Consider the following 70,777-nt stretch of genomic DNA (forward strand, 5'->3'; position numbering starts at 1 on the left):
TCCTTGCATTCTTTCTGAAGTTCTCACATGTCACAGAGAAGAGTCACTAGATTTTGTGTGGGTAAGTGGCCTGAAAAGCCAGAATTTTATGAGAAGCCAGTTTTAAACAACTGCTTCTTGTATCCTATTCCCAGTACTAAACTAGGAAATAAACTGGTAGCTCTTTAAGACATAGCAATATAGAAATCTCTTTATTCTTTAGAGTGTAATAATAAATTACTCTTACCTCTTGTGTTATCAGATGCAGAAGGTAGCAGGCTCAAAGCAGAAACTACTGTTGAAAGAGAAACAAGAGAATGCAGATTCTTTCATTTTTTTCCATTTAATCACAAAATATTAGTAACTATATTGTGTACGATGTCATCTTAGGACTGTCAGAGAGAGAAATTAAAATTTGGGAAATAGTAGCCATCTCCCTTAAGTGAATGATCATTTTCATCAGGAGTGTAAGACTAGCCAAGAGTTCTTCCATGTATACATACCTTAAAGGCTTTTGAGGAAGGACAGGACAGAGGCATCCCAACTCCACTTTTATAGAGACCGTTTTGCAAACACAGCAGCCACCTCAGCTGTCCCATCTGGGAACCTACTTGGCAAAACCTTTTTTGGCAATCTCTTTGCACAATATTCACTGACTGTGGCTGTGAATGGATATAATTAGAAATATTTCTTGACACCTATAAATAATTTGACAGAGGATGATCTAGGGTTCTTTATAGGCACTTGATAGGGATGGGGATTCAGTGCTTCTAAGGCTATTTCTCCAGCTTTGCTGTTGCGTCATCACAGCATTCAAAGCCAGGTTCCCACTATTCTATAAAACTGGTCCAACAGAATGATCTTGACATGACGAGTTTAGAAATAATGGATTTGTTAGCCCTTAGAGCCATTAAGGAGCTGGGATGAATTTTAGATCTGACAGTATGATTGGAGGCAGTGAGTAATGGATATTGAAGCAGAAAATTTCTAGCCCAGGTCCGGATCTTGGAAACACTAGTGATGGATTCTTTTCAAGTCTGAGCGCCTAAACATGGAGAAAGTTTAGGCAGATTCTCATAGGCAGTAGTGACAGACCAGTGGGGGAGTCATATAGAATTTAGAGTGGATGTAAACACTTCTGTTCCTTTTCTGGAGGACATGGCTGTCTTCAGTTCACATGTTTTCATTGAGGAAACAACAAGATGCCATGTGACTTCCATGTATGTTTCCACTGAATAATGGAAGGAGACATAAATACACGTTCCTAGTAAACAGACAAATCCTCGTGACTCCCCGTTGCTGTCAGACTCTCCCGTTCAGCCGTAGGGCTGAGTGGCCCTGGGGTGAGCTCGCCCTGGGACCAGACTCGCTCTATTACCAGCCTTCAGGAAGCTGCGTGGATTCCTGGTCTCCTAGCAACGAGGGCCTGGCCTCGGACTGAGGCGGCTGCGTAGCTGTCCAAGCAGTTGGGGCACTATCCAGAATCCCCAAGCCGGACCCAAACGGGAGCCGAAACCTCGAGCTTGGAAGAATAAGCAGGAAATGGCGGACGAGGCGTTGTTTTTGCTTCTGCATAATGAGATGGTGTCTGGAGTGTACAAGTCCGCGGAGCAGGGGGAGGTGGAAAATGGACGCTGTTTAACTAAACTGGAAAACATGGGGTTTCGAGTGGGACAAGGATTGATAGAAAGGTTTACAAAAGATACTACAAGGTTCAAGGATGAGTTAGATATCATGAAGTTCATTTGTAAAGATTCCTGGACTACAGTATTCAAGAAACAAATCGACAATCTAAGGACAAATCATCAGGGCATCTATGTACTTCAGGACAACAAATTTCGCCTGCTTACTCAAATGTCTGCAGGAAAACAATATTTAGAACATGCATCAAAGTATTTAGCATTTACATGTGGCTTAATCAGAGGTGGCTTATCAAACTTGGGGATAAAAAGTATTGTAACAGCTGAAGTATCTTCAATGCCTGCCTGTAAATTTCAAGTGATGATACAGAAGCTATAGAACCTACTGAAATGCAAGGCTTTACTAGTGTAAAGAGATAAATTATTCCTGTATAAAGTATTTCAGATGGCAATGATTTAATTACATTGTTGGACATTTGTACTGATATAAGCTATTTGCTAACTTGTATAATGAAAGATGCACTCTTAAGCAGGAGGAAGGTTGTATTTTATCAATTTAAGACAGACCTTAAAGCAGGTAGAGACATTCTACTATAACATATACTTTACTGAAACTATTCAGAAGGAAAACCTAATTTCAAATAACTAAACACCAATGCAGGACCCTTATTTAAATATCTTTATTTGCTTAGAGTGATACATATTTAACCAGAAATGGAGAAGCAAAACTCAGGGTTTGGTAAATTAGTGTAATGAAAAGTATGCACCAATCAGAATCATTTGTGTAAAAATGAACAAATTTTGGTTTATGAATTTTAGTTATTAAAAAAGCAAATAGTACACTAAAAAAAAAATCCTCATGACTATGTGTTGCTCAAATGAGGTGGGTAATACACATTTTTATTGAAGGTGGGAGGAAAGCTATGGTATCCATAAGACTCTCTCTCTCTGAATTGAGAACATGAGTGGGCTGTCACATATGCCCATAGTACAGGTAAATTGGGTTTTGGTGGGTTTGCCATAGGCAGCTGCTGCTGAACATGACAGGAAACCTATCTACTCTGTGCGACTGAGATCTGATGTGATATTTTTGTCTATCATCTGCTAGCTTAAATGACCGATCAGTGTGATTACTGTTTTCAAATGTCCTATTAAGTTAGAATTTCTTTTTCATACATTTGCAGATTGAATCTTTTCCATGTTTTATTTCTTTGATACACTACTGTGGAAGAGTTGGTCAGTCTGTTCCCTGCCTCCTCTCCCGCAGTCTCCATGGAAATGATTCACTGAAGTCTAGTGACTTACCCGAAATGTTAGTCTTGAAGCCAGAAAGAAGAGACATCTTTTGATTTTTTTCTCAAATTTAAGATTTTCACAACTTATTTATTTTTACTTCTGGACCTTAATATCTAAATGGTAGACATAAATGTTATCAAACACATGCATTAGTTTTGGAACTGAAAGATGAAAGAAGAAACTATGGATGGGACCAAGACATATAGGCTGAGTTATACAGGTAGAGCTACTGGGGATTCTCTACCTAAAAGTCACAGCTTTGCCCAGTTGTAGATAGACTGATCATGCAGTTCTTAAAAAGTCTAAAGCAAGGAGTAGGTGGAAGGTGAGGAAGTAGAGTCAGTTTGTCTATATAACACTTTTGAGAATCTGTGTAAAGAAAAGCAGAGAAATGACTCAATAGCTGGAGAAAAAAATAGGGTCAAGGGAGAGTTTAAGAAAGGATATAGTAGAGTGGGAGAGACTGGAAATAAAACTGAAGGAAAAGGATAGTCCATTGTAGGAATATTCTAAGTGGGGGGAAGGGATGAGACTCAGAGCCAGGCAGAGGAGAGGGCCCTGAATTGGTGGAGAGCCCTCCACATCAGAAGCTGGTTTTACAGTAAAACTGGGTGGCCTTTTTCATCTGATGACATTCAGTTTCTTTTTTTCTTTTAATCAGGATGTGAGATCATATTGTCAGGCAAAGAGGGAAATGGAAATTTGAGGAGAATGGGAAGATTTGAAGTAGAGAGAAATAAGAGTGAGCAAGCTGACTAAGTACCTCCCGCACTGAAGGCTTACTGGGGTTAGTGATTGGGAGTTTCTCTGAAGTGTGGCGTAATGAGTTGTTGGATTCATTAGTGTTTTTGCTCTCAAGTGTGACAGGGGATAGGAGATGGCAAGGATGTTTAGGACTCTGTCAGTAGAATAGACAAAAAGCCAAATTATGAATTTTTGCTTTGTTGGGGGAGAAATAAAGATGAAATAGGGGCTGATGGATATGGAAGAAACAAAAGGTCAAAATATTGGAGATGTCAATGGAATTGAAGAATTGTTATGTTGAGAATAGTCCAACAAGCAAGCTAGAAAATCAGGAGAGAGTTGCTTGATTTGGTGACTTAGAAGGTTAGGCATTTTCTAGAGTGAGGCTGTGGAAGAGATGGAATGGAGGCAGGAGTCAGTGTATTGGGTGAACCATCCATGTGGGCATGAAGTCTACCAGGAATGTAGTGCGAATTGCATGGAGAGAGGAGAGGTGCCAAAATCTTCAATGAATGAGAAGTCATTGCTGCTAAGTCACTTCAGTCGTGTCCAACTCTGTGTGACCCCATAGACAGCAGCCCACCAGGCTCCCCTGTCCCTGGGATTCTCCAGGCAAAAACACTGGAGTGGGTTGGCATTCCTTCTCCAATGCATGAAAGTGAAAAGTGAAAGTAAATTCGCTCAGTCGAGTCCGACTCTTAGCGACCCCATGGACTGCAGCCTACCAGGCTCCTCCATCCATGGGAGTTTCCAGGCAAGAGTACTGGAGTGGGGTGCCATTGCCTTCTCCAATGAGAAGTCATTAGGTGTCATCAATAGCTATGTTGAATAGCAGGATAACGTGATTCTCAAGGAAGAGCTTTCTGTAAGAGGATAAACAGCAGTGGGGGTCAAGGGGGTTATCAGCTCTAGCTTAGGACTAAGGCATTCTTAAGGCATTAGGGAATAATGGTCAGCTCTTATAAGAGCTTCCAGAGAAGTACTGTTCTTGGTGAGTGGCAGATTTTAGTTCAAGCCAAGAGGTGCAGCATGTTCCAAGAGGCATGAGGAATCTCATGTTTTCCAGGAGAGTCAATATTCAGTGAGGTCTCACTAAGACTGGCTGCCATTGTCAGAGCCTGCCTCTCTTTCCTGTTTCTCTGCTTAACATTTGTCCATTTTCCTATTCACTTTTCTCACTAAGTCAGTAGCCAAATGAAATGGCAATGTAAGATTGGAATATTAGGTTGTAACCACTGGCAGAGAATTGAATAATATATTAAGGACTGTTAAAAACTGCTTTATAAAGTATTTTAAAGTGCAACTCGAGGTGTAGCATTAAACAGTTATCTCTAATGATTGGTAGAAAGCAGATGGAGGTGTGTAATACCCCAGAGGGAATCATCCCGAGGAGCTGAGATCCAGAGGGTGCAGTTGAATAACTTAACCTACTGGATAATGTAGTTACAAACATTTAATTTTGTATTGTTCCTTTTAAATAGGTGTGTAATGTTCTTGTAAGACCTTTGTTGTATATATTCCTAATAGACAAGATAATGCTGTTTAATCTGCTCCCTGCCTGTGAAAAATAAGGGGGAAGGCCCATGCTGGCCTCAGCACATGTAAATCTGTAGCAGTAATACCAATTACAGTAATGATAGCAATTGCCGTACGCTGTAGAGAGGCACAGTGTGGGAACCAAAAGATCAAATAATGACAGTAGGGAACCAACTTTTGGGAAATATAAATTTACCTTCTGTTGGTAGTAGAAGTACTAGGGAAAGCCTTATAAAAAGTACAGAAATTTCCAAAGAGACAGAACTACTGAAATATATTCATTCTTAACAAGTGAGAAGACTCAATAAAACAACAGAACATCTGTAGGTAGCGAAAAAACTACAGTTCCAGAAAATCTATAAAACAGATTTCCCTCTCAAGGGGGTCCTAGTCCCAACTTAGTGGATATAAAGTTTGCATTTTAAATACTTTTGCATGTCTATTCCAATTTTTTTCAACTTTTTTCTTTTATGTAGGTAATTGCTGTTTTATTTGTTCACAGTCTTAGGATCAAGGATTTCCTACCGTTTTATGAAGAAGGTCAGTAAATTCACTAAGAGAAATCCTTTTTTCCTGATAACTAGCTGATGCTTTGCCGGCTGCGATTTACACTCGGCTCTGCATACTCTTGTTTTGAATGTCTAAGATCTGCCTCTAGGCTTCACCTGCTCTTCCCACAGGGCCATGTGGTGTTTAGGGCTCTTCCTAACAGGGACTGGCTTGGCTGCTCGTTCCATGTTTTATTTTTGGTGACTAAATACTTCTCCATAAGTTATAAGTAATATGTTTGTTCCTTGTGACATCAAAAGATAAATTGACACAGTGTAAAAAAGAGACTCACAAGTTCTTTGCAGATAAATTTTTTATCTGCAAAAATCGTACGTACAAAATAGAGTGACAAAGATTTTCACATTTTGTGCATTTCTTTGGTCACTTTTTAGCATTTGGATGAGTTACTCTTCACTGATGATTTTTGTGTGAACCTCCCGGCTCTTCACCCGCAGCTTGTTGACCTGGGACTCGGCAATGTCAGCCCGTTCCTCAGCCTCTTCCAGCTCATGCTGGAGCTTGCGGAATTTGGAGAGGTTGACATTGGATTGTTCCTCCTGAGAATAAATGGAAATGCATTTAAGAGGGGGAAAGTTCAAAATTCCTGGTTTCTTAGATCAGTGGGTCTTGAATTTCTTATTACTTAAAAATGGTTCACTCTAGCACACCTTTTTTTAGCTTAGAGAAATGCTCTTGCATTAAAAAAAAATTAACTTCTCTCATGCTTCTGAAGTCATGGGTAGCAAGGAAGGACAGGTGACATTTGTCTCCAAAGTGTTCTAACTAAAAGTTCTCTTTTTATAACATCTAGACATCTTAGAACTACTGCTAAATATGCCAGCTTTTCAGCCTCTTATTCTTTCCCCTTACCTCCCAGAATTCTGAGAATGGACCCAGACCTCTTAAAAATACAAGTATACAATTTGTACTATACCAAGCTAGTACCCTTGACTATAAATTATCATCATGTTAAGTCACTTCAGTCATGTCCAACTCTGCGACCCTATGGACTGTAGCCTGCCAGGCTACTCTGTCCATGGGATTCTCCAGACAAGAATACTAGAGTGGGTTGCCATGCCCTTCTCCAAGAGATCTTCCTGACCCAGGGATCAAAGCTTCGTCTCCTGTGACTCCTGCATTGCAGGTGGATTCTTTACCACTGAGCCACCAGGAAAGCCCTGTAAATTATGATTGTCACTTGAGTATAAATTATTGCCACTTAATGCAGTTTAAAAATTAAACAGGAAGTTGTTTGCCAAAACAGTCTATGTGTTCCCTGATTATATGAATATTTGAACACATAGCAGTAAATCTGAGAAGGCCAGTTCTAGTTTAGTCTCTAGTAGTCATTCTTTTTTTAAAGGCTCATTAAGAACTGTCCAAAGTAAGGCTTTCCAATTTAGAACGTTTAGAAAACTTTGAGTCACTAAAAAATGGAACTTGAGAAAAACCCCAGATGGTCCGCTTATAAATGAAAGAGTAGGAGCCAGAAAAATGTTCTCTCTCTGTCTCTCAGACCTTAGATCAGGGGAAAAACAAAACCAGAGATGGTCAGAGGAACTAATTTGTGATATTTAGGTATGTATCTATTTATACTTCTATACCTGGGAAGTTCATATTTTTATTATTATTTCAGATAATTCACAGGCTGAAGAAATGAGATGAGGTGGAGTGCTGAGGATCTAGTGGTTGGACTATAACCAAGACCTTCTGAGACTTGATATTTAAAGGCTTACCTGACACCTTCACTTGTGTATATATAATGGTATCTCAGACAATGTTTCCACAACCGAATTCCTGTTTCCTTCTTGGCCTACACGTGTTCCTTCCTTAGTTCCTCATTTTAGTAAATTCATGTCATGTACCTAGTTACTCAAATCACAAATCTGATTAATTATCCTTGTTTTCCTTTCTCTGTCTTTCCAAGCAAAACCTATTAGTATATCTTCTAGTTTTGACCTCCAAAATGTATCTTGAATCTCTCTACTTCTGTTTTCTCCACAAACCACTGGACCACTTGAAAATCCCCCTAAAATGCCTTCTTGTACCTAATAGTGTAGTCTCACTATCCATTCTCCAATAGGAGTCAGAATTCTTTTTTTAAAAATATAAATCAGGGCATGACCAACCCAGCTTAAACCCTGCTGTGGCTTCCCCAGTGATCCACTGTACCTCGGATAAAAACCAGACTTCTTATCATTGCCTAGAAGACCCCATGACCCACCCCCTGTCCAGGGCGGGCTGTCTCTATTGCTGTTCCCCTATTCTTTCCACCTCTCAGACCAGGCTCTTTCCCACTCAACAAATTTGCATTGCTGTTCCTCCTTCCTAGAACACTCTCTGCTATCTCATCAAGTGGTTGGTTTCTGTTCATTCTTCACATCTTCATTGAATCATCTTTCATTGATCCTTCCTTATTTCACCCTTATTTCTTTCACCCCTTGAACTAAATTGGCTTGGATATATCTGAGAACAGGAGGCAGCCCCATCACCCCGAGGGGGTCTGAACTCACCGCTTCCTCAGCTTGTCTCTTGTAAGATTTCACCTTTGCTTGTAGTTTATCCACCAAATCCTGGAGCCTGAGAATGTTCTTACGGTCCTCCTCAGTCTGAAATATTTCCAAGAGTGAGTTTCTTGAAAGCACAGATACCATCCCATTTTGTTGTTTATTTGGTTTTTGATCCCTTGTAGCCGAGGGGAAAGCAGAGACAGGATATTTTCCTTACCTGGTAAGTGAGCTCCTTCACTCTTCTCTCGTGTTTGCGTAGACCCTTGACAGTTTCAACATTGCGTTTCTGTTCACTCTCAACTTCTGCTTCCAGTTCACGTACCTGCAAGAAGATGAGTATTTTAGAGATGTTTACTGTGGTCCATTCACTCAGCGGATTCCTTCTTCTTCAGATGAACCATAATGCTGCTTTTACTCTGCTTTATATGTAGTATACGATGCCTTAGTCTAGTCACCCCCTTTAAAAGTTCTTACAAAGAATATCTCTTCTGAATCTTTGTATGCCCCACATCATCTAACAGTGGGAGGTTCTAAAAAAAAATCATGCATTAGATTAGAATGAGATGGGAATAGGCTGATCAGAAGACCCACCCTGGCCTCCAGCTTCTGGATCTGCTTCTTCCCGCCCTTCAGGGCCAGCTGCTCAGCCTCGTCCAGACGGTGCTGCAGGTCCTTCACCGTCTGCTCCAGGTTCTTCTTCATCCGCTCCAGGTGGGCGCTGGTGTCCTGCTCCTTCTTCAGCTCCTCAGCCATCATGGCTGCCTGATTAACAGTAAAACAAAACCAGTTCAGAGAGCTGACAGCCCATCAAGATTCTAGCTTGAGCACCCAGGGTGGCCCTCTGCTCACATCAGTGATGGCCTTCTTGGCTTTCTCTTCAGCGTTGCGAGCTTCCTGGATAATGTCCTCCATCTCTCCCTGGATTTGCGTGATGTCTGTCTCTAGCTTCTTCTTGGTGTTAATCAGGCTGGTGTTCTGGTTAAAATACCAAATTTAGAAATATTAATACATGAGAGCAAAATCAGGGTGTCCAATGTTCTAATGAACCCACAAGCTAATTAATTAACATAACTAATTAGTATCCCTTCTTGTTCCGTAAATTACCTGAGTTGACAATATATTTTTACAAGACAGTCAACTCTGAATGTCATAGTTCATATTAATAAAAATATTTGTTAATTCAAAAATATTACATATTTTAAGCTTTAACCCCCCATATAACACTGTGAATAAATTTTAAATAATATGAAGATTTGAGCAAGATTTTCATTTCCAGTATCTTTTGCTGTTCTGTTATGCCCACCTGGGTGTGCAGGAGCTGGACACGCTCACTGGCATCCAGGAGCTCCTGCTCTGCGATCTTCCTGCTCCTCTCCGTCTGCTCCAGGGTGGCCCGCAGCTCCTCGATCTCAGCCTGCAGCAGGTTGGCTCTGCGCTCCACCATGGCCAGCTGCTCCTTCAGGTCCTCCTGGCCCCGCAGAGCATCATCCAGGTGGAGCTGGGTATCCTGTGGAATGAATGATCATTGAGACACCTTGTTCTCAGGGCTGCAGTCACCCACCTGCACTGGGACCATCTCCTGAACCCATTTACCTTGAGGATGGCTTGGGTGTTCCTGTAGTTCTTCAGGGCCTCAGCAGCCATGCGGTTGGCGTGGTTCAGCTGGATCTCCATTTCATTGAGGTCTCCTTCCATCTTCTTTTTGAGCCTGATGGCATCATTCCTGCTCCTGATCTCAGCATCCAGTGTGCTCTGCATGGACTCCACGACTCTAATGTGGTTCCTCTTCAGCTGGTCAATTTCCTCATCCTTTTCAGCAATTTTCCTGTCAATTTCAGACTTGACCTGGTTCAGCTCCAGCTGGATACGCAGGATCTTTCCCTCTTCGTGTTCAAGAGATGCCTTAACAACAGCAAGGGGGTGACGTTAGCAGGGAGTGGAAGTGTTTAGTATTCTAGAGATAGGAATTAGCTTCTACCTTTGTGCTACCATAATGCATCTTTATTCCACTGTTACAGAAATTTCTGCAATGTGGAGTTGTTGGTGTTGTGTAATTCTATCTTCCCAGTAGCTCATGCCCTTGAGTTCAGGGCCCTGACCTCATCTTTGTTTTCTCAGTATCTAGCACATAGTTTCTGATGTCCAGTGATGTTTGTTGTATGCATGATCAATTTTCCATCCTCATATTTATTATTACAGAGTAAAAATTATTTTTCTTTTCTCTCGATTCACCTGTTCTTGCATGTATTCGATCTCAGTTGCTCTCAAAATGGTTTTAGAGTGTACAGTAAAATGTGTACCTCTGCCTCCTCTAAAGCAGCCTGAATTTCAGACTTCTCTTGTTCCACTTGCTTCTTTACTTTCTCCAGTTCATGGATACGTTTCCCTCCTTCTGCGATCTGCTCCGTGAGGTCAGAGATCTCCTCTGTTGGTGAAAAAAATTAAAGAATTCATTCAGTGAGGAAAACATTCTTTCAAATTCTTTGTTGAAGAAAAGATATGGTGTACTCACGTTGCAAGTTCTTATTTTCCCGCTTCAAGGTTTCCAGTTGGTCTAAGGACTCCTCATAGGCATTCTTGATCTTGAACAGCTCTGTGCTAAGGGAGCGAGACTCCTTCTGGGAGGCTTCAAGTTCAGCATGAGTTTCTTCATACTTCTGTTTCCATTCTGATAGGATCTGAGGGGAAGAAATGGTCAGGAAATTGGTGGAGAAAGTTGGATGGGAGGAAACCATTTTTTCTGGCACCTTTCAAACAGAGTTGAGATGGTTGGGGACTGAAAAATAATTATGAATGAGGAGAGTAGAAACCACAGGAGTCCCCCTTCCTCCCCACCTACTTAAGGCAGGAGCTGCTGAGCACAGCCCGTGGATGGTTTGAATAGGCACATGGAAGGTGACCAGCTGTCCTCAGTCACACGTGACTGCTGAGGCAGAAACTGGTGCAGAAGTTACCTTGTCGAAGTTCCTTTGCTTTTTGTCCAGGGCTGCGCAGGCAGCATTTGTTCTCTCCACGTCAATCATGAGGTCCTCAACCTCATTCTGGAGCCGCTGCTTGGTCTTCTCAAGGGAGGCGCATTTGGCGTTCACAGCTTCTACGTGTTCCTCAGCTTCCTGCAGACGCTGGGCCAGCTTCTTCCTGAAATGTGAAATAAAGGCTCACACAGGTACTCTTCTAAGGCATCCACTAAAACATTATCATTCCTGTCTGGCTGTACATTATTCACAGGATAAATGACTAAGATCTCTGCTTAAGTTTTCTCTTGAATAAGCAGGGCCCTTCCTTAAACTTTCTGTAGAATAAGATTCTCCCTGTTAAGTTCAGTCTTGAACTTTTAATTGCATTTAAATCTTTATATAAGAATGTTTTCTTTCTTATTGCAGAATTTAATGTCTACTTTTTAGTCTTTAACAATAGATTTCTTTTTCCCTCTATAAGTAGCTGTACTTTTACATCTCAAAAGGAGGACCTGTGGTTTAAAGCCAGATGTTCTTGTCTCTTACATACATATCACTTTGGATCAATTTTTCCATTAGTGGCTAAGGAGGAGGAGAAGCTCAGAACAGTATAATTGACTCTTACTCTATATACACCTGTGTAGGAATGATGACATCACAAGTTTCCTTTTTAAAAAATAATCATTCAGCTTCCTGTTGCCCATGTCCTTCTTCCTTCTACCCTCTAACTTAATTTCTTTCCCCAGATAACCTAGAGTATTTGTTTTACTTGATTACGTTTATATCATGTATGATCTATTCCTAAGTTTTTGTTTGGGGAGCAATGGACACTTGTTCATATGGTACTTAATATCAGGTGCACTTTGATTGTTACCTCTATTTCCATTTTAAGTAAGCCTAGAACATACTTGGCCTCCTCCAGCTCCTCCGTGCGCTGGATGGCGTCCGTCTCGTACTTGGTCCTCCACTGGGCCACCTCGCTGTTGGCCTTGGACATCGCCCTCTGCAGCTCAGCCTTGCCCTCCTGCTCCTCCTCGTACTGTTCCCGCAGCAGGTCACAGTCATGACGGGCTGACTGCAGGGCGTGGGCCAGGGCACTCTTGGCCTGAGAACATAGCAATTGGTGACTTAATTTTATTATCTTTAAAGTGATGTTTAGTCCCTAAGCTCCTGTAGGCCACCAGAAGAAAATCTGTAGAAATAAGCAGCAAACAACCTTAAAAGCAAGTATAATGACAGAAACAACAACAGTAATTAGTAGGGCTAACCTTTATCTCCTCTTCGAGCTGCCTTTTCAGTTCTTCAATCTGTTGTGTGAATGCTTGTTTGCCCCTTGAGAGCTGAGAAACGAGTGCATCCTTTTCATCTAGCTGGCGTGAGAATTCACCTATAAAGACCAAGAACCAGAAAACTCAACCTTACTTTGGAAATTAAAACTCCCAAGTTACAAACTGGAGCAGGGGAAAGGGAGCTGGGGTTGAAACATGATGCAGAGTGTGGATTACAGCAAACCACGAATTTCTACTTCAACCCTGGTGAGCACATCTGTGTGAAAATCAGAAGTAGGGAAGACTTTAAGGCAGATTACACTCTTCTGAACAACAGAAAAGATTTCAGGAGATATTTAAAATTGTTTGATCACAGTAGAAATTGATGAAGAAATATGTGAAAAGAAATATGAATCAGACTAACAAAAAGCATTCCAGTGTTTTTTTGTCTACGGCAACGGTGTTGTACTAGTTTACCTTCCTCTGAAACTTGACTGAAACAGAATTTATTCTGTGGAAAATAGGAGACTTTGAGCAGCACTCTTTGAACTGATGTTCAAAGAAAAATCCTGGAAGAATTTTTATATCGAGACAGTCAAGTGTCCTTCCACCCCAAGAATGAATTGGTTTGTGGGTAACAAATCAGTTCCTAAACTAAGTGTCATTTAAGTTTGTCTTCCATTCTTTAAGCACCATAATTTGAAAATACAGTTGACCCTTGAACATCCAAGGGATTTCAACCCTTTGAGCAGTTAGAAATCCAGATATAACTTTACAGTCAGCCTTCTCTGTCCACACTCATGGACTCAACCAACTGTGGATCATCTAGTATTATAGTACATTTTTATTGAAAATAATTCATGTGTAAGTGGACCCACACTCTTCAAACCCATGTTGTTCAAGGGTCAAATGTATTATGTTAAAAAGAGGGAAAAGACTTTCAGCACCATTTTTGAACAGATAACCTGGAAGCCTTATCTCTTTAACATTTAATAAGAATCACAACTTCCAATTTTTTTCATACCACTGGATTACTAGGAGCAAACATGTAAGGAAAAGAAACTACAAAGGGCATTTTGATGCTTTGAGAAGATAACTTTTTCTCTTTATGAAATGTACTTACCACCTGTATAACAATAATAAAAGCCTTACTTGAGTTTTGTTCTAGAAAGAACAATATTTGAATGACTACGAAAGAGTAAAAGTGGCTCTCCAACAATTTGATCTAGCCATTGCTTTACTGGTTCAAATGACCCATGAAGCAATTTCCATCTGTTACCTCTTACCTGGGGAGGCAGAACTTCAGTAGAAAGTTGGACAAGCTGGTACGTACAGGGAGGACCTAATGCAGAGACTCTCTAGTTTGGATAATCAGAACTCTTTGAATTTCACTTGCATGCTCCTGGTTAGATTGTGGTCCTGAATAGTTCCCTACTTAACTGTGGTGTTACTGGCAGTTGTCAAGACTTCAGGGAAAAGACTGGAGTAAGCATTCTTGGACAGGTCATTTCTCTGCTACCATAAATTGACATCGTTAAAATGGGGATGACATTACACAGACTAATGAGGGTAAAAAAGTAATTAACGTGTGGAAGCATTTTGAAAAGTGAAAGTAAATACTGTGGTTGTTCAGTTGCTCAGTCATGTCTGACTCTTTGCGACCCCGTGGATTGCAGCATGCCAGGCCTCCCTATCCCTCACAATCTCCCAAAGTTTGTCCAAGTTCATGTCCATTGCATTGGTGACTACATATCCAAGCCGGTGGTAGCTAAGGTGTTCATATTAGCAGCACCTCCCATGAGCTCAAGTAACTCAGTGCAGGGTTTATCAGCCAGTTGAGAATCCAAGGTAAACTGGTCATTCAAAGTCAGGACTGGTAGATGCCCACCTGATTCTGTCTGCAGACGCGCTCTCTGAGTTGTTAGGTCGTTGATCAGCCGCTGCTGCTCGTCCTCTTTTGTCTTAAGTTCACTCAGTTGATCCTCTAGAGTGCGGCACATCTTTTCGAGGTTTCCCTGCATTCAAAAAGTAGTAGTTGGCATCATCTCAAGTATTTGGGTGATAGAAATCTGCAGTAATCCCAGGATTCCACAGGAGCTGCTGTACTCATTTCCTTTGAGAATAAGCTATCTTTACAAACAAAACCAACTGAGGCCTTAGACTGTGATGGAAAGAGTCAAAACGGAACAGTCTAAACCTACTGCCATGAAATTGCCTTGTGACTCAAAACCTTTACTCAGTTGGCTTATCTGTGATATGAGAATAGTGATAGTCAATGATTCAGCTCATGAAATTTTTTTGAGAAACAAATTATGTATTTGTGCTTAAGGGGAAAACAAAGAGCCTATTCAAGGTGAGGTATTTTTAAAATTTCAAAATATACCATTGAATTGTATTTTTTATTGGAAAGAACTTGAGTTTTCAGGATGCACAGTCTTGGGGTACAGCTAGTCTCATGTAAGAGGGAACACTCGGCCCCATCACACTGGGGTTAGCCCTTCCTGCCGCTAGCCTTCTGTCATAGTCTCATCCTGCCAGTTGCTGATGATTCCTGAAAGGCTTGCTCTCACCTGTCCCATAGAAATCTCTTTTAAGACTTAAATCATGATTGTACCTTGGCTTTGGAGACAGTCTCCATGTTGCTGGCCAGGTCGTCGATCTCCATCTTCATCTCGCTCTTCTCCTTCTCCAGCTTCTGCTTGACCCTCTGCAGGTTGTCGATCTGCTCCCCTAGCTCAGCCACGCTGTCCGCGTGCTTCTTGCGAAGAGCGGCCGCCGTGGCCTCGTGCTGCAGGGTGGCCTCCTCCAGGTCCCTGCGCATCTTCTGGAACTCGGCCTCCCGCTTCTTGTTCATCTCAATCTGGGCGGAAGTGGCCCCGCCGGCTTCTTCCAGCCGCTCGCTGATCTCCTCCAGTTCCCGGGAGAGGTCTGAGCGCTGCTTCTCTGCTTTGGCGCGGGAGGCGCGCTCGGCCTCGATCTCCTCCTCCAGCTCCTCGATGCGGGCCTGGCGGTGGGGAGAAGCTCATTGTGAGCTCCTTTAAGCTAACTGGTAATTTTGTCATGATGGATGAGACTGCCGGAAACCATGGACTTACCTGTAACTCCTTGATCTTCTTCTGCAGCTGCATCCCGAGGGCCTGTTCATCTTCAATCTTGCTTTGCAGATTGCTCATTTCAAACTCCTTCCTGTGAGGAGAGCAGCATGTTAGCTCACGCCGTGTCCTCTTGCCAGTCTTCTTTTCTATGTGTAACTGAACATTTTTGTATGGCTGCTGATGAGGAAGTGCTAAGTGGGTGTTTTACAAGTCAGAAGTGTACTGTTTTCATTAAGTACAAAAGTCAAAGATGTCATTATTTGTATTTGTTTTTTCTGTGTGCCATGAAGCAATATTTTCGAGATCCAGATAGTGAGCAGCTTACAAATGTATTCTCTCATACTCACTTTTTGAGTTTCTCATCCAGTTGCTGCTTATCGTTTTCTATATCCATTGTGGATTCTTGGGCCAATTTTAGGTCACCCTCCAGTTTCCTCTTGGCTCTCTCTAGGTCCATGCGCAGTTTCTTCTCTTGCTCCAAGGACCCCTCAAGCTGAATGTAAATAATGTTGAGTCAAAGAATTGCTTAGCTTACTTTCAAGGAAAATTTCCTTGACAGTCCTAGACTTACGTCATCCACTTGCTGCTCTAGCTTGGTCTTAGCTTTGGTCAGAGTGTTGACTTTGTCCTCTTCTGCCTGCAGGTCATCCAGAGTCTGCTGATGGGCCTCCTGTAGGGCCTTCTTCTCCTTGGTCAGCTTGGCAATGGTTTCATCCAGACCTGCCATCTCTTCTGTGAGGTTTTTCACCTAGAAAGGTTAAGAAAGAGATGATCTCTGCTGTAAAGCAGCCTAATTAGATGGCAGAGTCTCTATTTGCTGTATAGAAGTATATTTCATACCTTATTCTCTGTGGCGTGTTTCTCCTTCTCAACCTTGGCCAGTGTTAGCTCAAGGTCATCTATATCTTTCTTTAGTTCTGAACATTCGTCCTCCAGTTTCCTCTTCTTGGCCGTCAGCTCAGCATTGATCTCTTCCTCATCCTCTGCTCTCTCAGTCACCTCCTTGATCTTAGCCTCCAGCTGGATTTTGGTTTTAATCAGCTGGTCACATCTTTCCTCTGCATCAGCCAAGGCATCAGCTTCCTGAGAAGGGATGGTAGACACTTTTAGGTCTTGTTCTGTGGACCTTTTCAGATTTTATTAAGAATTGAAACCAAACAAGTAAATTGTACTTTAAAGCTTTAGGTTAATTTTTATTAGTTTTCCATCATTTAGGAAATATTTATTGGGTTTTTAAGGCACTGGAGATTTTTTAAAAGGAATTTAAGTTACAATTCCTGGTGAAATTATAATAAAATGAACTTATTAATGATGAGTTTCAGGATATACTGTCCCAAAATATGGTACCTTGGCTTAAGTGAATATCTCAAGCTAAAGGAGTTTGAGAAAAGAGCAGAAACAGGAAGACCACTCTGAACTATTCGTCTTGCCCCCTTTCCCTGAAACAAGACATCAACCTTCTACGTGGAAGGTTCCCTCTGTACTGGGAGGAAAGAAGGTATTCTTATTACAAGAGATGGGGAATTTAGGGCTGAGAAGGCTATATAAACAAATCTTGTTAAACTAACTCTTATCTTTCTGTTTCTTCATCACTTACTACCCCAGTCCAGGCCCCCTTGTCTTGTCAGTTCTTCACGTATTTATCATTTCTTTGTCTCAAAGGTATAAAAGCTCCATGCTCTGGTCACTTCTTTGGGTCTTCATTCTCTTATGAAGGCTTACATATATACATAAAAGTTAAATAAAGTTTGTATGTTTTTCTCTTATCAATCTATCTTTGTCAGTCTAATTTTCAGACCTAGCCAAGGAACCCTAAGAGGGTCAAAGAAGCTTTTTTACTCCCCTACATGATAACTCCCGGTGTTTGCAGTCAGATTCTTTACCATCTGAGCCACCAGGGAAGCCCAAACCTGATTCCCATAATTTCAGTTAGCTGTCTTTATTTAGTATTGTTTTCCAGAAAGGTTTAGTAAATGAAAAAAAGGAAAAAGAAATGATTGGAGCATATTATACTGAGAGGAGTTAATTCCCATGTAGTTATCCCTTGATTTTGAAGGTATGATAAATCTGTCCCCAGTTTGAAAAACCTTGGACTCCATAAACCACAAGGGAAGTCACAGTGCCAACCCAGGTATTTATAATTCACTTTTATTTTTTCTAGTTATGTGTCTAAAACATGTGCACTCCCTAGAAGCAATGTAGATTCCCTTCTGAACTCAGAGAACTAGACAGTAACTTTTAATATTTCTGTTGTTGATTTCATTGGTGGCAGCTGAAATTTTCTTGTCATTTGAGTCACAGAAATGGTATAGACAGTAGTGTTCATCAAATATCTCTTCCCAAGCTTCTGGAGATTTCTTAGGACATCAGAACAAGAGCATCAACTCATGCTTTGCATAATTGACACTATTTATAAAAAGTGCTGCCATTATCTTGGCAATGATCTTATTTTTTCAGGTACTGGAGGATTCCTAAAGAGATAGTTGAGAGGGAAGTTGCCAGGGGGCCATAGATTTAAAAATTCACAATATTGGTTTCCAGTTGGTATATTTTCATCATAAAGTCTCCACCCTCCTCACTGTCTATATTGTTCTTTCTTCACTGTTCTTATTTGCATTTTTCAATGGGGGGAATCTTAGGGAGCAAAGATCACTTTATTTCCTGCCCATATTCTGCTAGGAAAAACACCCGGGGCAAAGGAAAATCCCTTTTATTATTCTCTTCTCAACAGCACAGAATCCTCCGACAGAGCTGTTCATAATACTGCATATGAAATTTTATGGAACACTTTGAGGATGGGAATTAGGAAAGACTGGTGATCAGTCCCTCAATAAGGTGCCATCTGGACTCTCCCCTTGTAGCTGCTGAATTGGAATTTTAGCATCGGATAGTAGACAATGGCTTCTGATACTCACAGACTGAACCTGGAGCTGCAGGTCATTTTTCTCTTGTGTCAGAGTCACCATTTTCTCTTCAAGTTCTTTCCTTTTTGCTTCTGACTTAGCCAGCTCTTCTTTGGTCTTCTCAAATTCTTCCTTCATGTTGGCCATCTCCTTCTCTGTCTCTGCACTCTTGAGGAGGGGCTTGATCTTGAAATACAGCTTCATCCAAGGCCAGTGCTTGACGTTCATGAAAGCACGGACATTGTACTGGATGCAGAAGATGGACTCTCTGTGATAGGAGCAGAAATGTTCAAAGTCAAGTATAACAGGAAACAGAATTACAGGGCATAGGCTGATGGGGTTAGAAAGTTTCCCATAGAGTACCTCCTCTCCACCATCCTCTGGTACTCCACTCTTGCCAAGAACCCTCTGCACCTGGCCTGGGTTCGGGTAATCAGCTGAGCCAGCTTTTCATCTCGCATCTCCTCTAGGAGCCCCAGAAGACCAGCTTTGAAAAAGACCTGTGTATGGCCAGAGTTGCAGATCAGAAACTTTACACAGACTCCAAAGGGACAGACATAGTGCCAGGTGGGCCTTAGAGACTATTACCTTGGTGTGACCAAATTTATACTGGGTATGATCAACGTCAATGGATGCAAGGAGCTTCTCAGAAGCCTTCTTGCTGTCGATGAATTGTCCTTCAGGGATTGCACTTGCATTTAATACCTTGTATCTGTTTGAGCCAAACAAATAAGTGATATAGCTGTTGTCACCAACAAGAACTCTTTCTGCCTTACTATAGAAACAGTTGAAAGGTTGGGTAGTCTAACACATAACCAAGTAATCATATCTACCTCTTTATCTATTCTTTGTATATTCAAAGGGTGTCAAACTTTTGGTATATCAATATGGAACTTGTTAAATTTGTTGCTTTTGCCAGTTTTAATAGAAGTTATAAAGGATAGGCTTATTTCATTGAAAAATTAATAATAAGAACCTTGTAAAATAATTCACAGTGAGAAAGTCTGACCTTTGTTTGAAGTCTGCGTACAGGATTCTGCTGGGGAAGCCCTTCCTGCAGATGCGGATGCCCTCCAGCACACCGTTACACCTCAGCTGGTGCAGGACCAGCTCGTGCTCCATGGCCCCTAAAAAAAGAGATATGTTTTCCATAGAATAATCTCCTGAGAAGTCACGCTGGAGTTTGTCTGGGTATCAGATGTGCCTTACCAGGAGTTTTAGTTTCATTGGGGATGATACAGCGTACAAAGTGGGGGTGAGTGCTCCTCAGGTTGGTCATCAGCTTATTCAGATTCTCCTGTGGACCCATATGCATATCTTGTTTAAAATGCAGCATTTTTATACATTCATATTTACAGACATAATTGTCACTATCCATGACATTTACTTCCAGCGAATAGTATCTAGATTGAATTTGCCAAGGGTTGCCTCTGAAAATAGCTCTATTTTCCCTATTTTTGTGCATTATAAACTTGCTTTTGAAGTGGTTGTTCATTCCTGTTGAATTTCCTAGTATATGTTGTAAATTTATGGCATATTAACATATGGAAATACTCCACCCGTTATGTTTTACCGAGATATGGAATCTGATTTACAAATTCAGAGTCTTCCTCCAACTCACCCTTTTCTTTCTTTTCCCAACTTTTCAATTGTATCTGCTTCTCTAGCACAAGTTTATTCTTTATAACTACATAGCTTTGCCCCCCTGCTGGTTTCACAGAAAAGGATCTTGTAATGCCTGCTTCTGGGAATTGGCAGAAAATGGACAGCCATATTACCAAGTGTGAGAGATCATTCACCCTATGGAAATCCTGAGTTTTCAGAATAACTGGAACTTCAGTTATTATAGATAGAATTCTGAAAAGATAAATACATTTTCCTTAAGAGGTATTTCTTAGCACACCTTTTCTGATTTCTTATTTTCTTCTTTCAGAACAGCCTCCAAATCCTACCACTATTTTTCTACCCTCACCTTTCAAAATCCACTCATTTTAGGTCTGTGCCAAGATGCATCTTAGCCTCTACCTCAGTTAGATGCCCCCAGAAACTCAAGAAAATCTCCTGATTTGCTTCTCCAAGAACCTTTTGCGTGTCGAATGACTATATTTCCCAGCCCCAATATTGAATGTTACCATCATTCTGAGTCCGACCTTCTGGCACCTGTGTTTCCTATCTGCTGACTGTCTCTTCCAAGTTGCCCCAAACCTTCTTGAGAGACTCAGCGCTGCTACCTCTGCTGCTCGGGCTCCTTGAGTTACATTCAGTTCTAGAATACTTGCAGGACTACTTCCCCTTTCCCACACAGTAAATTCAGATTTAATTTCCTGAATCTAATTAGAGAGAGAAAACAGAGTCCATACCCTGAAAAGAGCAGACACGGTCTGGAAAGAAGAACCCTTCTTCTTGCCACCTTTCTTTCCACCGCCGCCCTCTGAGGGGAAGAGAAACCACAGGCACTCATAGTACAGGCTCTGTCTCATTTTATACCTTCAATAAGCATGAATTCTGTTGGCAATTACCTGCTTCACCAGATGCTGCACCAGAGAACAGGAAAGCCAGAGTCTTCACTGAAGACTTCTGGTACAGCCCGACCACCGTCTCATTCAGGGGGTCCTTGTTCTTGTCCAGCCAGCCAGTAATGTTGTAGTCCACTGTTCCCGCATAGTGAATGAGGGAGAAGTGGGCCTCAGCCTTGCCCTTGGCAGGTTTGGGTTTCTGGAAGTTGTTGGACTTTCCAAGATGCTGTTCATAAAGCTTGTTCTTGAAGGAGGTGTCTGTGGCCTTGGGGAACATGCACTCCTCTTCCAGGATGGAGAAGATGCCCATAGGCTGAGAGAAGAAAAGAAACATGCCACTTGAATTGTCTGCCTGCAGAAATAATGGGTCGCATTCTGATCCTACTTGAGTAAGTACATCGTATCATTCTTTACAGTTAGTGAAAACTGATTTCTTTGGTCAGCAATTGTTAAATGGCAAGTATTAATTGGGTGCCTATCAATACCCAGGTGTGTGCTGAGCTCTGGGATATGATGGAGAGTAAGATGAACAAGGAAGGGCCTCTGGTGGAGTTTGTGTCTTTGCCCCAAAGCCTTGGAGCAATGTTTCTCCAAGTGTGACTTGCCAGTGGGTTGTGTCAGAGACACCTGGTAAAAATGCAGATTCCGAGGCTCTACCCCACCCTTTCCCCAAAAGATTTCTAGGAGCGAGCTTAGGGGGATGTGCAGGTTTACTCAGTACTTGTGGGTTCTTTGGCACAACTGAGAGCCCCTGCTTTAAAGTACTAGGAACTCCACCTTCAAATGCCAGCAGGAATGACTCCAAAACTGACAAAGAAATAAGTGAATCATGCTCTCCTCGAGCTCTTTAATAAGGAAGGATGCTTTAAGAATCAGACTTGTCATCAGACTATGAGGAAGGTAGAGTTCTGGACTCTAGGCAAGACTCAGTCTCCTTTTACCAGATCATCTGCCTCAGAGTTGGCCCAAGGACCTTCCCTGATCTTAGTTACCAATAGAAACCTTTTACCCGAGTGTGCAGTGAGATTTGTGATTTTCCTCTAAATACGGGTCAGCAGTGTGACCTGTGGTCTGAGAAAGGAAGGCGAACCTTCTCGATGAGCTCGATGCAGGCGGCCAGGTCCATCCCGAAGTCGATGAACTCCCACTCGATGCCTTCCTTCTTGTACTCCTCCTGCTCCAGCACGAACATGTGGTGGTTGAAAAACTGTTGCAGTTTCTCGTTGGTGAAGTTGATGCACAGCTGCTCCAGGCTGTTGAACTAAATAAGTAGAAAAAAGAAATGAGCATTCTTCTTGTGATAACAGCTTCTCTTTGAAAGGACTCTTCTTACATAGTTAGCCTAACTGCTCCCTGCATGAAAACACAACCCGACTCAGAGCGATGTCCCCATAACACAGAAGCCAAAGGGGTTCTAAGACACGGGTGAACCTTGCAAATACTAGGCTGAGCAAAGGAAGCCAGGTTCAAAGCTCTACGTAGTGTATGATCTCATTTACGTGAAATGTCCAGAATAAGCACATCCATACAGGCAGAAAGCAGATTTCCAGGGGATGGGGTAAGAGGGAAATGGGAAAGAGGTTGCAGGTTTGCACTGTCCTTAGCACTCTTATTTGAAGGCTTGTGGATTACTCTTCGTATTATTGCTTGGTACCAGATTATTCCTCTCTTCCCATGTTGGGTTGAGGATTTCTGGAAATGCTTTTGTTCCTAAACCCAGAAAATCTCATCCAGTGTCCAGGAATGCACTCATAGAGAAAGGTGTGGAAATTGAGACCTCTGGATCAGACACACCTGAGACACTGTTGTTGGGGAGAAGACTTGGGTAAACCATATGGGAGGTATTCTGTCTCAGGCAGATGAATTTGAGTTTCTTTACCATGCCATTTCCATCCCCTCTACTGGCCATGGAGGGTGGGTGAGACTCTCTGAATTGTGCTTTGAATTTGTCATCATCTTCCCCATGGCCATCTTTTGTGCCATTGTCACCCTCATCACCTTCTTTATCATTTAGTAAATGCTAAACTATATGCTGGGGGACAGTGCTTAGGTCTTTAAATCCAGAAATCTTACGATGGCAAAAGATTTAGAGAAATAAGTGTGTTATCTGGAGCTTTCTATACAGGTCCTAGGTGAATTTACCCTGTTTGAGGTCAATACTATTTTCATTATCTAAGTTCACAGAGGTGCAGTTTGAGCCCAGATCGCTCTCATCCCAAAGCTGATGTCCTTTCCTGGACTTTTGATCGCCTTTCATGTGTCAGTTCAGTTTGTAGTGTAGCTATTTTCATGGATCTTTTTAAACATTTACTGTGGCAGAAAGATTTGTAAGTTTTCCTCCTGCTAAGTTTCAGCTTACTCACATCAAAGATCTCAAAGCCAGCAATGTCCAAGACCCCGATGAAGTACTGCCTGGGCTGCTTGGTGTCCAGCTGCTGGTTGATGCGGGTGACCATCCATAGGAACATCTTATCATAGACGGCTTTGGCAAGAGCACCCACTGCATTATATACCTTCATGGACAAAGTAATGATCATTGCCATTAATAAAGGCATGATGTGAAGGCCTGGGAAGGATGTGATTCACAGAGGCTGTGCACTTACCTGTTCTACAGTCTGGCCTTTGGTGACAAACTCATTGCCGACCTTGACCCTGGGGTAGCAGAGGGCTTTGAGCAGGTCAGCAGAGTTCAGACCCTGGAGGTAGGCAGCCTTGTCAGCAACTGCAGAGACACAATTCAGACATCCAGCATGACCTACTGTGGCCCCATAACACCTAGGGGCAGAGTAAGGAGGGAATCACTGCTATGTGGGGTTTTATTTGTTTGTCCATCAGTTGCTCAGGTGTAAGGGAGACATGAGCTTGGAGTCGGTTTACTTGCCTATATTTTCTCATTCAACACAGTTGGGGGTTCATTGGTACCTTCAGTGCCATCTGGTTCTGCTTGCTCCTCACGCTGCTTTTGCTTGAATTTCAGGTTCCCATAATGCATTACTGCCCCTGTGAGCTTGTAGATGGACACTCTTTCATCAGAAGTGAAGCCCAGGATTTCAATGGCACTCTGCCAGGAGAGATGAGAGGACAGAATTGGGACATAAGACACTTATTTAGGAGACTTTGTACTGTGTCCTGAACCACACCTACAGCAGGGTTGTCACTGTCATTCCCATATATAACAATTCGTTTTAAAAACTGCATGTGAAACTTACGTCTGTGGCCATCAACTCTTCTTGGTCATCGATGCTAGGGACTGTGATCTCCCCTTGACTCACGAAGGCGTAGTCATATGGGTTGGTGGTGATTAGGAGCATTTCTGGGTACATAGAATTTAGGGTGTATGTTTTGCATTAGAAGGGACTAATAAAGATGTTAGCTTTCAACTTAGTACATTTAAGCTCTTGCATACCAATTAGTTCTGGCTTCTTGTTAGACATGATCTGATAAAAAATATGGTAGCTTCTTTCTGCCTTCAGCTGGAAAGTGACTCTAGACTTCTCCAGAAGATCTGCAATGGCAAGTGGACATGGGATTAGAGGGAAAACTGATAACGTTCTTGGAGTGACTTTGGATCATGGGGTCATGAACTAAAAATTTCATTGGCCCCTTGTGATTTCAGCTGAATGGTCCCATGAGGTACCACGTAATTTGTCTCTACCGCTGTGGATACTCTTACCACCTCTTGAAGGAAACTCATGTTCCCTGGCTCAAGACATATTCACCTCTCATGCAGAGGCTCCTTGACATTTTGGGTATAATTGATTCATAACATGTGCCTCCTCAGGGTCTCTGCTCATTTTATAACAGAGGGGTTATTACTAAGAGCAAGATTTATCAAGCTCACACTAAGGAAGAAATCTCATATACTAAACCCAGCTAATGCACCCCTAAGCTTAGTCTTTTCTTAGAAAAATTTGAAATGTCTTGTGAGGCTGGAATTCTTCTGACAAGCCCAGCAACTCCTGGCAGATTCTGCAGTCCCTGACTGAAGTGGGTGAAGCACACCACTGGCTCTAGTTAGACTAGCGTTTCCCAGGGGCGTGTTTGGCAGTGAGTGGTGTTGCACAGGCTCCAGTCCCAGTATGAGCTGTAAGATGTTCCTCCAATCCATCACTGTCACTCTGGATGCTGTTTAGGAGGTTGTGTTACTCACATGTTTCAATATCAGCAGAAGCCAGTTTCCCCGTGGTACCGAAGTGGATCCTGATGAATTTACCCTTGCAAGTGAAAAAGATGATGTTATATATAAAACTGGAAGCACACAATAAAAGAGATTGAAATAATAACACAGACAGCCCTCTCTGGCATCTTAAAGAACACCCTTCTGTGACCAGAAACTTACAAAGCGAGAGGAGTTGTCATTCCTCACGGTCTTGGCGTTGCCAAAGGCCTCCAGCAAGGGGTTGGCACTGATGATCTGATCCTCCAGAGTCCCCTGCCAAGGCAAGAGCAGTGCTCACATCTGGGGCTTGGGAGTTTCTTACCTGACAGCCCACATGTTGACCTGGCAACCAGACCCACCTGCATTTTGCCTGAAGTTGGTTCCTCCTTCTTCTTCTCCCCAGTGACTGCAATTGTTGCAAAGTACTGGATGACACGTTTCGTGTTCACAGTCTTTCCTGCCCCAGATTCTCCGCTGTCAAACAGTTATCAAATATATGTGAGAATTTAAGCTCTATGACAAGTGAAACTGCTTCCTTTATCACCCTTGACTATCCAATGTGCCTGTCTTTATATGTCTTTGTCAGAGCCCCTAGGTTTTTTTCTTCAGCCCGTGTGTAGCTCGTATTATTTCTGTTGCTTTGCCTTGATGAAAAGCTGAGACATTCAATCATTAATCATGTAGCGCTTGTTTCTTGAGTGCTTAAAATGTGTTAGACTCTCTTCTATGTGCTGAGACCAGGGCTTGAGGAGTCCAAGAAGCAACTACTCAACCATCATGTAGTAAATGAAACGGTTAGTGAAAACTCTCTGAAGCAATGCATGCGTTCTTTTGCTTCCTCAGACTAAAGATACTCCCAAGTTAGGTCTTTGAAGGACTAGACATTCCTCCAGTGAGCCTTGAAAATGAACCACTGGTAATATTCACAAAGTGTCCAGCTTTTAGAAGGTGTATATGCTTGCTGTCCAGTACTGGGTTCTGGCCATGCGTGGACATAGTGCTTTACGTCTAATCCCTGGAAAGCTCTGGGACTTTTAAGGTTGGTCTAGCAAATGATATAATTTGGGACATTGCGATTTTACATTCACATGCAATCCGAACCCTATAATAAACAATAACAATATTTAGTTCCTGGCTGATTTGCCATTGGTTTAATACGGGGACATGAACTAATTTATTCCTTTGATTAGTCATTTTCCCAGTGAAAATAAAATTGAAGTGTCAGAATAATAATACATACGTGATCAAGATAGACTGATTCTCCCGATCTAGAAGGAAAACAGTGGACAATCAGCTTATCTACCAGTTACTTACACAGAACTTCTTACAGGGGAGCACTGAGGGCATTGAGTGTAAGTGTCATGTCCAGGAGAATTTTTCAGTATATTATTATAAAGGTACATGTGATGTTGTTATAACCCTCAAGCTGGGGAAGAGAAAAGTTAAAATGTGGTCACATTTTAAACTCCTTGAACTCCACAGATAGTGTGTCCTGGTTTAAAGGAAAGAGCAGTTCTTTCCAGAGGCACAGTTGTTAGTTGTCATCTCTAGGCTCCAATGGCCTGCTCTTCATGGACAAATGCATGTAACTGAGAAATGCACAGTACACTAAGGGTTCGGGCTATATTTCATAGTTCCAAATAGTGTTAATCAGGCCAAGATTGAGATTTAGTTTCCAAATAGATCAATCTCACACAGACACACAAGCACACATACACACATCTATCTGTCTCAAGATCCCAGACTGCAATGCTAACTCTGATCAGGCTTCCCAGAGTAGGCCATTGGATCAAAGACAGATCAGAGAGGATGCCTTAATCAGAATAAAGTCCTCTGGAGAGGGGCCAGTAACAGCTTCCATTTGAATGCTGTAGTCCCCCAATACCATTTCATTCAGAGAGAGGCTGCTATCTCTGAAATGGGTTCTGATAACTTTAAAGACATAACAACATTCCTTAAACCATCTAATTCAAAACAAGAAACTTGGGTGCTAAAATGATTGAACATATATTTTTCATTTCTGTTCAGATAATACTATTCAGCTCTAACTTAACCTTTTTTGTTACTTGAATATATAAAATGAATCATGTGTTTCTCAGCAAGGAGACTGTAAACAAATTAAACTTAATTGGGTTGGAGCAGCAGTGTGGTCTGGTAAAGCTGTGGAGGTAGAATCAGGAGAACCGAGGTTTTTTTCCCCACTTGACAGTGTGTGCATGCCTATTCTTTCCTCACTTTTGGTGTCCAACTAGGGGGCTTGCATTTGGATTTGGTTATTTCTACGGGTCTTTTTATGTTTTAGCTTCCCCATTTTGTGATTATAGATGGTGAAATAATTTGTATGAAAAATAGTCAAGGCTCGTACCAGTCAGCATGAACTGATAGGCGTTGTCAGAGATGGAGAAGATGTGGGGCGGGGCCTCCTGGCGCTTTTTGCCCCTGTAGGCCGCCACCACCTCTGCATTGTACACCGGCAGCCACTTGTAGGGGTTGACAGTGACACAGAAGAGGCCTGAGTAAGTCTGCACCATACAAAAAAGGAATATGATTGTTTCATGAGGACATTACTACTGGTTTTCAAAATGTTAACTGCCTGCATGAACAGAGTCCATGAGAACAAACTCACGTAGATCATCCAGGCTGCATAACGCTCTTTGAGGTTGTACAGCACTCCGGGCTCGTGCAGGTGGGTCATCATGGCCATGTCCTCGATCTTGTCAAACTTGGGAGGGTTCATGGGGAAGACTTGGTCTTCTTTCACAGTTACTGTCTGTCAAGTCAAACAGGAGGAGCCAGGTCAGTAAAGAAGTGTCAGCTCTCCTATCGGGCAGTGGGGCCCCATCGCATCCCTTCCAGACACTCTACTCACCGCCCCAGCTTCGGTCTTGGCTGTCACCTTCCCCCCTTCCCTGCTCTGCACGGTCGCTTTCACGAAGGACTCCTTAGGGTCCGCCACGAAGACTGAGGTCTTGGCATCAAAAGGCTTATTCTGGGCCTCGATGCGCTCCTTTTCAGACTTTCGGAGGTAAGGAGCAGCCTCCCCAAAAATAGCCATTTCCTGGTCTGAACTCATGGCTGCAGGTTATTGATGGCAGCCCAATCAAAGACCCTGCCTGGCAGAGGAAGAAAACATATTATAGAAATTCAGAAACTGGATCATTAGATTCATGTTTAAAAAAAAAACAACAACCAACCTTATTCCTTGACAAGTTGAGCACTAGCATCTTGTTGGGTATGACTACCTCCCTGGCTTGGCTGGAGGTGAAATGTCAGCCTCTGTGTTCTGTACCATTGCTGACAGATACTTAATTTGGCAAGAGACTGTTGGTTCTGGCTCATCTTCTATACGATATTATAATTCCTTTCTCTGTTTCTTTGGCATAAAAGAAAGCCGCCTATCATCAGCTTATACAGACACAATGCTAAGACGACAGCAGGATTTCTCGAGCTCTTTCACCTGTAGTTCTTGTCTTCCAATCAGACTACAGGGGCCTTGGAGACTGGGACTATGTTCCTTTACAGCATCCTTCACACCTCTTAGAACACATGCCGGGTGTGGGTAAGCCCCAGAGTTGGCTTTATAAATGAAAAGATCAATACAACTATGTTGCGAAAGTTATATGAACTATTTAGTGCATGGTGAAAACCTTTTCATTATAGATTTGGAATTTACCAGGACCACCTAATAATAAAGGAAAGCATAAATGTGAGGAGCTTTGTTTTGCATTGTTCAGTTAAAAAGATCCTGTTTTTACAGTCACCACTCTTGTTCCTGTGCCATAATTTTGAGAAATCAGCTTCTCCACCTGTCTTTAGTATTTCCCAAAGATATTAGTGATTACTTAAGTTTTATTGCTTTATTGCTAGTATTCTCATAAACATTTCAGGAAATTTTTTCTTTTCAAAATCTGTCTCTTGTCACTTTTTCATTAATCCTGTCAATAAGGATCATATATAACCTATTTTATAATTTTTAAAAAGATATTTTATTGAGAAAAACTCAAAGCACTTGAGTAGTCGTCTCAATATTTTTCTATTCAGACCACAGTGGTTTGGATAGCACAATTAAAATCCTTTGTCTAGACTTTCCTGGCAGTGAAGTGGTTGGGACTTTGCCTTCCAGTGCAGGGGATGCAGGTTCGATCCCTGGTTGGCGAACTAAGATGCCAAGTGCCTCGGGACCAAAAACCCAAAGCATGAAACCGAAGCAATATTGTAACAAATTCAATAAGACTTTAAAAATGGTCCACAGCAAAACATATTTTTAAGAAATCCTTTGTCCTACTAAAAATGCTCACAATCATTTTTCGTATCATATTTTTTTAAATGTTCATTTTACAGAGTGTGAAACAGCATGCAGATTTCAACCACTTTTCCAAGTCAAAGATTCATTTCATTTTATTAATCCAGTAACACTGCATCTCAAGGGTTTTTTATATTATATACAGTGGTAAGAGCTGTAGTTTAGGATAGGACATTTACATTTTCTCTGTAAATGAGCGATAATGGTGTGAAATGCTGTTTTGCATATTGTAATTGAATTATTTAAAAGATAATCTGCAATGCTGGAAATAGAAAAAACAATGTATCTAAAAACTCCTGAAGCATTGTATTTATTGCAAAAGATACTGATTAATGAGAACCAGTTTCTAAATTCTCCCTCTGAGTTTTTCAGGGAAGCATGAACAGCCATGAAATCGAAATGCTTTTATTTTGTAGCCCTTTCCCTCAACCACTCTCCAGACCACTGCAGAAGGCTTCCTACACCTTGCAAGGAATGAGAAAAACAAGCCAGTGCCTTACCTTGGAGATGTAACCTTGAAGTGGGTCAGAACTGTAAGAAAAAGACCAAATGTCCTCTGATTAAATGTGAACAGTTCCCAACAGTAGCAAGAATGATTCTGAATTGAGAAGCAGGAAATGACTGGGAACACCAAAACATCTAATTAAAATTGCTGCGGAGTAAGTTGGTGCTTCGCTGGAAGGGCTCCCAGGGGCAGCAGGAGCCAGGATGTGTGGCATGCATGCGGGCAGCCAGGCATCCCTGCTGGCCCTTCAGACAGAGCCCTGTCCTCACACACACTTACCTTGAAGCTTTATGAGGAAAGACAAGTCATACTCATCCCCAGGGTACTTTTATAGGGTCAAATATGGAAAACACGTCGCCTCCTCCTCTTTCTTAAATCATATTTGGCAAAACGTGTTTTTGGCAATGAAGGTCTCCAAGCATAATTCCCTTCATATTAAAGATGTTTGGATATAATTAGAAATATTTCCTCTCACATTGGGTTAAGTGTATAAATCAATCTCCTATAAATAAGTTGAGTTGTTGGCAACCTGAAAGTGACTGCCTTTGGAATAATGTAAGGTGTTGTTTCAGAGATAGCTATGAGCTGGATTCCCTGGACTTTGTTGCCTGCCGCTCTTGTATTTCACTGAATCGCCTGTGTGAGTCTTTTCAACTGCCTGCACAATTGCAGATATTATACTAGGAGGAAAGTTTCTGCTCTTTACCAGAGCATCAGAAAAAGATAGTTTCTCCCAAGAAGCCATGTTTTTTTCTCCCAGTTTGTTGTACTTTTTCAAGGATGCTTGGAAATTTAATTTTAAAACTTTCTTCATGAAGAGCAGCCAAAGATACACAGCTTCTTTTGTTTCCTTCGGTTAGTCACTTCTGATTCATTGTCAAATCACTTTTGCCAAGCTGGCAAAATAACTTCCCTTCACTTTTATTTTTTAAATGCAAGTTGCTTGTGACATCTGTTTTCCTCTGTGAAAGTCACCATAGAAAACACTAGAAGACAGGGCATTCCTCTGTCTAAATATGTAACATCTGTGACTTCTCTATCAGTTATCCATGGTATATATTTCACTTTGCTTACAAACAATACTGGTACATTATTTTCTATTTCGATTTTTAATTTTAAAAATTTGGCTTATCGTCTCCGTGGTCTTGCATCTCTTATGTCAGCATATGTCAGCATGCTTACATTGTTTATGTAAGCATTTGCTTAATATACCCTGCTTGGCAACCACTCCTGTATTATTATACTGATATTTCGGTTGATTCAATGCAAAAAGGCTGCCTTATGAAAGCAGATATCTGGAGATACTGTTTGGAACAGTCACATGATTTTATTCCTGTAGTGGACTATCTAACCCCTATTCCTTAGTTCACTAATAATGTAACTGAGATTCCAAGAACAGAAGAGAGTTCACAAATGACACAGCAGTGTAGACACTGGGCACCTGATTTGCAGTCCAGTGTGCTTGCTGGTAACTGAGTAGGTTAAAGCCTTCAGGAAGGGTCTTTGGAGATGTAAGTCTGAGAGGGGCTTCCCTAGCCTACCCTTCACCTGCTTTGTAACCACAGGTGCATCATTTTGCCTTTTTACATACTTTATCAGGAAAATGTTGAGTGTTTTCAGAAAGAGAACATTTTAATAATGCTCTCAATAGAGTTCTGTGGGAATTTTAAGACAGCCTTTGGACTACTCTGGATAGAGTTTCCAATAAGTAGAAAATAGATGTTGGTTTTGGTCATTACTGCCAAGTTCTGAGGCACGCAAATATTTACAGGTGGTGTGGGAACACAGTGAAATGGGCCAGGGCAGTGAGAAGTGATTCCATACCCTTCCTGAGCCAGTGTGACAGTGTGAATCCAAATTACCTGTGCAATTACTTCCACAGATATGATTTAGTCAGTTCTCTCGCAGGGCCAAGACTGATGTGCTTTTTATTCAGATGGGAAATCATCATTTATTCTTTCCTTTACTTTATGCTGTCCAAGAAGGTTGTATTTTTGGCTATGCATCGCAATTAAATCCAGCTTTAAAAAAATCTTGATTCTCTTGGGAAACTCCTCTAAATAATTCAGGTTGCTACTATATCTAGCTTTTGCACCAAATTCTTATCATTCTGTGGGTTTAATATACATTTGAATAATTTATTTGGGATCATATTTTATTGATACTTGTAATCATTTATTTTGACTCTTTGCATAATTATAGGAGGCCATAAAGTCTGGAAACAGGCTAATAAACAGCCTATTGATATTACGTAATATAAAGAATAATATTTTGTCTCCAGGCTTTATGGCTTTCATAGAGAGAAAAGTCACATCTCACTGTTTCATATGGTTACCTATTATCCAGCACATATACTATGAATATATTGTGTACTGGTATTAATGATGAAAATCTTTCTGTGCTAATAATACCCATACTTGGAATTCATATTAGCTATGAATTCAAGGAGAATTAGCAAGGAAAATTCATGATATACTTCAAGAGGCACCCCTGTGTGAGAATATAACTAGGGCCATTCCTTGCATAGAAAGTTGCTTCAGCCATGTCTGACTCTTTGCGACTCCATGGACTGTAGCTTGCCAGGCTCCTCTGTCCATGGGATCCTCCAGGCATGAATACTGGAGTGGGTTGCCATTGCTTTCTCCAGGGGATCTTCCCAACTCAGGGACTGAACCCGCTTCTCCTGCATTGCAGGCAGATTCTTTACTGCTGAGCCGCCAGGGAAGCCCCAAAGTATGACTATAGACCTAAAATAAAAGCAAGTACATAATTACTTCTTAGTGGCAGATCAAATGGGATTGTTTATAGCCTATGATTACTTCAGTTTTGATTTTGCTTCAGGAGAGAAAGAAAAGACCAGTCTAAGGGTATTGCTTATACAGTGCCCTATGCTCTTTATTTCCTTCACAGTAGGGTAGGATAGATGATAATTACAGAGAAATGACCAAAGACTTCACATTTTGTGCCTCTCTTCAGTCATTCCATAGCATCAGGACATGATCACTCTTCACTGATGATTTTTGTGTGAACCTCCCGGCTCTTCACCCGCAGCTTGTTGACCTGGGACTCAGCAATGTCAGCCCTTTCCTCGGCTTCCTCCAGCTCATGCTGGAGCTTGCGGAATTTAGATAGATTTGTATTGGATTGTTCCTCCTGAGAATAAAAATGGAATTGTAAGGAACGCATACTGAGCATCTTTGTAGACTCTGTAGGCCTAAGGAAAGAAAGGACTTGGCATCTACGAAGTTAGAATACTCAACAGGCAGGAGACATTATTATCCTACCACCTCCTGGACTTTGCTTATCATTGAAATTAAGATTTATCTGGGGCTTTATATTTCATAAAGAATTGCAGCTCTACTTTTGCAACCAAAACAGGGTAACAAATATGTACCACAAGTAAAGCAAGAAATAATATAAAAGCAGGAAAGAAGGCAAGGATAAGATCATGCTTGTTAATGCTTGCTGGAAGATGATGACTGTTCGCTTGAGTTAGATATTCTTCATCACTAAGGATGCATTTCTTAATAGCTTCTTTAAGTGGAAATAAATGTCGGATTTTATCATATATTATTTTGGGACATTTCAAAACAATCACTTTTTCCCTCCTACTTTGTATGTAATGATTCTGTTGACAGACTCCTTAATATTAAGTAATCCTTACTTTCTGGAATTAAATATATTTAATCACTGATGGACAATTCCCTTAATAAAGTACGGGTTTCAGTGACATAGTAATTCATCTTCACTACAACCATACTCATGAATAAAACTGCCTTTAGTATCTTTCCCCACCCCTGTTCTCTTTTGGACAGGTTTTGGTATGAGGGTTATGCGAGCTTCTTAAAATGATTTGGAAAGCTTTTCATCTTTTCCCATGCTCTGAAGTGGCTTACATAGCTCAGGGATTATCTGTTCCTTCAAAATTTGAAAGACCTATCTGGAATGAGTTGACTTTCAGAAGTAATTCTGAAATAACTTATTCAGCCAATTTAATAATTTATATTCTCTTATTTAAGATTTTAACCACCTTATAGACACATATTTTGCATTTTAAAAAATAATCTTCTTCCTGATATGGTTTGTCCCCTTTCTCATTTGTAATGTTGTGAGTTTTTACTTTCATTTACTTTTTCTTTGATTATATAAGTATATTTATTTTTTATGAATTCCCAAGATATTACTGAGATTAGCTGTTGAAAATAAGAGATACTAATTCATTCATTTCTATATTACCTTTAACAGTACCTCTTCATTATTTTACTATGATTTTTAACTTCTTTATTGGACTGTCAGTTTCTTCATTTATTTTTATTTTTGATTCATAATGAAAGCATATAAAGAAATGAATTGTCCTTCAAGGACAGCTCAGATTACATTCTAGGTTTATAAAAGTCTCATCTTCCTTGAAATTCTATTCACAGTTAAAAATTATTCAGTAATTGTGTTTTTATTTCAAGTTAATCCAAACATTTTTTAGGAAAGTCAGTTTTTTAACATTTAAATGCTTGGAAAATTTTGTTTATATTTTCTCATCACTTTACAACTTTATCACACTAGGGCTAGAGAATGTAGCCTGTATTATTTCTGCTTTGAGATTTTTTGAGGTTTCTTTGTGGATAGAAGCTTAACTTTAAAAATTAAAAAAATTACAAATATTTTTAAGAAGTACTTAGTCTTCTATAATGGAGACAGCTTATTTACTACAAGTAAATAGTAAATCTAATTATTTATGAGTTTTTCTTATCAGAGGACTTTCTTCCCTTTGTCTTAAGAATACTTACAGCCTCCTCAGCTTGTCTCTTGTAAGATTTCACTTTCGCCTGAAGTTTATCTACCAAGTCCTGAAGTCTGAGAATATTTTTCCGATCTTCTTCCGTCTGAAAGATGATAAAAACCCCAGGGTCTTAGTTCAAAAGCACACTAGTGTTGTATCATTACATGGGAGCATTTCCCATATATGCAAGGAGTGCTTAGCGGATAGAAACTGTCGCTGCACCTGGTAAGTGAGTTCCTTCACTCTCCTCTCATGTTTGCGCAGGCCCTTGACAGCTTCCACATTGCGCTTCTGCTCACTCTCTACCTCGCCTTCCAGCTCACGCACCTGCAAAGGAGTAGGTGCTTAAGATCTTTGATCCACTAAGGCACTGGGAATAAATGGAAATAGATAGATACTGGGAGCCCCACCCTGGCCTCCAGCTTCTGGATCTGCTTCTTCCCGCCCTTCAGGGCCAGCTGCTCAGCCTCGTCCAGGCGGTTCTGCAGGTCCTTCACCGTCTGCTCCATGTTCTTCTTCATCCGCTCCAGGTGGGCGCTGGTATCCTGCTCCTTCTTCAGCTCCTCAGCCATCATGGCCGCCTAATTAGCAGTAAAACAAAACTAGTTGAGAAAGGTGAGACAGCCCATCAAGATTCTAGCTTGACGACCCAGGGTGGCCCTCTGCTCACATCAGTGATGGCCTTCTTGGCTTTCTCTTCTGCGTTGCGAGCTTCCTGGAGAATGTCCTCCATCTCTCCCTGGATTTGCGTGATGTCTGTCTCTAGCTTCTTCTTGGTGTTTATTAGGCTGGTGTTCTGTTTGAAAGTAAGTTATATGCTCTTTTAATCGTGTTACTAAAGTACTTAGTGGTAGCCACTGTTTGAAAAAAATTTCAGATAAAAATTTGGAAGTCAAAGGCCCTTGAATATTATTCTGTTATGTAATACAATTAATTAAAATAGAAATGTTATAGAATATTTAGCATCTTCGTACATTTCTTATAATTAGACCAAATATCTCTATAATTTTATAACTGCCATTTACCAGTGAAACCACTCACTAGGATAAAATTATAACATGTTCAAGTATTTCTTTTACCACAATAAAAATGTCAATATTGATAGCCAGGGTCAGTAAAGATACTAACACAAAAGAATATGACAAGTCTTAGAATATTTTAAGAAGTTAATAACTAATAATACATGCAAGATGAAATAGTGAAAGATTTCTCAATAATGCAGTGAAAATTTGGTAGAAGTATAAAACCTGACTGTTATATAAAAAGTTCAAGTTTATCTTTTCTGTGACCTAGGCATTTACTGAAGGTGAATTCTTTGTGCTGAATCTCACCTGGGTGTGCAGGAGCTGGACGCGCTCACTGGCATCCAGGAGCTCCTGCTCTGCGATCTTCCTGCTCCTCTCCGTCTGCTCCAGGGTGGCCCGCAGCTCCTCGATCTCAGCCTGCAGCAGGTTGGCTCTGCGCTCCACCATGGCCAGCTGCTCCTTCAGGTCCTCCTGGCCCCGCAGAGCATCATCCAGGTGGATCTGGGTATCCTGTGGAATGAATGATCATTGAGACACCTCGTTCTCAGGGCTGCAGTCACCCACCTGCACTGGGACCATCTCCTGAACCCATTTACCTTGAGGATGGCTTGGGTGTTCCTGTAGTTCTTCAGGGCCTCAGCAGCCATGCGGTTGGCGTGGTTCAGCTGGATCTCCATTTCATTGAGGTCTCCTTCCATCTTCTTCTTGAGCCTGATGGCGTCATTCCTGCTCCTGATCTCAGCATCCAGCATGGTCTGCATGGACTCCACGACTCTAATGTGGTTCCTCTTCAGCTGGTCAATTTCCTCATCCTTTTCAGCAATTTTCCTGTCAATTTCAGACTTGACCTGGTTCAGCTCCAGCTGGATACGCAGGATCTTTCCCTCTTCGTGTTCAAGAGATGCCTTAACAACAGAGAGGGATGACATTAGCAGGGAATGGACACATTTGGCAGCTTTTATGCACACCTTTCCTTCCGCTAATTTTGTGCCATTTATTCTTCTGTTCAGTGTATGTGGCTAGTCCTAATTATTTTCTGAATTTGTTTACAATGTACATTTGGACTCATACCTCTGCTTCCTCTAAAGCAGCCTGAATTTCAGACTTTTCTTGTTCCACTTGCTTCTTTATTTTCTCCAGTTCATGCATACGTTTCCCTCCTTCTGCGATCTGCTCCGTGAGGTCAGAGATCTCCTCTGTTTGGGTGAAAGATGGGAAGAGACTTGATCAGACAGAAAACACAAGAGAGAGGTACCTCCAAGGCATGAAAACTATTCAAAGTGAAAGGGACTCACGCTGCAAGTTTTTGTTCTCTCGTTTCAAAGTTTCTAGCTGATCCAAGGACTCCTCGTAGGCATTCTTCATCTTGAACAGCTCGGTGCCCAGAGAGCGGGCCTCCTTCTGAGACGCCTCGAGCTCGGCGTGGGTTTCCTCATACTTCTGTTTCCATTCTGCCAGGATCTGAAACACACACCAAAAGAAGTTACCTGGATGGAACGGATAGAGGACAGCGGTGGAGGCCAGAGGCTGCTGCAGAAGTTACCTTGTCGAAGTTCCTTTGCTTTTTGTCCAGGGCTGCGCAGGCAGCGTTTGTCCTCTCCACGTCGAGCATGAGGTCCTCAACCTCATTCTGGAGCCTCTGCTTGGTCTTCTCAAGGGAGGCACATTTGGCGTTCACAGCTTCCACATGTTCCTCAGCAGCCTGCAGACGCTGGGCCAGTTTCTTCCTTGAAGATTACACATGGTTATAGAGAGAAGGAAACCAAACCGAGAATTATGAACTGTTACCATGCTGAAAAGTGTGGGGAACTTCATATTAAAAATCTCCTTCATTCAAAAAAAATATTGATGAGCTCCTTTTATGAACCAGATGCTGAGTACACAGCAGTGAATAGGACAGAAAAGGTCCCTGCCTTATGAAACTTCCAAACAAGTGAGAGAGATAAACAATAAGCAAGTCAGAAAATGCATAACAACTTAGTGCAGCTGTAAAGTGCAGTGAGGGAAGATAAAATGGAGTAAGGGGTGGGCAGCTATTCTTACATATTCAGGGAAGTCCTTTCCGAGGAGTTAATGTTTGAGTCAAGATCTAAAAGAAGTCAGAGAGAGCCAGAGGGAGATCTGGCAGGGGGAGATTGTTCCAGACACAAGAGGGGCTAACAAATTCCTGAAGCATCAATGGGCTTGGTGTGCTTGACAGCCAGCAATAAGGCTGATTATCTGTGTGCTTATTATTCTTTGTGTTTTAACTACATTTTAGGCTCAGAGGTCAGTGATGGTGTTTGCTTTATTCATGTCCTGTTCTCAGGGGCTGATAATGCCTGGCAGTAGGAGCTAATTAATGAATGTTTGTGAGTTAATTCACTGAATCTTCAACGGTTCCGTTTCTGTGATTTGATGTTCAACATTCTCTGCACATTCTCTCATATCTGAGCACATACTTGGCCTCCTCCAGCTCCTCCGTGCGCTGGATGGCGTCCGTCTCATACTTGGTCCTCCACTGGGCCACCTCGCTGTTGGCCTTGGACAGTGCCCTCTGCAGCTCGGCCTTGGATTCCTGCTCCTCCTCGTACTGTTCACGCAGCAGGTCACAGTCGTGGCGGGCTGACTGCAGGCCGTGGGCCAGGGCGTTCTTGGCCTGCGAAGAGAGTTATATGTTCATTTTACTGAATACTTAGTGTTTAATTCTTAAGCTTCAAAACCCTGTAAAAGTTGGTATAATGGACTCCAATTAGGGTCAGGTTAGGGGGAAATGAGTCTTATCCAGTTACCTTTATCTCCTCTTCAAGTTGCCTCTTTAATTCCTCAATCTGTTGAGTAAATGCTTGTTTGCCCCTTGATAACTGAGACACCAGAGCTTCTTTCTCATCTAGCTGACGTGAAAATTCACCTGATAGGCAAATGATATGGCACCACTTGTTAAAGCGAAGAAAAGGTTTTGCAAGCCCATATGAGAAATAAGTTGAAAATCTCAACACCCCCTTTTCAGTTGAGCGCTCGGTGGTTGAATTCTCTATTGACATTGTCATGCTTGATGTCAAATTTCTGATTTTTATGGTGAAAATAACCTAAATGAATAAATACAGCTTAACTTCTCTTTGTCCTCTCCATTACTGATTCTTTCAGGGTTACATTATTGTGCAAAACCTGTTAATAACTGTCAAAGAAGGGAGTTGAACTTTTTAATTCCACATTGGCCCTGTTTCATAAGACTTTTGAGAGACTGGGTTATCCACTGCCCTATGCAGGAATTTGGTTCATTCTGGTTTAGCTAAAAAGAAGCATAATCTAAAACAGAAGCCCTGGACCCATGATGGAAAGACCCTTGACCCCAAGCATCCCCTCCATGCGGCCAAATCCTCAAGGCCTAGTGGAGCAGAGCTTGGCCATAGCTTGGCTATGGAAGTCTTCACCTCAGCATCGTCCCTAAGTAACCTTGCGCGTGGGGGAGAGTCTGAGCTGTCTGGTGAATCACATGTCCTCGGTTGCTTTTATTAGGCTCTCACATATCAGTTGTTTTAGACCACATCATCTCCACGCTTAGGCCTCATGAAGGAGGAGAGAGTTACCAGATTCAGTCTGCAAGCGTCCCCTCTGGGCCGTCAGGTCATTGATCAGCCGCTGCTGCTCCTCCTCCTTGGATTTCAGCTCACTCACTTGGTCCTCCAGAGTTCGGCACATCTTCTCTAGGTTTCCCTGTGAGAGGAAAAGTGGAAGAAGCAAGTGCAGACATTTTAATAACATTGCCCTACAGCTACCGTTTCTTCTAAAATAGGAAAAATTTATTTTGACATATAAAATAAATTCTCTTGTATGTAATATATAGGAATTTTTTCTGTATCTTTTGTAATACGATTGCTGTCCTAAGGTGAAGACACACATTGGGAGTTTTAAAAAGCTAATTGTAAAGCTTCGTTTATTATTCCAGGCATTGCTCTTCACAGATATTTTCTTAAAACAAATTTAGTGTTTGGGCAACCCTGTATCCAGTATGTCTGTCAGCACTATTTTTCCAATAGCATTTGCCCACTTCATGTCTCTGTGTCCCGTTTGGGTAATTCTCACAATATTCAAGCTTTTCTTCATTATTATATTTGTTTCAGTGATCTGTGATCTTTGATGTTGGCACGGCGACTCATTGATGGTTCAGATGATGGTTAGCATTTTTTTTAAGAGCAAGAAAGCATTTTTAAATGAAGGGATGCATGTTTTTTAGGCATAATGCTGTTGCACACTTAATAGACTACAGTATAGTGTAAACATCATTTTTGTATGTATTGGGAAACCAGGGAATTTGAGTGACTTGCTTTATTTTGATATTTGCTTCATTGTGGTGGTCTGGAACCAAACCTGCAATATCTCTGAGGTCTGCCTGTGATAAAAAAAAAAAAGATCATGTACTAAAGATTTTGTGAAAAATGTAGTGACATATTTTCAAAAAGCATTTATAAATACTTCACTGCCTACTTATGTACAGTGAAATTGCATGTTGGATAGTTGAGAATTTTGGAGACCTGTGTTCCCCAGTTGGAACAGCCTGGTTCACGGCGGATGTTGTCATATGTTAATAGTGTGGTGGGGTTAATATGCTCAGCTTGAATTTTAGTTTCTTCTTATGATTGAGTGGAAATAATTTAAGTACTGGTATTTTTCTTGTTTACCTCCTGGATTACTGCAAAGAACAAATCACCTATGTGTAAAGGCCCTATGCAGACTGTGACATGCACATAATGGGTCATCGCTGTTAATAACAGTTTCTCAGACTCTGCAGTACCTTGGCTTTCGAGATTGTTTCCACATTGCTAGCAAGGTCATCTATCTCCATCTTCATCTCGCTCTTCTCCTTCTCCAGCTTCTGCTTGACCCTCTGCAGGTTGTCAAGCTGCTCCCCCAGCTCGGCCACACTGTCCGCGTGCTTCTTGCGAAGAGCGGCCGCCGTGGCCTCGTGCTGCAGAGTGGCCTCCTCCAGGTCCCTGCGCATCTTCTGGAACTCGGCCTCCCGCTTCTTGTTCATCTCAATCTGGGCGGAAGTGGCCCCGCCGGCTTCTTCCAGCCGCTCGCTGATCTCCTCCAGTTCCCGGGAGAGGTCTGCGCGCTGCTTCTCTGCTTTGGCGCGGGAGGCGCGCTCGGCCTCAATCTCCTCCTCCAGCTCCTCGATGCGGGCCTGGAGGTGGGGAGAAGCTTAATGTTAGATTCTTTATGCTCATAACTATGGCTCTTTGAGCCAGACTGAGAGAAATATGAACTTACTTGCAACTCTTTGATCTTCTTCTGCAGTTGAATGCCAAGTGCTTGTTCATCTTCAATCTTGCTTTGCAAATTGCTGATTTCAAACTCTTTCCTTTTTGAAAAGTAGTAATGGATAACAGTTGAGTCCATAGTCAATATTGGAAGCAAGTCCATAAACAATTCTTTCATACTTACTTTTTGAGCTTTTCATCAAGTTGTTGTTTTTCATTTTCAATGTCCATAATGGACTCTTGGGCCAACTTGAGATCACCCTCCAGTTTCCTCTTGGCTCTCTCTAGGTCCATGCGAAGTTTCTTTTCTTGCTCCAAGGACCCCTCAAGCTAAATACAAATAATGCTGAGTCAAAAGAATTGCTTAGCTACCTTTCAAAGAAAATGTCCTTGACAGCCCTAGACTTACGTCATCCACTTGCTGCTCTAGCTTGGTCTTAGCTTTGGTCAGAGTGTTGACTTTGTCCTCTTCTGCCTGCAGGTCATCCAGAGTCTGCTGGTGGGCCTCCTGTAGGGCCTTCTTCTCCTTGGTCAGCTTGGCAATGGTTTCATCCAGACCTGCCATCTCTTCTGTGAGGTTTTTCACCTTAGGAAGTAAAAACACTTTGCATTACATGTTACATTTTGGTGGCTTCTGTTTTTTGCTTGTATTGCCTAGTAGTGATAAAAACGTAAACTTTCCTTGTATGTTTCATACCTTGTTCTCTGTGGCGTGTTTCTCCTTCTCAACCTTGGCCAGTGTCAGCTCAAGGTCGTCTATATCTTTCTTTAGTTCTGAACATTCGTCCTCCAGTTTCCTCTTCTTGGCCGTCAGCTCAGCATTGATCTCTTCCTCATCCTCTGCTCTCTCAGTCACCTCCTTGATCTTAGCCTCCAGCTGGATTTTGGTTTTGATCAGCTGGTCACATCTTTCCTCTGCATCAGCCAAGCCCTCAGCTTCCTTGAGTTGAAAGCAAAATCAAAATTGGGAAGTAAGAATGAAGTATTATACAATGATAACAGTATAAATCTCCCCCATTAATTCTTTGGATTAAACTTTTATGAAGCACCCGCCATGTGTGATTGCCAGATACTCCACATTTTGGGAAAAACAAAATGTATCAGGCATTGTTCTATTCATTTAGAAGAATATATTCTACAGTAGGTTAGAAAGCTTAACCCCAACAAGCTATCATTAATTCAGAAAGCCATTAGTGACATAAAAGATCAGAGAAGTTGTTTCAGATATGATTTAATGAATGGAGTGGCATTTGAGTTGGGCTTTGAGAGATGGGTAGGACTTGGTTTTGTAGAAATGAACTTATTAGGGGAAGGATCAGGAGAAGGGAAAGCATTCTAGCAGAAGTTTCCAGATGTAGCCACTACTAGCAAATTATTTCCCTTTGTAGTCTTGGAGGATGATCCTGGTTATGATGCTTTAAATTCTAATTGAGGCATTAAGTAATCAAATTCCTAGCAACCTATGCTTCTACTTAAGAGGGTTGGGGGTGGATGGAAACAAGAGAGTAATTGATAGATACATTCATCAGTGAGCCTCCATATCAGTCTTTGGATACATAAAAGAATAAAATGTGCCACACATAGACAGCTAGTGAGCATGGTTATGTAGGACAGTATCTGAGTGATTCTCTAGGGACAAGAGAAGAGACTTCAGGGTAGCTTTGAAGCGAATGGGGACAGAAAAACAGCTCTTTTCCCTTCTGTAACCTAAAGGAAGGAGTTATTACACCACCCCAACTGGACAGAAGAGACCAATCTTAATCAGCAGGAAAAAATATATGATTTTGTGATGAGTAAATTATACCAAGCCAATTCAGTTCACTTCAAATGAAAGACAGTCTCATAAATTACATTTCAGAGTTGATGAAAGCAGTTGTGAAATGATTGGTTCAGGCATCGCAATGAGCAGGCTGGATGGAGGGAGAGAACTGGGGGAGACAGAGCAAGTTAGGCGCTGGTGCAGCAACCCGAGCGGCGTATGATGCGGCACTGACTGTGGAGATGGATTGGCAAGAGCAAGTCTCAGTTTTAGAGATCAATAACAAACAGTAATTCAGTAAAAACTGATGTAGAATACTGTCCTGTGTCAGCTGTACACACTGTGATTTAAGATTCATAAACATCTAGACGTTCAAGGAAGTTTCAGAGAAAACGAATCACTTTCTCCATGCTGTTCTCCCCTTTTGTATTTGGGCTGGTTTCATGGTAAAATCCCTTTCAAAGACTATCTTCAAAGGAAAAAGAAGTCATTAACGCTGTAGTGTGATGAAACTGTACAGAACAGAACACAGTGGCCAGTTCTAGCTCATTGCCTTGGTTCTGGTTTGGAGGCATTTACTGGGTGATGAAGGAATATGGACTTTATTAACACCATCAGAGCCCTTTAACTTTCTCCCGCCAGTGCATGTTTCTGACGCTGACTACCCAGCTCACTGGTGCTAGTGACTAGAGTTGTATGCTTGCATCCTGATTAACAGCAGTACATAGGATGATACCACCACTTACAGCCTGAACTTGGAGCTGCAGATCATTTTTTTCTTTCAATAATGACACCATCTTTTCTTCCAGTTCCTTCCTTTTTGCCTCTGATTTGGCCAGTTCATCCTTGATTTTCTGGAACTCTTCCTTCATGGTGGCCATCTCCTTCTCCGTCTCTGCACTCTTCAGCAGGGGCTTGATCTTGAAGAACAGTTTCATCCAGGGCCAGTGCTTGACATTCATGAAGGCTCGGATGTTGTACTGGATGCAGAAGACAGACTCCCTGAAATTTAACCAATGCAAATTAGATGCTGTGTGTATGATGGAATGGGATGAAATCTTGGCACTGAGAGTTGGATGTTCTGCCCTCCACCGTGTTCCTCACCATGTTCAAAAACACAAACAAAAGAAATTGTATTTGGGGATGGTGGTCAAGGACTCAGCAGTCCTTCATCACTCTTCATTGGTGCTTCTCAAACTTTGGTGTATATAAAAATCAGCTAAGACCTTGTTAAAATACTGATTCCTGGGCTATTTCCCTAGAGATTCAGATTCAGCAGATGTGGATGGGGCCAAAAATGTGCATTTTTAACAAGTTTGTAAGAGATGCCGATGATACAGGTCCAAGGACCACTCTTTGAGAAGTATTGCTCTGCTTCAGTGCTTTGCAAACTTTCCTATGCGAACACCACTGAGAGCAGTGAAGGGGGAAACGGACCCCTGCCAGGTGTGAGGCACAGGATAAAGAGGCTCATTAAAAACTCAGTTTCTTTGAAAAATCTCTGGTTTTATATTTTAATGTTGTATGATTTTTCATTCTATTCTTTAATATCATCACATTTGCTTTAATATAAATTATTTTTAAAAATTGCCTTCATATATAGGCAATTGGCCAAATATATACACATATATATATAGGGGGGTTATGACCAAACTTATTTTTGATGAAATAGAATATAGTAGAAAATATTAGCAGAACTACAGGTGATAGAAAGTCTGTTTCACATAAATTATGTATTTACACACACAGGTGTGCATGCAGATACAAGTATCGGTGTAAAATACCTTTCTCCCTGTGGATCCTGTTCATATGTGTCCTACAGTTTGAGACATCTGACCTGTAGCCTTAGAGCTCTGTCACTGCATCAGATTAGATCACTAAAAAGTGAGATACTTTGGTGAAATTGTATTAACTTATTGAAAAAGTTCTTTCACCTATTTTGCCCTTAATACTTTAAATCATAATAATTCAATAATATAAGTGATCAGACAAAGAAGTTGTTTCTGCAATTTATGTAAAACTGCTGTTGAAAATAAACATGTGCTCTGCAGCTCAATATCTTATTTAATTACCTACCCAGTAAATTGATATTAGAACCAAGTGCTGGGGCAACATTTTGCCTCTGCTTGCTCAATGGTATATTTTCTCGTTAGATGAGACTTACACATCTCTCTCGCTCTTTTTCATTATGCTTCTCTCTTTTAAATTTTTTTACTTTTTCTTTTTCACCCAAGCGTTCAGTTTATTCCCTGGTGATTGCTACCTTAAGCACTTTGGTATATGTGTATCTCCAGTTCAGCATCAGCCTCTTATTCATCCCTCTTACTCTGGTGGCCTTATGATATCTGAGTCTTAATTGTAAGCCACCTCAAATGTGTTTCTAAAGAAGGAAAGTATGACTAAGTAAGCAATATGTTTGTATACCTCCTCTCCACCATCCTCTGGTACTCCACTCTTGCCAAGAACCCTCTGCACCTGGCCTGGGTTCGGGTAATCAGCTGGGCCAGCTTTTCATCTCGCATCTCTTCTAGGAGCCCCAGAAGACCAGCTTTGAAAAAGACCTGTGTATAGCCAGAGTTGCAGATCAGAAACTTTACACAGACTCCAAAGGGACAGACATAGTGCCAGGTGGGCCTTAGAGACTATTACCTTGGTGTGACCAAATTTATACTGGGTGTGGTCAATGTCAATGGATGCAAGGAGCTTCTCAGAAGCCTTCTTGCTGTCGATGTATTGTCCTTCAGGGATCGCACTTGCATTTAATACCTTGTATCTGATAAAGTAAATATAGTTTTCTAAAACTTGGTTTATTGATGCGACTAGAAGTAGCTAACACTAAATGATTGATTTTAAAACGTCAGAGCTTTAAAACAATTATTTTCTTCACACGAAGGACATTGTATACATAGATGGCCAACCTTTCTGTGCAGTTGCAACTTTCCATTCTGTTTCATCAGACCCTGTTCTCAGAAAAGGATTCTGTAATCTGGTTCACATTAATGTGTAGAAGACCAATAAATGCATTTGCTATCGGTAGTGCTTAATCTCTACTGTGGCTTTGGAAGGATTAAATGAAATCACCCAAATATATTAAGCTCTCAGAAATGATGTTCCCTAATTATTGAAGTTATAGTAGACATCTGTGAGCTAAGCTGGGAGCATGGTAAATCCAGTGAAAAGTCCACAGAGTACCCACCATGTGGTGTATCTTTATTTTAAAGGTGCTTTGAGGCTTATAACTTTTTTCACTTTTTGTGGCAAGTTAAAAATAACAAGTAGAGGCATGTTTTTTTACTAAATTGCTTTGCTTGCACTAAGTATACCTATACTGAATTCCAGGATACCGCATGATTAGGAGAGGCTGACCTCTGTTTGAAGTCCGCATACAGGATTCTGCTGGGGAAGCCCTTCCTGCAGATGCGGATGCCTTCCAGCACGCCATTACACCTCAGCTGGTGCAGGACCAGCTCGTGCTCCATGGCCCCTACAAATACATGTTCATGTCATTGCAGAGTTTTGTAAAGGGAGCTATGGCAGTCATGCTTTGTTCTTCATCTCTGGAACGTCTTACCAGGGGTTTTCGTTTCATTGGGGATGATGCACCGCACAAAGTGAGGATGGGTACTCCTGAGGTTGGTCATCAGTTTGTTCAGATTTTCCTGTAAAATCAGGAAACCCTGTTATCTGAGTTTTAGACATGCTTATGGAACCTTGGCGATGTCTATAAAATCAGTGTCCATGACTGAGTTGAATGACCCTTGTGGACCATTTTCAGTTAAGGTAGCACCTTGGTAAGCTTCTCCTGAGAGGCAGTTTCCTCCTTAGTACCTCTTGTTCCACTCAAGTTGGCAGGAGTTACACATAGAAAGCAGTCTTGACAGCTGAATCTTTTCAGTATCCAAGCACTATCGTCCTCTCAGTCCTGGCCCCTGGCCACCTACAAGCCTTCACAAAGCCATTGGCTTCCCATCCTAGACTCACCCTTTCTTCTGCTAAACTCTGTGGTTCTCCAGTAAGGAAACATGCCTGCACTGCATTTGGTCTACTTCTCATAAATATAGCTTCCCCTTTTCAACTCTGTCAGCTTTGGGGGCACAAAGATTATCTGTAAGGGGAACCTACCAGTTACAATTGAGAATTGACTAGATTAAGAGCAAGGATACCATATTAGGTTCCTTAAAGACTAGCTGTCAGATTTTCATTAGAGCTACTGAGGACTTAGTCTTTTTGAGTATGTACCATTGCTTATTTCCACAACTCAATTAGATTATGACTAGCAGAGCATTGTTTTATAACATATAAAATATTTTTTTACTATTTGGCTTAGCATAAAAGATGACCTAATAATTTCCAAGTAATTTAAAGCTCTTCTCTCCAAAACTCGATTAACAGAAATCATTAGCTAAGGTCAATCCCTAAATGACTTGTGCTTTTAAAAACAAATTCACAAAGTAACAAGAGAGTGTCAAAACCAATTTCCTCCTTACCCTGAAAAGTGCAGACACCGTCTGGAAAGAAGAGCCCTTCTTCTTACCACCTTTCTTAGTTCCACTCCCCTCTGTAGAAAAAGATCGGAAAAGATGTTATTCAGATATAATTTTAAATTGACAGGGCTATATGTTGCCCATTTGTTGATTTTTGTGTTCAGATGGAGCATTTTTTTTCAATGCAGTTGGCCTCTCTGTTTGAGCCTGAATGAATCTTATATATCAGTTAAGTTCATATCCATTTTCCAGTGATACTCAATAAGCAGCAGATATGGAGGAAGAAGCAGGAGAGAATGATAGAAGCCAAGCCTTTTCATTGCTTAAGATGTTGAAAGTTCCTTTCTAGCTCTTGGCAGCAGGGCCTTCACCAGTGCTGGAATGAATGTCATGATGCAGCCTGCTTCCTCAGAACTTGGAGGCACAATGGATTTGGCCATAACACTTCAGCCTGGGCTGGGATACCACTAACACCATGCTTTGTAATATCAGGAGAAAACATTGGGATTTTTTTGAGCATTACCTGATTCAGCAGTTGGAGTCCCAGAGAAAAGGAGAGCTAGAGTTTTCAATGAAGACTTCTGGTACAGCCCAACCACGGTATCGTTCAGGGGGTCCTTGTTCTTCTCCAGCCAGCCAGTAATGTTGTAGTCCACGACACCCGCATAGTGGATCAGGGAGAAGTGGGCCTCAGCCTTGCCCTTGACCACCTTGGGCTTCTGGAAGTTGGCAGACTTGCCCAGGTGCTGGTCATACAGCTTGTTCTTGAAGGAGGTGTCCGTGGCCTTGGGGAACATGCACTCCTCTTCCAGGATGGAGAAGATGCCCATAGGCTGGAAGCAGCCCGCGACACAACGTTACAACTCTATGTAAGCATTTTTCTCTGTCTATAGGCTTAAACAAGATGTATGAATAATTTAGTCATCACAAAACATAGTTTCTGAAACTTGAAACAGACCTTCTCAATGAGCTCGATGCAGGCGGCCAGGTCCATCCCGAAGTCGATGAACGTCCACTCGATGCCTTCTCTTTTGTACTCCTCCTGCTCCAGCACGAACATGTGGTGGTTGAAAAACTGTTGCAGTTTCTCGTTGGTGAAGTTGATGCACAGCTGCTCAAAGCTGTTGAACTAAATAAACAGATGGGTTTACTTTTCTCTCAGCATAGTGGAGATTTTAAAATATAGGACTTTTTAATTTAAAAATGTATATCGAATAGCCTTTAGATTATAGATACCAAAATCCTTGGGGACCTATGAAATCTACGGTTTCTCTGCTGTCATTTTATCCAAAATCTTAAATCATTAGTAATTCTTTTTTCTTGTACTTGCTTAAATTGACTCAGGTGTTTTTCTGAGTTCCTGCTTAATCATTCTGTACTTATTTCCTTTATCTTTGGCATTTTCTATTCACTCACTTAGCAGCTAATTTGCAAAGCAATCATAGTCAACATTGCGAGGGAGCAATAATCACCACCTTTATATTTTAATGTGAGATTAAAAAATCAAGTATTTAATATCATATACAGTATGTTAACACACACTCATATTTTTTTGGAAAAGAAAAGCCAAAATGTTGACATTAAGTAGATAAATAAAGTGGAATCCCTGGTAGCTCTGCTGGTAAAGAATCTGCCTACAATGTGGGAGTCCTGGGTTCGATCTCTGCGTTAGGAAAATCCCCCAGAGAAGGGAAGGGCTACCCACTCCACTATTCTGGACTGGAGAATTCCATGGACTATAGTCCATGAGGTCTCAAAGAGTCAGACACGACTGAGTGACTTTCACATATAGTGGAATCAGTGTGGAATTCTTTTCTTTGATTTTCAATGATTTCTGCCATGCCTAAGTGTTGTGTCTATAATTAGAAGAAGATAAGCTTCTTTAAAATTATAAGGAAGAAAAAATGTATTTTATAATCAAACATGAGTTTTTATCCCATATCACATTGAGAAATTAAGAGTTCCTTGCATTGAATTTATTAATGCTGTCTCTAAATTACTGACCCTTTCTCGGCTCTTATCATCTGCCTATATGTTTCTGAATGGTTTCTCTACCATATATTGAGAGCATATTATACATTGCACAGATTTATTTAGATGTTTTTATATTAACTTCACTTTGCATTGTGGAGTTTTTAGACTTCTCATTACACCAACCTAATTCCTGACCCCTTTAGATCATGTAGTGAGTTAAAGCATCCTCATTAAGTGGATTATTTCTCATAGTAGTGGAATTGCCACTACAATAAATAATTAGTAGCTGCCCAGTCACTCTCTTTTAAATTTTAGCATAACTTTTTGACAGTGGTAATAAAAGGTTGTAATGTTCACAAATTTCTTCTTACTAAGGATCCATTGCTTTATTGTAAAAATCCCTTATGAACTGATTTACCAACTCACATCAAAGATCTCAAAGCCAGCGATGTCCAAGACCCCGATGAAGTACTGCCTGGGCTGCTTGGTGTCCAGCTGCTGGTTGATGCGGGCGACCATCCACAGGAACATCTTCTCGTAGACGGCTTTGGCCAGAGCGCCCACTGCATTGGTCACCTTGAAAGAGAAAGGAGTATTTCTTGAGGTTAATAGAGGGCTGTAAAATGCCTGCATCCCTCGTGGTGAGTTTGAATTATGTACCTACCTGCTCTACAGTCTGGCCTTTGGTGACATACTCATTGCCAACTTTGACCCTGGGGTAGCAAAGAGCTTTGAGTAGGTCAGCAGAGTTCAGACCCTGGAGGTAGGCAGCCTTGTCAGCCACTGAAAGGAAGAAAGGATAGAGTGATGTTATTGCCCAAAGCAGTCCACTTCCTTAAAAAAAAAACGAAAAAATAAGCTACAGGCATTTTGTGCAATGTTTTAAGAATATCTTTTGAGTATTCTTACCTTCTCCACCCACCCCCCCCCCCAACTAAGTTCAAGACCTTGATTATGGGTAGTGTTCCCTAAAGAACTTAGAAATTGTAGCAACATGTGTCTAATACCCAGGCCACATATATCTTATCTAGGTATACTTTCAGATGCAATTCTCGGAAATGACTTTGTCTTCTCAGGAGAGCTCAAGGGTAGCAAGTTAAGAACATGATTTTCAAGCAGACGTGAAGTCAGGCGGGTGACTGAGTTGGTACCTTCAGTGCCATCTGGCTCTGCTTGCTCCTCGCGCTGCTTTTGCTTGAATTTCAGGTTCCCATAATGCATCACAGCCCCCGTGAGCTTGTAGATGGAGACCTTCTCGTCATTAGTAAAGCCCAAAATATCAATAGCACTCTGCCAATACAACCAATAGAATAACTGTCAAGTTAGGATCCACATGTGTGCTATCAATATTTCACATTTGGATTCCTGATTTTTTTGGTCAAACCGAGGAAACTACCAGTACTGATGCAGAGCAAGGAACTCCTTAGATTCGGTATCTAGGGAGCTGGTCAGTCAGAGGCCAGCACAGAGCATGGGAATCACAGGTGCATTCCTTCTGAAGATGCCAAAAGTAAATTTAAAATAGAGAACACGGATAGTTATTTAACTTGTTGTTTTGAGAGGTGGAATAGATTCTTGTAAGACAACATTAAGTCATCCAAATGATTGTTTCTAAATTCTTAGAGTAAGTGGAAATATAGAACGAGAGAATAATGACTCTGCATTGAACTCATTTTCTGGATTCAAAGGAAAATTGTTTAACTTGAATCAAACTGCCAGTTTCAAAATGACTGATAGACAAGAAAAGGAAAAATAAGCAATCATAGCAGGGCACTAAAGGGGTAGGGGGAATCACTCAATAAAAGAGCGCTTATTAACTGTTCCGAGCTCCCCAGGTGGCTCAGCGATAGAGAATCCACCGGCCAGTGCAGAACCCATAGGTTTTATCGCTGGCTTGGGAAGATTCCCCTGGAGGAGGAAATGGTAACCTGCTCCAGTATTCTTGCCAGGATAATCCCATGGAGAGAGGAACCTGGCAGGCTACAGTCTGTGGGGTCGCAAAAGTGTTGAAACGACTGAGCAACTGAGCACACACACGGATTTTAAAAAATGGTTTGGGGAAATTCAGAAAGGACAGATCATGAAGACTTAGGGGAAAGTGAGGTGTTGTAGGAGCACACACCAGTCTTTTCAGCTGACTCCAGGTCATGCCCATCTTTGAAGTTTCTTTTGTGATTTCTACAAGAAACTGATGTTTATCTAGAGGGACCATCACTCCGTCCAAAATAATCATTCTAATTTTCTTGTGTTTTACTTACATCTGTGGCTATCAGTTCTTCCTGATCATCAATACTGGCCACACTGATCTCCCCTTGACTGACGAACGGGTAGTCGTATGGGTTGGTGGTAATCAGAAGCATCTCTAAGTAAGTGGAAGAAAGCAAAAGTAAGCAGAAATATCCTCTTCATTAAAATGAGAGATTACAAGACGAATTCTAAGGCACTAGAATGGAAACAGCCATGACACATTATTGCTCAGTAAAAAAGGTAGATGATGGAAGAGCATGTAACTCTGATTCTAGTTATTGTATGTATGTATATATTTAAAGATATATGTACAGAAAATGACTAGAATTATATTCATCCAAGTGTTCATAGTGGTTATTTCATAGTGATAAGATTTGGAGGTGTTTTCAGTTTTCTTTTTGAACTTTTATGAAGAGCACACATAAATTTTTGTCAAACTTATAAAGCGATTTTCAAAATAAAGATAATGTATACAGTTAACAAAATTCCCTCGTGGAATACCAAGTTGACCAGGCATCGATAGGTGTAGGTGAGATAAATTTTGTAAAGAAATGATAACATTTCTTACCAATTAGTTCTGGTTTCCTGTTTGATGTGATCTGGTAAAAAATATGATAGCTCCTTTCAGCCTTAAGCTGGAAAGTAACTCTAGACTTCTCTAACAGATCTGAAAAGAAATTAATAACAAACAAGAAAAATTCATATGAAATGCAAATTTTATTTCTGTTCAGTGTTGTAGGTCATAAGAAATAGAAATGATGGTAAAGACTATCCAGGCACTTACATGTTTCAATATCAGCAGAGGCCAGTTTTCCTGTAGTGCCAAAGTGGATTCTAATGAATTTACCCTTGAAAGAAAAGTTAATATTACTACTTTGTTACTGAATCATACCAAATCTTTGAGAAACTCAAAACACTAACATTGGCACTAAGTGCTAAAGTTTTAATAGTAAATCAATTCAGACACTATTGGTATCAGGTTTAGAGAAAGGTGTATCTGCTATTTTATAGATAAAATAATTTTAATTTAAAAATCTGTGAGTAATTGTAGGTAATGGAAGATAAGAACTCAGATATAGGGTCACATTTCTTTTTAGACAAGGCTTGGATCCATGTTATTACGTGCTTAGAAGAAAAGGAAAGAACCATGGTATAATGGGAATGAAAAAGACTCAGAGAATGTATTCACAAACATCCCATAAATCTTGACCAGTGAGTAGTGTCCATGGTAATGTCCAAGAGACTCACAAAGCGAGAGGAGTTGTCATTCCTCACGGTCTTGGCGTTGCCAAAGGCCTCCAGCAGGGGGTTGGCACTGATGATCTGATCCTCCAGAGTCCCCTGCAGAGAAACACAAGAGCAGTGCTCACACGTAGGGCCTCTTGAGCACCCTTTCTGTCATGATTCTGACATGTCCATCAGGCCCACCTGCATTTTGCCAGATTCCTCCTTCTTCTTCTCCCCAGTGACTGCAATTGTTGCAAAGTACTGGATGACACGCTTCGTGTTCACAGTCTTTCCTGCCCCGGATTCTCCGCTGTCAAATAAAAACCAAGTCAGTAGAGGTCCCAAAGCCAGCAGCTATGGCAGTCGTCAAAACAAAGCATCAAATCTACTTACGTGATCAGGATTGACTGATTCTCTCTGTCTATAAAAGAGAAATTATAGGCAGTCAATACCATTTTAAAATATATTTGTAAGTGGTAAATTAATACAATGGTATGAACCTAGTATTTCTCAGCAATCCTGAGGGCTTGGTGGTCCCCAGGCCCAGCACCTTTCCCAGCTCCCCCCTCTCCTGCTCCCTGAGGCTCCCCCATCACATCAGCTTACAGACCACCGCTGAAACAGAACACTGCAAGGAAGCAGCAGACTTTCTCTTTGTATACTCCACACTACGTGCACACCGTGACAAGTGAGATGACAAGTTAGTAGCATGTTTATTGTAAGTACAACAAGTAATGAAAAAAAAGGCATTAGAGATATTTTTAGTGTGGGAGAAGGAGTCAGTACAGTAAAGGTGGTAGCTTTGGCAGTAATCATGGCCTTAGTCACATTTTCAGGGAAAACTAAAGGCTCATTTTGATGTTCTACTCTCTCTGAAGAGGAAATCTCTCAGTCCTTTCCCCAAGGTGCTGTTGTGCCTTGGAATGGTCTAGCTGAGACAGCATTCCAGGAAGAAGATTCATAGTATGACCGCTCTAATTCCAGATACACCTTATAATCTGGAGTATGTTTTGGTTGGTTCTGGGCAAAGGGCAATGGCATTAAGGGACCACCTCAAAGAGTGTGTTGAGAGGAGTAGAGTCTCTTTCTCCTATGGTTAGTCTCTCTCTGCTAGAGTCTCATCTCCTAAAAAGATGCACATGGCAAACATCCCACTCACCAGTCAGCATGAACTGATAGGCGTTGTCAGAGATGGAGAAGATGTGGGGCGGGGCCTCCTGGCGCTTTTTGCCTCGGTAGGCCGTCACCACCTCTGCATTGTACACCGGCAGCCACTTGTAGGGGTTGACGGTGACGCAGAAGAGGCCTGAGTAGGTCTGTGCAAGTGAATAAGAAAGAATAACTAACCAGATACCTTTCCTGTTATTTGCGCAGCTCAGTTATTTAATGAATTTTAACAGAAAAAGAACACTCTAAGTAAGTGGTCTACACATCTTCAAGGCATCAGCATGGAAACTAGTTGAAAGGTTCAACAAGATAACAAAATCTTGAGGGTGAGGAATACAGTTTAGATTCTTATTCCTCTTGGGATTTGTCACAGTGATTTTTCACATAGTAGGAGCTCCAAAATTGTGGGGTTTTTAAAAAATATAATGTTTAATACATTCTTACTGTAGTTTAGAAAATAGGAGTATATTTCTTTTAAGATAGTTCAAATTCATGAAAATGAATTTATGATTTATGAAAATGAATTTACGGTACTTAGGTACTAAGTAGTCAACAGTATGAAATAATTAGGTGAACTATGGAAAATCTTCTTAAGATAGTATGATCCAGACATTTAAAAAGGCCAACATGAAGGTACACAGCAATACTGGGGAAATATTTGTAAACTACTCCTGAATTGTGAAACAGAACAGAGAATGATGGGAATGCATTACAATTACAACAGCTGGATTTCCAGTATTTTTGACATCTGGTCTAGGATAACTGCCAACCAAACAGAATGGATTCTGACACTAATCACAGGTATACTTGTATAAGTGTAGTCCAGCTGAATAGCACCAGTGACTACACCATTCAGAAATGATGAGAATTCCCTGATGGTCCCATGGTTAGGTCTTTGAACTCCCAATGCAGGGGGCATGAGTTCAATCCCTGGTTGGGGAACTAAGGTCCTGTAAGCTGTGTGGTGGGGCCAAAGCAGCAACCACAAAACCTTACAGAAATGTCAACCCAACGTAGTAAATTCAATTAGTATTACTGAGTTTGTGTTAAGGGAAAAGTCTCTGCAAGGCCCTAAGAATGAAATATAAATGTTATTTTTCTTTGAACATATGATACTGTTCTTTGAGGAACTCCCAGTCTGTGTAGGAGATGGACATGTAAATGATTCATTCTGAAAAAGCATTCTCAGCATTATTGCCGGGCAGAAACACCAGGACACAACGTTGAACTCTGCCTGGGGAAGCTGGCAAAATTTCATCAAGGAAGTGCTCCACACAGAAGGGACCAGAACACAGAGATACAAATTGCTGTTATTTTGGAGGATTGAAAATTGGTCTTTAAAAACATTACTTGTAAGTGTTGAAACATAAGTTTGTATTTTTCCTCTGGATGATTCTGCAGCAGGAATGGGGATGAGAGGAGACGCAGGCATGTAGTTGAGATGTAAACAGTAGCTGCTACCATGTTTGTTCAGGGAATCTGTGGCAAACCCAGTCCATGTGGACAGTGGCTTTGCCTGGCTTTGGATGAGAAGACAAAGGATTATGTGCCAGCTGTTGGGTTGGGCCTTAAGGTAGCAATCGTGAACCTCTTAATTAGTTCCACTACTAGTGAAAGTGCAGTGAATCACTGTCTGTGACCTATTTGTAGTACATTGAGCTGACAGGGTCCAGTGATCAAAACCACTTTGGGGTTTGGGGAGCACTCACGTAGATCATCCAGGCTGCATAACGCTCTTTGAGGTTGTACAGCACAGCGGGCTCGTGCAGGTGGGTCATCATGGCCATGTCCTCGATCTTGTCGAATTTGGGAGGGTTCATGGGGAAGACTTGATCCTCTTTCACTGTCAGAGTCTGGTAAACAGGAAGGATAACTGTTTATGTCAACCAAGTGGCCAAACAAAATAATCAGTAGCATGTGGCCAGCTCCTGGACTACTCACCGCTCCTCCTTCGGTCTTCACCGTCACTTTCCCACCTTCTCTGCTCTGGATAGTCCCTTTGACAAAAGATTCCTTGGGCTCGGCCACAAAGACAGATGTCTTGGCATCAAAAGGCTTGTTCTGGGCTTCAATGCGCTCCTTTTCGGACTTTCGGAGGTAAGGAGCAGCCTCCCCAAAGACTGCCATTTCTTGGTCTGAACTCATGGCTGCTGAACTCAGAGGTCCTAAAGGCGATGAAGCATTTCTTAGTAGAGATTCTGAACTGTCATCTATACACATAAATCTCTACCTTGATGATATTTCATGGGCCCAGTTGGAAGTTTCACCAGGCAGAGGCACTGTACTCTACGCTGTAGTTACTGAAGCAAACATAACGAGAAATCACAAGGACTCAAAGGCATCTGGGGTCACTGTGTACCCAGCAGTGGACTCGGGGCTACCTTCTTTCATCCTTCAAGACTGATGTTCTAATAAGAGAGCTGAGGGGTAGCCTCACAAGCTGCTAAGGAGCTTGTGACCTTGGGTTGCCCTTGATCTGTGCCTCAGCATCTCCATCTTTAGGGATCACAGTATTGCCTTTTGTAATCCACAGCCCATGAGACAGAATGAAGACAGTTTGAGAAAAAAGTTAAAATTTGAGTAAGAAAGCAATTTGAACAAGTTCAGGCTATGACTAAGATGGAAAATGTCATTTATTATAGTGTAAGAGAATTCCATTTCTTGCTGTATAATATGAGAACTTTATTTCCTCCTTTAGGTGTTCAGCTGGAAGTGCTCATGTTCAGTGGATTTGGCAGGAGGTCAGATTATAATTTTGTTTATCTTTTTTTTTTTTTGGAGTTAGGTGCTCAGTAGAATTTCTCTAGCATAATTTCTTTGCATATTAAATCCAGTTAATCAGCTTAACCCACTTAAACTAATTGAGGATAAAAGCCACAAAAAACATTATCCTCATTCTTCTGCACTGAAGGCTCACTTTCCTGTTCCACATATCCTTCCGAAGGACACAGGCTCAGGCTGCTCCATTGAGTGTTGTCTGAGGATCACCGGCGGCATCAGTAGAATGAAAGGCTTGGCAGATGATGCTACTTCAGTCATTACATGATCGAGTTACTTGAAACTCACTTTAATCATCTACCCACCAGTCTCTCTCTTTAGAAAGGCAGTGTGTAGTAGTGGGCAGACTAATACCTTCATTATTTATGTAACAAAAATTTCAGTGTTCTGGTTTCGTATAACACTTAGCATTGGTAACTTTTTAAAACTCTTCACAGAAGGAAAAGCAGCCCACTTTCCTAGGTTCTTCTTTTCTTACTTGTTAGATATCATGTTTGCTAAATGAATTCTAAAAGCAGGACACATTTTTACAAATTTGAGATATTTAACCAGGGAATCTTAGTGCAGATGTTTTGTCCCCCTATGGAAACAATATTCTTCTCACAACCTTTTCCTTGCTAAAATGTCATCCCACCAATGCCAAGAGTCCTAAGACTATGTGCATTGTTCTAAAAGGCAAGTCCTCCGCCCCCTTCTCCCTCTCCTGCATCTTTCCTGAAATACAGTTGTTGGGTATTTACTGAGACGAGCACTTTCTCAAAGGTTGCCAAGTGACACACATCCATCCCAGAGGCTCTTGCCTTCTCCAGGGACTGGTTAGTCCAAATCTTACCTTGTTAGCAAGTGAGAAGATGCAGCCTGGAAGTGAGACGGTTCTATAGAAGAAAAAGGAAAAGCACTTGATTAATTAACCAAAAATAAAACAAAGCCAACCAAACAGCCCCATTTGCTACATCACTGGCTGTTGTAACAGAGGGCCACGACAGCCGTGGGTGTGAAGCGTGCAGAAGGAGCGGTACCCCAGGCAGCAGCTGCAGCCGACACGGGCTGGTGCGGCTAGCGTCCCTCTTGAGAGTCTGGTCCTTGTTCCCACTTACCTTGGAGCTTTTTAAAGCAGGACGAGTCAGCCTCATTCCAAGGGCTCTTTTATATGGATAGCTATGGAAACAATGCAGCTGCCTCTTCTTTCTTAAGTCAAAAGGAATTGTTTGGCAAAAAAGTCTTGGCAATCTTGTGTCCCTGCATAATTCTCATTCATGTTAAGAATGGTTGGATATAATTAGAAATATTTTTCTTATTGAGTATGTGGATAAATCTCTTATGGATAATTTGAGAAGATGATCTGAAAGGAAGGTTCAGGCTGGTGGATAAAGGCAGTGGCCAGGCAGCCAGAATACCTGGCTTCTCTCTTAAATTCCTCCTGGCCTTGCTGGGCATGCCTTTCGGGCTTGTTGCATCACTTTTCATATTTGACAGATTAAATGGTAGAAATAAAATACAAATATTTATTTTAATTTTGCGAGGGTTAATTTTCACCTGTTGATCCTTTCCTTCCAGTCCTGGTGAAATTAAGCTCCATGCCCTCAATGATTTAAAAAGAAAGTCCTCTTTTCCAGTCTTGTTTGGGGTGCACCCTTCCTCTCTCGCTGCTTTGCTTTGGCCCAAGCTGGTCCTTACATAGCACACTGTTTGCTGTCCACCTACTCACTTGACCTGCCTGCAGAAAAAGAGAAAAGCTGAATATTTCAAAGGGCTTTTCAGGCGCACACCCCAGTGTTTTTCATGTCAACACACTGGGGAAAAAATAACGTTTGGGTATTGTGCTAGAAAAACATGGGTGTGATTTGGTGATGTATTAATATATACAGGCCATGGTGAGAACATGTTTTTATACTTCTTTATGTGATATAAATAGAATAAATATAAACAGCATTAAGGAATATATTAAATACTGAATGTGTCTAAAACTTCCAAATAATTTTAAAAAATCCTTTAAGGAGAAATTTCAGCTTGATGCCATGAATCAAACTTATTTCTGTCTGACTTTGTACTTGAAGCCATGACATGTTTCCTCATCAAAAATAGTAAATGAGAGCATGGAGTATGTGCATTCCTGATAATTACCATTGTAACTTTGCCCATGAAGGCCAAGCTGACATAAAACTGTGTGTGTGTGTGTGTGTGTGTGCACGTGCGCACGCGCACATATATGTGTATATTTTTTAACAACTGTTGAAATTGTAAAAATTTGTAGCTCTTTTTCCTTGATTGACAAATATAGTGCTGAAATTTGAAGGATAATGAGAATAAATTTTGAATCCACTTGAACTCTTTTTCATGTCAAGTATTTCAAAAGGTGATGAAGCCCTAATCTTCACGTGTTAGAGGACTCATCCTGTAGCGGGATGGTCATCACTGAAAGGGTACCTCAGCCACAGATACAGAGAAGTACCTGAGAGAGTCAAAGTCCAGAATTTGGAGTTACCAGTTGGAGCTGTCTCCACCAGAAAAATCCCTTGGCCTTCCAGCACCCCTGCACTGGCTGGCAGCTCTGGCTGTATGCCCTGTTCCAGGAATCCTGGAACAGCAGCCCTTCCAGAAACTCCAGGGGTCTCCTGCCCACAGCTGGCAGCATCACACGGTCAGCTGGCTCTTAAGTACATGCCCTTCTTGGTTCCACTCAGCACATGGCAAATGCTGTTACTGTGCTTGCCTGCTTTGAGGGTTGCAGGGTACAATATCCATTCAACTTTAAGTCAGCCCAGACTGCCCTCTGAGGAACTCCTGGCTAATGTCTCACAGCCTGAGACCACCTCCCAAGACTCTGGCCTCTCTGCCCATCAGCCACGCTGCGACTGCTGGAATCGATATTTCATGGCACACTGGTAGCTTTTTTGATGCCAAGACTCACTGGTTGACAGCTCTGCAAGGGGAACTGTGGTTCTATTTCCCCATACTAAGCAACCATTTTTTACTGCCCAAACCAATATTTTGACATGTCTTGTTCTGTTCTCGCTGCCCATGGGCATTTCCTCTATGCTTTATTAAATACTTCCTGTCTTATGTTCTTTACAAAGCATCCTTCGCTTTTAAGTCCTCTCATGGTTATATATTCTGCTTCCTCAGTTTGTAAACTCTTTTGGCGAATATTGTATTTGCTGACAGAAGTGTCTAAAATATATATTTTAGTGTAAAAAAGAAAGTGCAAAGCCTCATTTCCAATGGATGAGAAATACTTCTAACTGTCCCTTGTGGAACTGTGTGGCTCATGATTTGTCCCTGGTAGATGTTCTCTGAGAACTAGGGCTTAAGGAATATGTCTACCAGGATAATCTGCTTTTCCAGTCTACAAACAAGTCAAAACATACATTCTCTTCTGGAGTTTTTCTTGATTTCAACAATATTTTGGCCACTGCTCTAACAAGTCAGGTGACTTTCCATTGCTTACCCCTTGAGGTACGTGTCACATTTGGATCCAGTGACAACTCAGGAATAGGGGAATTCAAGAGTGAATACTGGCCTGTGCATTTAAAGGTGATCCGAAGGGAATGTCAGGCACTGATTGTCTTCAGAAGTCACAATCTAGCTGGGAAACCAAAAAAAAAAAAAAAAAAGCTTAATAAAGCAGCTTGGGTCACCTTCTGAACAATGCGATGGCAGTTTTAAAAATACAGCATACAAGTTATTTGCAGGGAAGGAGCCATATTTTAGCCATCTATTTGATTTTTATCAACACCTGCTGCTGCTGCTAAGTCGTTTCAGTAGTGTCCGACTCTGTGCGACCCCATAGACAGCAGCCCACCAGGCTCCCCCGTCCCTGGGATTCTCCAGGCAAGAACACTGGAGTGGGTTGCCATTTCCTTCTCCAATGCATGAAAGTGAAAAGTGAAAGTGAAGTCGCTCAGTCGTGTCTGACTCTTAGAGACCCCATGGACTGCAGCCTACCAGGCCCCTCCGTCCATGGGATTTTCCAGGCAAGAGTACTGGAGTAGGGTGCCATTGCCTTCTCCATTATCAACACCTAGAATGGTGCAAATGTATAGATAGTGACCCCCCAATTCCAGCTTACAAATTCCTGACATTCCAGATTTCTTTAATCATTGTTGTTCCCAATAGCAAACTGGAATCTGGATTTGCTATGAATACACACAAGCTGGGAATCCCTGGACAGTTACTAAGCCTCCCCAGTAGACTCCATTTCCTGATCTATAGAATGGATAATGAAGTGATACCTCATACAGATGTTTGAAGAATAAATAATACAGTACCTAAAACTTTAGAACAGTGTCTGGCAACATTATTAATTCAAAGGATATTAACAATTGTGAGTTCTCTGGCCCCCATCTGTTGTTACCTCTTATTATCAACTCTCTGTTGCAGTGAAGTAGTTCTCTTTTCTGATTCATGTCTGAGACAAGACATGCTTGTTTCATTGATTATTTCACTAAACATTTTCAGAACATTCCTCTATGTCAGGCTCTTAGGTAAGCTCCCCACTGCCGCTGTGGAATGTCCTACTCTCTTTTGTTATCATTCATATGTCTCATGTATATCGAAATCCAGCCCAGGACTTACCCAGACATTTGTTCCAGTTATCCTACCTGGTAGAGGGAGGGTAGTTTGGCCTGGAAAGAGACAAACTGGTATAAGAGACAACCTATTACATGAAGATAGTTGTGTAGAAATGGAAATCCAGGCTAGAGAATTGGTGGTAGAAGTGAAAAGAAAGGATGTTGAAGACACTGGTTCACCGGTACTTTCCCAGGAGAATGGAAATTAACATTTGATAGCAAGGCCGAAGGGAGAATGAGGTTTCACGCTATACCTTTCATACTTTTTGAATTTTGTGCTGGGTGTGTGTTTAAAAGAAAAAATTGATGATTGGTTAAAAGAGGACGCCTCTAAAAAGCATAGCAAGAGAATGAGTGTAAGAGAATGTAGCAAGAGAATGACATCTGGCCACAGAATTAAAGAGAAGAGAGACAGAAGAGTCGAGATCCTAGGAAGTTCCCAGTGGCCACTTCTCTTTTCTGTAGACGAGACTCATTGAACCACATGTTGAAAACTATGGGTGTTGATGTTGTTTTCTAGGAATGTGCAGACTTTCTGGTTCAGATTGATTCCTTTGCACTAGCAACCCACATCTATAAAGTCCCATCATAAAAATCTCTACTTCCAAATATGTAGTCACAGAATTCTCTGAGCATTTGCTTTATAAAGAAAAAAGAAAATGGCTAGAACTACCACTAGAGTGGTAATAATAATCGAAAGTTATTCAGAGAGATGGTGAGAGTCATTCAAAAGCCATTTATAATTTGGTTTTGTCATGTATTACGTGACATTTATTATGTAATACATGTACTATGTAATACATATATTATGTAATACATGTCATGTATTACATTGTGCATTATGTCATGTATTACATGTATCCTTTTTAGTAGCTGCAGATTGGGCTTTGAAATAAAGCCTTCGTTAGTCCTACTTGAAAATAGGTGTGGGAGAGGGAAAGTTTGTATCTGTGAGCACTGGTGGGTAGAATTGCTCAGGAAGTTGCTGAAACGGTGCTGTGCTAAAATGCAGGAATCCAAAGGCTTGTTGTACATGAAGCAGCCTGTTAAGCACTTAGGAGAGAGGAAGATGGGCTGTGTCTGGTGCTCAACACCCAGCAGTCCCACCAACACAGAGCATGGAATCTGTGTGTGGATAAGGGAGCTTGGTGAGCATCCTTGGAGAAATTTGGGAGAAGAATAACTAACTCCCTTAAGACCAAACCAATGTTTGTTTCCCTAATTACAAAAGTAATGTAGGTATATGAATATTCTGGAATTGGGAAAAAGAATAGCAAAAGAATGAAAGTCAAGATAATTTATTTCTCAACGTTAGATGTGGAGAAAAATGCATTCACTTCTGTACATCTTAACATTCACTTACCAACTTGCATCAGGTTAATTTGATTATGCAGTTAAGAGGTATAATAAGTATGTTTTGGTCTATATTATTCTCCTGCTTATCAAATAGTAGACATCAATTCATGTTCGTTAAATGATTAAAAATAACATCATTTTGGTAATGCCACCTATGTACTAGCATTTTATAGCCTGTAAATATCTTGTGGGCATTATCTTACTTTTGTATTCTGAAGCTCTGGAGTGTAGGTGGAGAAAATACACTCTACCCATTTTATATCTGAATTAACCGTGATTCAGAGGATGTGTCAAATGGCTGTCTGTGCAGAGCAGAGCTCAACTGAAGAGTCTCTGCTCCACTCTCCTCTGCTTATAATGCCTAATATATGTAACTCCATTTGCTGTTCATTTCAGAATTGCTCTAACTCCTCTACATAGACTGTTAAGATGTACGTTAGTCAAATGCTAGCCTTCACCAGTCGTCATACAAAGCTTCTGGGGAGGTAGGATGATTATGCCCATACGAATTTACCACTAGTTATTCTGGAATGCAGACAGTTTGAAGTGTGCACCCCGAGAGGAGATGCAGTGAAATAATTCTCACCCTCAACCCTTTGCTACTGTGTGCTCTCAGTCACCTCCAAGTTAGTGACTGCCTGTAACTGAACACACATGTCTCACGTGCAAAGATGGGATCTAGTGGAAGGAGGAGGGAAGGCGTCATAGAAGTGACGTCTGAGCTGGTCCAGGAAGGAGTGGGTAGGACTTGACAGGTAGAGACCCAGGAAGAAAGAAATTCTGTAGGCAAGAATGGAAATAGAAAGTTCAAAGCAGGGAAGAGGGGGAGCTTGGAGTCTGTCTGAGGATGAGGGGAGCTGTCTTGTCTGATGTGAGTCAAACAGCTGTGTAAGGGAGATGTCTAGGGAGGCAAAATGAGATCAGATGTGTCAGAGGCTGTTTCTGTGACTAACCCATTAAGAACAAAATGTCTTTTCTCCAAACTGCAACTGAGGCTGATCATAGCACCTGCTGTGGGAGCTTTCTGCCTTGATCCCCAGACCACTGACCAACCCCCAACCCAGTTTCCTTAGTTTTCATCCAGTTCTGCACTGTGTTTATTTTCCCATCCCCCACATCCTCACTCACCATGGTAGACTTTCACTGCTGCTGCTGCTGCTAAGTCGCTTCAGTCGTGTCCGACTCTGTGCGACCCCATAGACGGCAGCCCGCCAGGCTCCTCCGTCCCTGGGATCCTCCAGGCAAGAACACTGGAGTGGGTTGCCATTTCCTTCTCCAAGCCTTTCACTGCTGGGGCCTTATTCTGCCCTTGATCTGCCTTGAGCTCTTCCTCCATGGACTGTCCTTGCCCACACTGTCAGGACATCTAACTTTTCACCCTCTCCCCTGACTATGGCCCTTCCTCACACTGATGTCTCTTGAATCTTGAAACAATTGTGACTTCTGCTCTGCGCCTATGTTGCCCTCCCAAACCCACTCATAGCCTGTGACCACAAGGGGCCTTGAAGGCTATACAGAAGAGTTTGACATGAATAAAATAGATATTTAGCCTTGATGGGGTATTAACCAAAACAACAGTCCATGAATTCAGAATGCGATACCGTTGAGCACTAAAATCTTCTCACACGTGGTTTAAAATAAAATCTACCCAATGTTTCTCTGAGAAAATTTTATTTGATTGTGATGGGGTTTTTTTAAAGTCAATTTTTATGAATGGAAAAAGTATTAAATTAAGTCTTTCTTTGCCTTTGTGCCAGTTGCAATGAAAAAAGCTCAATCAAAATAATTTTTGTTCTGTCCTACCAAGATCATTCCCCTTAGAAAAAAAATCCCCCCAAAAAGTAAATTTAGAAAACAGTATGAGTTTGGAATGAGAATGGAGTTCTCATGGTCAAAAGAAAAAAGATTTTTGCTCTTTCTATGAACTTGATATTTCATGGAGAACTGGCTTCCTCAAAACTGCTGCTTTTTCTTTGCTTTTGGCTTGTCCCAGTTGAGCAACTGGTCCAGTGGACAGGTGTTGATGAAAACAGGGCTGAGCTCCAAGTCTGAGGAGTATTTTTAGGTCTTGAGGAGGCAGGTTTCTTTATGTGAAGGAAAGGATGATAATGTCATCCAAAGCACTGGTCCTGTGGAGAAGCTGGCTCTTGGCAGGGCTCAGGGAGAACACTTCAGGAGAAGTGCGGCCAGGGGCCAGGCGTCCAGAGACCAAACATGGTAGAGACCCAGTTGCTCTGATGGCCTGTCCGAAAACCCGGACGGCAGACTTTTGAGTGAATTTCCTCATTCTTTGTCCCTTTTATACGCTATCAGTGAACATAGGCACTAGCTCTGTTTTGATTGTCCCATGGGAGACTCGAGCCTCATGTTCTGTATCCTTTCCCCCTTGAGCAATAAGAACAACCATTGAAACCCCCAAGTCATGTCATATTGTCATGGTATGCTAGCTGGCCAATCCTGAGCAGTCCTCAAAGTAAAAGTTCTGTGAAGAAATGATGGATGGAAGATGGAGGCCTGTGTGTGCACACATGTGGGTACAGTGTGTGCCTAGTGTCCCAACCTGAGACTCATTGCAGGATAGCTGGGTGTTTAGATCGGCCCCTCCCCTGAGGTCCCATAGAGCAAAGGATTCTAAGTTAGCATTCAGGGAAATCAATAACTTAGGTGAAATAAGGTAATCAAAGTCCAAGAAACTGTCTTCAAGTGAACCTGTAATGTTTGTTCAGCTCCTCGGGTCCCATGGGCAAAGGCTTATGAACAAAAATTCTTTATCTGTAGATTGCCTTAAATGGTCTCTTGTATTCTGGGAAGCTTTTCCAAAGATATCAGCTTTACTCAAAATGCGTCCTTAGGACTCTCAGTCCAGCGTGACTAATGATTTAGTGGCCACCTAAACTTGGGACACACTGCCCTCCACATCCTTCTCCTGAAGAGTGACTGTGCACACTGGCATGATAAAGGGTCTGAGCATAAATGTGATTTCATTGTTCTAAAGTTTTCATATGTCTACTTAGCATGGGACATTTTTTTCTTTCCCACTTTGTACTTGCACCATATTGCTAAATGCAGAAAGTATTATAAACACAGTGTGTGTGGTGTTCAGTCACTAAGTCAGATCTGAGTCTTTGAGACCCCGTGGACACCAGGCTCCTCTGTCCTTGGGATTTCTCAGGCAGGAACACTGGAGTGGCTTGCCATTTCCTCCTCTAGGGGATCTCCCTGACCCAGGGATCGAACCGACATCTCATGTGTCTGCTGCATTGGCAGGCGGATTCTTTACCACTAGCACAACCTATAGCTGTTTCTGAACTTGATTTTTCTGTGTATATGTCATTAATTATATCAGAGGTAATCAAAGAGGGGTCTATGTGGACGGACTGCTGTATATGTGTTTTCGTAAGCTCTCCATAGAATTCTTGTCTATACCAAAATTTGAGAAGCCCCAACGCAACTCTTCAGTCAGAACTGAGACCAACAATTACGTCTTAAGGACAAAGAGTCCACCAAACTTATGGACTCTGTCCTTGGTTTTTAAGCCCCCACGCAACCCTCCACCAGTCCAGCCTTAGTTCACTTTTATCCCCAGCTCCACACCCTGCCCTCTGTCTTCTGTGCTTCCTCCGCTCTCGTGACCCACCCAGCCTTGCTAATGCCCTCTTCGCCGGTTTTTGTGCCATAGACCCCTCCCCAGAGTAATTTTAAAATGCATACAATGAAGCATGTGAGATTTCAAGAGAAACTTACACTAAAGTTATACTGAAATACAGTTATCAAAATGTTTTAAAAGGTATATTGACTTGAGAAAGAAGAATGGAACTGGAAGAATCAACTTGCCTGACTTCAGGCTCTACTACAAAGCCACAGTCATCAAGACAGTATGGTACTGGCACAAAGACAGACATATAGATCAATGGAACAAAATAGAAAGCCCAGAGATAAATCCACACACATATGGACACCTTATCTTTGACAAAGGAGGCAAGAATATACAATGGAGTAAAGACAATCTCTTTAACAAGTGGTGCTGGGAAAACTGGTCAACCACTTGTAAAAGAATGAAACTAGATCGCTTTCTAACACTGCACACGAAAATAAACTCAAAATGGATTAAAGATCTTAATGTAAGACCAGAAACTATAAAACTCCTAGAGGAGAACATAGGCAAAACACTCTCCGACATAAATCACAGCAGGATCCTCTATGATCCACCTCCCAGAATGCTGGAAATAAAAGCAAAAATAAACAAATGGAATCTAATTAAAATTAAAAGCTTCTGCACAACAAAGGAAAATATAAGCAAGGTTAAAAGACAGCCTTCTGAATGGGAGAAAATAATAGCAAATGAAACAACTGACAAACAACTAATCTCAAAAATATACAAGCAACTTATGCAACTCAATTCCAGAAAAATAAATGACCCAATCAAAAAATGGGCCAAAGAACTAAATAGACATTTCTTCAAAGAAGACATACGGATGGCTAACAAACACATGAAAAGATGCTCAACATCACTCATTATTAGAGAAATGCAAATCAAAACCACAATGAGGTACCACTTCACACCAGTCAGAATGTCTGCGATCCAAAAATCTGCAAGCAATAAATGCTGGAGAGGGTGTGGAGAAAAGGGAACCCTCCTACACTGTTGGTAGGAATGCAAACTAGTACAACCACTATGGAAAACAGTGTGGAGATTCCTTAAAAAATTGCAAAGAGAACTGCCATATGAGCCAGCAATCCCACTGCTGGGCATACACACTGAGGAAACCAGAATTGAAAGAGACACATGTACCCCAATGTTCATCGCAGCACTGTTTATAATAGCCAGGACATGGAAACAACCTAGATGTCCATCAGCAGATGAATGGATAAGAAAGCTGTGGTACATATACACAATGGAGTATTACTCAGCCATTAAAAAGAATACATTTGAATCAGTTCTGATGAGATGGATGAAACTGGAGCCGATTATACAGAGTGAAGTAAGCCAGAAAGAAAAACACCAAAACAGTATACTAACACATATATATGGAATTTAGAAAGATGGCAATGACGACCCTGTATGCAAGACAGCAAAAAAGACACAGATGTATATAGCGGACTTTTGGACTCAGAGGGAGAGGGAGAGGGTGGGATGATTTGGGAGAATGGCATTGAAACACATATACTATCATGTAAGAATCGAATCACCAGTCTATGTCCGATGCAGGATACAGCATGCTTGGGGCTGGTGCACTGGGATGACCCAGAGGGATGTTGTGGGGAGGGAAGTGAGAGAGGGGTTCATGTTTGGGATCGCATGTAAACCCGTGGTGGATTCATGTCAATGTATGGCAAAACCAATACAGTATTATAAAGTAAAATAAAGTAAAAATAAAAAGTTAAAAAAAAAAAGGTATATTGATTAAAAAAAAGCCATACTTGCCTTTCCTATAAGATCTAGAGACAGACCTATGACTATTATAATTTCACAGAGGTAATGTCAATAAACAATATTTGACATATCTATAGTTAACTGAGATATGACATGAAAATGCCTGTAGTTTCTTTTGGTGACAAAGTCACAGGTGCTGCTACTAGTCCTGGGGTTTGTCACCAAATGGACTCAGTTAATTTTACTGTGGACTGTGTTAGTTGCTCAGTCTTATCTGACTCTTTGTGACCCCATGGACTGTAACCCACCAGGCTTCTCTGTCCATGGAATTCTCCAGGCAAAAATACTGGAGTGGATTGCCATTCCCTTCTCCAGAGGAACTTCCCTACCCAGGGATCGAACACACTGGTCTCCTGCCTTGCGAGAAGATTCTTTACCATTTGAGCTACAGAGAAGTCTCTAATGTTTCATTAAAAATTTGCCAATTCCTGCCTGCCTATCCATATATCACTTAGTTTTCAAGACCCAGCAGCCTGTTTAACCCTTTCTAACCTTCAAAGAGGACACACATTTCTGGATCTTTTGTGTAAATGTAACAAGAACACCCAGAAAGGCACTTCATTTGTTCATAAAATTCGGCCGTGTTTTATCTCTCCTATCTCACTGTGGGTTTCTTGGAAGCAGAGACTGGACTTGTGCTTCTTTTGAAATTCCATTAGCAATGGCAAATGACATGGTGATGGGCAGATGGTACTTCAGTGGTTCTCAACCCTGGATGCCCATCAGAGTCACTGCAGATGGCTGGGTCCTGCGCCCTAGGCCAGTGGCTGTCAAAGTGTGGTTCCCGGACCAGCAGCACTGGCATCCCCTGAATCTAAATTTGTTAGAATGCAAATTGTTGAATCCTACCCTGAAATAACGGAATCAGAAACTCTGGAGGTGGAGAGGAAAGCCGTCTGGTTTTGAGAGGCACTGAAGTTTGTGACTGTCCTAGGGATTCTTATTCAGAAAGTATGGGGTGGAATTCAGGGAACTGTATGAAAAAGTACCATTATTCAGTAAACTCCATGAACTGGAGGGTATGGTTCAGTTTTGCTCACCATTCTTTCTCGACTGTCTGACATATGGTCAGGACTCAGAATTATTTGTCAAAAAGAAAAAGAACCAAAATGTGATGTTTCTGAAGCCCTCTAATTAAGTAATAAACAACTGCATGTCTCAGTGTCTGATGACTTTTATAGGAATTAGATGAAACAAGCCTTTTGTAAGATGAATATTTCCTTCAAAGCTGCCATTCATTGCAGGGCATCAGTTATTCAATAAATGATGTATTTGTGGCTCATCTAATAGTTCCAGCTACTGATTTAGGTTGTGGGAGAATTTTGAGAAACAAGACCTGAAGCCTAAAAAAAGTTTTAACCAAGTTAAATTTTGCATTATTTTTTTCTATCAGGAGAACTTGCCATGCTGAACTTACTAACAAATGGAACAGGATCCAATGCCTGGCTTGCAACAAAGTGAATCTACTGACCCCAGCTTGCGGAGAAAGTAAAATACAGCATTTATTTGTAGAGCAAGGAGAATGGGAGCTCGCGCTCAAAGACCTGAACTCCCCAATGGCTTTCAGGAAAGGGTTGTTGAAGACAGTGTGAGGGAAAGGGTCACAGATGCGTGATCAGCTTGTGCACAGTTCTCTGATTGTTGATGATGAGGTAAGAGAGTGATGTTTTAGGAATCTCAATCAACCTTCTGGCTCCAGCCTTCCTGAGGTTTCTGTGCCAGTGGCCAGCAATTTTCTTCTGGTAGGAGTTTGGTTTCTGTAGAAACAACCCTAGGATATGCTAGGGATATTATCTGTAGCCCTTGAAGCACCAGGAATCCTTGACTTTGTTTTATAGCTAAATTATTATTATTCTCTTTTACTTGACTGCTTTCCTTTGTGTTTCAATTTTCTCACTTCTCTGATTAAATTTGCTCTTTGGAACTCAGAAGGCCTGGGAGGCTAAAACTTTTCTACTGATACAAATAAGAGGCAGGGGACTCAGGGTGGGGTTTGCCCCATGAAGGGTCTATAGGGTCCTGCTCAGGTTCAAACTCTTTGGGGTTTTCTGATCTTCCTGACTAGTGAGTGTGATATGAGCTCTTGTACCCTACAGAATGAAGGACAATCCTTCTGCATTCTACCTTCAGATGTAGGTAGAATAAACTAGAGCTAACAGGGTATAATTTCCAGAAAACCGTAACTTACATTTGAACAAAAGGCTGCCAGAGCATATATTTTGCTCTTTAAATAGCGTGTCACTGATGTATTGATTCTACTGTGTGCAGATCATTGTTTAAGACCTTCAGGGAAATCTGAGAAATATTCCTACCCTCCAACAGCTCACAACCCAGGAGAGAAGGTGAAGCAGGAATACAGCTCGAATCCCTCCTCATCCTCTTTCGTGCTTCCCAGGGCCTTCGCCAGTTGGTTTTTTTACATATCTTTTCATTTCATTGTGGGTTTACTGTCTTTCTGCATTACAAGGCAGAGCATTCTTTTCACAGTTGAGCACTACCGTGGTTTTCTGTCTCTTGTTTTTCTTTTTCTTGTAAAAATCGTTGTTGTTGCTGTTTGTTCACTCAGTCGAGTCTGACTCTTGGCAACCCAATGGGCTGCTGCACACCAGGCATCCCTGTCTATCACCAACTTCCAGAGCTTGCTCAAGCTCATGTCCATTGAGTTGGTGATGCCATCCAACCATCTTGTCCTCTGTCGTCCCCTTCTCGGACCCTCCTCGTCCCCTCTTCAATCTTTCCCTGCATCAAGGTCTTTTCTAATGAGTCTGTTCTTCACAT

The 70,777-nt window shown here is 41.5% G+C and overlaps 3 protein-coding genes across 4 annotated transcripts; 1 reads left to right on the forward strand and 2 right to left on the reverse strand.

Annotated features, from left to right (window-relative positions):
- The first annotated feature begins 1,521 nt into the window (after positions 1-1,521).
- Positions 1,522-2,171, forward strand: LOC138084492 (trafficking protein particle complex subunit 6B-like). 2 transcript variants are annotated; one of them, XM_068978805.1, is made up of 2 exons: positions 1,522-1,797; positions 1,873-2,171. In XM_068978805.1, the coding sequence occupies exons 1-2, from the start codon at positions 1,522-1,524 to the stop codon at positions 1,996-1,998; spliced, it is 402 nt and encodes a 133-aa protein (XP_068834906.1). In that variant the 3' UTR covers positions 1,999-2,171. The 2 variants fall into 2 exon arrangements, with proteins under 2 accessions (XP_068834906.1, XP_068834905.1); XM_068978804.1 differs by having other exon boundaries at positions 1,522-2,171.
- A 3,977-nt stretch (positions 2,172-6,148) lies between these two features.
- LOC138084642 (myosin-1) lies at positions 6,149-28,225 on the reverse strand. The gene is made up of 38 exons (XM_068978998.1): positions 28,022-28,225; positions 27,779-27,922; positions 27,518-27,674; positions 26,393-26,420; positions 25,512-25,626; positions 25,333-25,425; positions 25,144-25,207; positions 24,400-24,498; positions 24,203-24,306; positions 23,916-24,054; positions 23,597-23,715; positions 23,357-23,506; positions 22,084-22,254; positions 20,997-21,306; positions 20,838-20,908; positions 19,687-19,774; positions 19,487-19,604; positions 19,066-19,189; positions 18,841-18,977; positions 18,490-18,745; positions 16,415-16,657; positions 16,146-16,322; positions 15,922-16,067; positions 15,575-15,665; positions 15,094-15,483; positions 14,368-14,494; positions 12,480-12,598; positions 12,120-12,316; positions 11,209-11,392; positions 10,767-10,932; positions 10,555-10,679; positions 9,848-10,156; positions 9,558-9,761; positions 9,104-9,229; positions 8,846-9,016; positions 8,472-8,576; positions 8,258-8,353; positions 6,149-6,301 (listed from the first exon to the last, which is right to left on the reverse strand). Exons 1-38 carry the CDS (start codon positions 28,223-28,225, stop codon positions 6,149-6,151), a joined length of 5,820 nt encoding a protein of 1,939 aa, XP_068835099.1.
- Positions 28,226-32,960: 4,735 nt separating this feature from the next.
- On the reverse strand, positions 32,961-56,005 carry LOC138084720 (myosin-2). The gene is made up of 38 exons (XM_068979092.1): positions 55,802-56,005; positions 55,570-55,713; positions 53,853-54,009; positions 53,087-53,114; positions 52,895-53,003; positions 52,715-52,807; positions 52,251-52,314; positions 52,035-52,133; positions 51,478-51,581; positions 50,371-50,509; positions 49,884-50,002; positions 49,646-49,795; positions 48,204-48,374; positions 47,769-48,078; positions 47,249-47,319; positions 46,333-46,420; positions 46,128-46,245; positions 45,411-45,534; positions 45,186-45,322; positions 43,508-43,763; positions 41,700-41,942; positions 41,412-41,588; positions 41,187-41,332; positions 41,013-41,103; positions 40,537-40,926; positions 39,332-39,458; positions 38,534-38,652; positions 38,204-38,400; positions 37,306-37,489; positions 37,058-37,223; positions 36,834-36,958; positions 36,359-36,667; positions 36,069-36,272; positions 35,408-35,533; positions 35,148-35,318; positions 34,960-35,064; positions 34,745-34,840; positions 32,961-33,113 (listed from the first exon to the last, which is right to left on the reverse strand). Exons 1-38 carry the CDS (start codon positions 56,003-56,005, stop codon positions 32,961-32,963), a joined length of 5,814 nt encoding a protein of 1,937 aa, XP_068835193.1.
- Between the last annotated feature and the right edge of the window lie 14,772 nt (positions 56,006-70,777).

Source organism: Capricornis sumatraensis, chromosome 8 (genome assembly GCF_032405125.1).
Source record: "Capricornis sumatraensis isolate serow.1 chromosome 8, serow.2, whole genome shotgun sequence".
Taxonomy (NCBI): Eukaryota; Metazoa; Chordata; class Mammalia; order Artiodactyla; family Bovidae; genus Capricornis; species Capricornis sumatraensis.

Coding starts and splice junctions, on each gene's coding strand:
- LOC138084492 (XM_068978804.1), top strand. CDS start 1,522: ATGGCGGACGAGGCGTTGTTTTTGCTTCTGCATAATGAGATGGTGTCT.
- LOC138084642 (XM_068978998.1), bottom strand. CDS start 28,225: ATGAGTTCAGACCAGGAAATGGCTATTTTTGGGGAGGCTGCTCCTTAC. Junction 19,775..20,837: donor CCGTGTCTGCTCTTTTCAGG/GTATGGACTCTG, acceptor ATGGGTCCACAG/GAGAATCTGAATAAGCTGAT. Junction 15,666..15,921: donor CTGGATGAGAAACTCAAAAA/GTGAGTATGAGA, acceptor CTCTCCTCACAG/GAAGGAGTTTGAAATGAGCA.
- LOC138084720 (XM_068979092.1), bottom strand. CDS start 56,005: ATGAGTTCAGACCAAGAAATGGCAGTCTTTGGGGAGGCTGCTCCTTAC. Junction 45,323..45,410: donor ATAAATTTGGTCACACCAAG/GTAATAGTCTCT, acceptor GGCTATACACAG/GTCTTTTTCAAAGCTGGTCT. Junction 36,959..37,057: donor AGAGAACAAAAACTTGCAGC/GTGAGTCCCTTT, acceptor TCACCCAAACAG/AGGAGATCTCTGACCTCACG.